Source organism: Colossoma macropomum, unplaced genomic scaffold (assembly GCF_904425465.1).
Source record: "Colossoma macropomum unplaced genomic scaffold, Colossoma_macropomum, whole genome shotgun sequence".
Taxonomy (NCBI): Eukaryota; Metazoa; Chordata; class Actinopteri; order Characiformes; family Serrasalmidae; genus Colossoma; species Colossoma macropomum.
In genome coordinates this window covers 29874987-29947075 of record NW_023494792.1, presented here as the reverse complement: position 1 = coordinate 29947075, position 72089 = coordinate 29874987, and the positions used below count along the sequence as shown (strand labels likewise).

At 39.4% G+C, this 72089-nt stretch overlaps 1 protein-coding gene across 1 annotated transcript; it reads right to left on the bottom strand.

Moving 5' to 3' along the window:
* Nucleotides 1-42923: 42923 nt before the first annotated feature.
* Nucleotides 42924-60173, bottom strand: nuak1a (NUAK family, SNF1-like kinase, 1a). The gene is made up of 7 exons (XM_036576822.1): nt 59513-60173; nt 53669-53789; nt 49864-50015; nt 48327-48392; nt 48095-48214; nt 46565-46697; nt 42924-46163 (listed from the first exon to the last, which is right to left on the bottom strand). The coding sequence occupies exons 1-7, from the start codon at nt 59738-59740 to the stop codon at nt 45133-45135; spliced, it is 1851 nt and encodes a 616-aa protein (XP_036432715.1). The 5' UTR covers nt 59741-60173; the 3' UTR covers nt 42924-45132.
* Nucleotides 60174-72089: the final 11916 nt, after the last annotated feature.

Here is a 72089-nt window from a genome sequence, read left to right as displayed (position 1 = left end):
ATCTAATAGGTGAATAATAGTGTGACCAAAATGTGTGTGTGTGTGTGTGTGTGTGTGTGCATACTCGCCTTGCTATCCTTGTAGGACAACATGACATTTTTTTCCATCACTAAGTAAGGCAATTAAATAAAACAAACATTTTGTTTTTCGTCTAAAGATGAGGTGACACTGGTCTTCAGTTATCCAACTTTAAGAAGTATGTTTCTCATTTGCTTTTGGTACCTTTGCACATTGTAATCTATTATTCTAAAAATGATGGAGAATGCAAAACTATGGAGACTATTTCTGTTAGTAGTACATACATTTAAATTTACATTCACATAATTTACTGCTGCTTTCTCTCTGTACAAACTCTTCATTACAGAACTGTTCTACTTTCTCCTACAGGAGACAAAGACTTTGCAGTATCCCTAAAAGAGAGGAGAGGACTGACAGTGATGGTGGGCAAAGCTGCAGGTACCAAGCATGACAGACAGAGACTTGAAACTCAGAAAACATGATAATGCAAAAAACACATTCAAAAATTCTCAGTAAAAGCTTTAAAAATCTCACTAAATCACCCTCTGTGCACTTCCACTCACTGGCCGTTTTTGTGAGTAGTCACAAGCCACAAGAGGACGGCTAACACAACTTCATCAACAAATGGGCTGCTGTCTCTAACGGTACACCAGCAAGATGGACTCACAAGGTAAAAGTGGCCAGTGTGCGAAAACTCGCTTCAATCCAGGGCTGGGATACCCAAGACCAAAAAACGAAGAAAACAGAGAGAAACCAAAAATGCTGGAACAAATACAGAACACTGATCACAAACTAGAAAATGAACCACAGAGACAAACAGCAACAGGGAACAGACATAGAAATCAAACAATGTAGGGAACAAAACAAAGCAATACATAAACACGGAAGACAGACAAGAAACACCTGGGAAGGATAATGGCCATGACAAACAAACACGCAAGTGACATCATTACAAGTGGGTGGAGCTAAAGTGACAAGGAGACAAGACGAGGGCGGAGCCTGACTGGGGAAACCATGAAAAGTACGTTGCGTTGCTAAAAACAGTAGTAGCAGCCATCTTAAAACCTCTCTTTTTTTTTTTTTTCCATTGTTACAGATGTAAAGGTAATCAAAACTGTTTCAGATTAGTTAACAATTCAGTGCAGTTTAAGGCAAGTGGGTGATGATTTAAGTGTGCAGTTAGCACAATATGAAGGACACAAGCTTTAATTATTTGTTAGCTACATTAGCCTCGTAGCTCTGGTGCAAAACTAACCCTTGCTGACTCCAAACATGGCTAATCAACTGCATTTGCGGTAAGAGAAAATGTAAATATTCCTTTAAAGAGTTATTTCATAGTACTCTAATCACTGGTCAGGGAAAGCTTCAGGTATTTGAATATTTGTTCCCATGATACAGATTTGGAATTGCTTGCTTAATAAGATAAAATATGTTGCATTTTTATTATTTGTCAAAAGCCTTCACTGAGGAGTCAACTAGTATGTGGAGTCAGAGCTTAATTACAAAAAGTTGCCAAAATAGGTTTTGTTGTAAATTACTTAAGTAAACTGTGTAATAAATTCCTGAACATCAGATGTATCACATGAAATGTATGTATGTGAATGCAGATGACTGGAATGAATGAGGATCAGCTCCTCCACTCTAAATTCACCCTGAGACTGCACAGCTTTCTCAGCTCCTGAACTTTCCGTTCTCTTCTGGGATTTCTTGTGTGTCTCCACCAACTGCTTCTGTAGAAACACAGTGTAATACTAAGTGTTGCTTGGAGTGTAGTTGGATTTGATATATGGTTCATATATATTTGGACAGTAAAGTATTTTTGTGATTTGGCTCAGCATGTTTGATTTAAAATTCAGCAGAGGGCATGATCATAGATTGCTGATCATATTACTATCATATTAATATCAGTTTTAGTATAAGATACATCCAGGTGGTTGAACAGTGTAGGTATTACAATTAGGGAGGCATCCATGTAGGAACTGTAGGCCAGTGCTGATATAGAAACTGGGACTACATCCCCCTGAATTACCACTGTAGAGAAACATACAGCAGCATTATAAATGCAGTAAAATGAACAAAATGCAGATATTTTAGCACAGTAGTCCAATGTCGCCTCAGCGCTCTCTTCTGGTCTTCTGGAGTGTAATATACATCAGTTTGAAATATCAGTCACATTGAAACATTTGTATGATGCCGATAATTTTTTTAAGCAAATATCTGCCAATATATTTCACTCCAAAATCATGCATCCTTAATTACAACCCTTGTAATTTCTGTATATTAAACGTAATTAGCCGTATTAACATCCTTGTATCTACACTCATTGTCCATTTTATCAGCTCCACTTACTATACAGGTGCACTTTGTAGTTTTACAAATACTTTCTCTGCATAAGTTGTTAGCCCTCTTTCACCCTGTCCAATGGTCAAGACCCCCACAGGACCACCACAGATCAGGTATTATTTGAGTGGTTGATCATTCTCAGCATTGCAATGACACTGACGTGGTGGTGAGTTATTTATATCATCATCATGACATAAAAATCAATGGGCCTCATTCACCAACCATTCTTAAGAAGAAATTTCTTCCTGAAACCCACTTTTGCAGTTTTCACGAAGATTCTGAGATTCACAGAATGTACACACACTCAAGAGCACAAAGGTGAGAACAGTTCTGTGGTTTAAGAACACGTCATGAATCTGATGTAGAACAGATTTCAGAAAAAAGAAACTGCTGAATGAAGCCCATTGTTTCATGAAGATAGCAATCAATGTGATGATGGCAAATATCTCAAAATCTAAAGAAAACATTTCATGATAATGTAAGTTTCTCAAGAGCTTTTATGCTGTGATAATGAAAACAGTGGAAAAAAACACATGAATCATGGACTTCTGTACAAATACCACATCTAAAAACTGCCACCAAAAACTCTGGATACAGTGGTTTTATTCAGATACTGTGCTGCACTAAATCTACTTAAACAGGGCCAATTATGCTCTCTTTTTGTAATGAAACATGCAGTTGCTCAGTACTGACGATATCCACCATATGCTCAGAAAAACATATTGTCTGTCACAATACAATTCATTATGATAATATAGCCCACCTCTAGTTTGACTGATTGGCTTCACTTGCGGTGATTAGCGAGAATGTGTCGGACTGCGCAGGTGCCTTAATGACACAAATACACTGTTAGAAATAAAGGTTCTGTGCAGGTACATTTTTTGTCCATCAAGGTACAAACAATGTAAATGCTCCCTCAAAGGTACAACAGTTTTTAAGGTCTAATTGTGAACTTTAAATAAGTTTTGTCAGGTAAAAATTATGTATTTATACCTTTTTATAACCTAAAGTTTTTAAACAGAACACTAAAATAAAAAGCCTGGAGACGAGACGGGGTGTGTGGAGTCAATACAATTTAGAAAATATCATTTCAGTGGATTATGATACAATTATGTTCCCTGACTAAAGGTACTGATATGTACCCTTGAGGTTACCACCCAGTGACAAGAGGGGTACTGCCCCAGTGGCAATTTCGTACCTTTATTTTTGAGAGTGTATAAAGCAAGTGGTGCAAATAACCAAACTATTTGAAGGAGAGTCACTCTACAAAACAGGTGCCATTGCCATTTTGCACTTTTTAAAATCTTCATGTAGACCTAACTTTTTTTTTAAATCCATGAAACATAGACATGAAAGATATGTTAATCCTCCAAAAAAATTTTTTTCCCCACCTCAGGCATAAAATCCTTATTAAAATTATCTTACCTTTTTGTTCTGACCTGGGAGCCATTCTTGTAACATCGAGTCACAGACAATACATAAACCATTTGAATAGTATTACATGGAATAAATTTAAAAATGTTTTCCTACTAGTAAAATGTTCTTTATGGAAAACCATCATTAGAAAGCATGTAATTTAATCCGTTTTTTCATTTTTAGATTTTTAGATTTTGAAATATGAATTTAACATGTCAGTGGCATTTCACTCCCTTTCTGAATCTTTTTAACAAAATGACCCTGTGGCAGGGTGGTTCACTGTGATGGGGCAGTACAAACAAACTGTCTCTATATGATTTGTCTATATGAACTGTCTCTACTTGATTTCATCTAGTATTAGAACCTTTTGTTAATGCTGGATATAAGTGTAGGCATGAGTTAATGATAAAAGATCCAAGCTGTGTATTGAAATTAGGCTTCATTAATACAACAGCATGCTAGAAAAACATGCAAATATATACACTTGTATTAAACTAAACAGATACTGACCATTCAAAATGTGAATAAAAACATCAGTAATTAAAATATGCGACATTGAAAATTTTGATTAAAAGAGCATTTCATTCTCATTAAGGTACTCTGAATGACCATATACTAATGAGAAATGATTAAAATAGTAATGTTACTCTTTAAGAATAACATTTTCTCATGTCAACAAGAACACTACAACAAAAGGTTTAAGCTTCGGAAACATTTTTGTTTGTTTTGGCTTTGGCACATTTTTGTGGTTATGCATCTCATCAAAAGCTGCAGACACAAATGGCAACTGTTTTGTAGAATGAACCAGGAGCTGCCCAGCACATTTTTGTGAACATGTTGAAGGGAACATAAATCATCACAACCATTCAGCCCGACAGTACGCTTTCACCACATCATAAATTTTAGTGACTACTTTCCTTCATCTTTAGTTGTTTGTGAAAAATATGTAGAATTAGAGATGAAAATAAGAGGAACAACACAATGAAAATAGCCTCTACATGTATTATAACACTGATCATTAGAAAATGAATAATAAATAAATAATGTTTATTGTAAATATTGTAAATTGTACTACTACTAATAATATAACAATTATGACTTCTATTATTATTATTAATACATTATTATTATTAATCTCAGCTTTATCACATCATTTTCTATACTATTGTTGATAAACATTTATTGTTGAAGCTATAAAGTGACGGTCAAGCCTGTGGATCAAATGACAGACAGTCCAGTCTCTCTAGAAGAGTGCAGGGCCATAAGGTGATCTGAAACGGCTCAATGTGTGCTTTATCTCTGGACTGAAAACAGCCCAAAATGAATGGAGAGTTCTCTCAAATGGTCCTCCCATGCCTAAACACTTCCGGGGACACGCATTGAAGGGCAAAGGCCAATTAAAGGCACCGAAGAGTTGGTTTACAACAGGGGTGTCCAACTCTGGTCTTAAAGATTCACCACCCTGCAGAGTTTAGTCTCAACACAACTGGCTCAAACATTCAGATGCATCTGATGGCCTCGACTAATTGGATCAGGTGTCTTAGATTAGGTTGGATCTAAACCTTGCAGGGTGGAAGGTCAGGACCAGGGCAGCCTCAGTTTACAATGTGTGGTTCATAAACGTTTGGACCATGACAGTTTTGGCTCTGTGGGTCAGGATGTTAGATCCATAATGAAACAAGCACTATAAAGAATGTATTTATGTCTATACGGGGCAAACTAGAGGTGGGCTATAAAATTATTTACATTGAGGACATCTGAAGATTTTAATGCCTCTAAAAGCTCCCTCACAAAGTTATTACATAAAATGGCATTCTCACAGAATTAGCCTATGTCCCTGTTTTGATAACTCTTGCAAGTCATGACCCCTAGGTTGAGAATGACTGGATTTAACACTGTATATTTTGGGAGAAGCTTGATCATTTATGCTGCGTGCCCCTTGTGAATTTAATAATCTGCAGTTATGTGTTTTACTTGTTTTCTTTGCAAAATAATGTATGATTAAACAATTTTTTTGAAAGTTTGAATATATTTCAATATTTGACAACCAACCAAGGGGGGGGATTTCTGATCCCTTCTGACAGCCCTGTTATGTAGTATTCTTACTGAATCATGACATGAAAGAGTCAGAGCACATCTGTAATAATTTCATATGGTAATCAGACCTAACTGTGCTTTTCAAAGATATATATATATCTGACATTAAAAAGTACATCTTTTAATACATTAACCTGCTGTAGAACTGTATCAACATGAACTCATTTGATTCACTGTGAAATACTATTCTTTGTCTTGTATTTATACCCAGATAATATTGCTGCTCTTTTCAGTCCTTCTGTAAGCAGTTAAACTGGAGATGATGCAAGTAAGAAACTAATGAGGCAAAATTTCATATTCAAATTCATAACCTTAAAAACTGATTACAGCACAGCTTTGAAATTATGCATAGTTGCATTAATTAAATTTACATATTTGCTTGTATTATTTATATTTTTGAAATCATGATGTGACTGGAGAGGACCTTGAAAATTCAAAGTAGACAAATTTTTATACAGGCATTACTGTTGTTAACCAGTGAATGAAGGAATAATTTACTGTGCTATAATTTGGTAATTATTAAAGCAAAAAGTACATAAACTATGTACGATGTATTACAATATATTCTGTTTTGAAGTATGTTAATCTGTGAATTGATTAATGTCATTAATAATTCTTGAGAACATGGAAACATTTAAGAACATAAATTCTTGAAATATGTTCATTTGATATTTCTCTATTTTATATAATGTAATATAAATCTCTTTTGTCTATATGTTTGTATATATTTTTAAATTATTTATATAATTAAATATTTTTTTTAATAATTATTGAACTTATTAGAAACATTATTGAAAATATGCTAATTTCATTTGGCATTATATTATAAAATGCTTTAAACAATTCATTTAAGTTCTGTTGTTCCTGTTGTGTCCTTACTATATTTATAAATAAATAAATAAATACATTTTTGGTTGGCTGCATGGAGCTAAAAGCAGTGTACTAATTAAGCTGAAGTGTGCGTACAAGCTGTGTTTGGCCATTTTTTAACCAACATATGCAGACATTCTTTTCCAAGACACATAATTTGTGAAGATGAATTCTTGGAAGTGACCTGCCAGGCTGAGGGTGGTCCTGTGAGATTCCTTCCTGTTGAACATTACCTGTATCACATCCTGTACCATCCATCCGGCGCAGAGGGGGGATTTGCTGATGTAATACTAGACCCCTCTGACCACTGTAACTCACCACAGTCTGACCTTGGGCATCAGTTTGCGTCATGCTCCGAGTTTGCGGTCAGACTGGAATAGTGGCCTCTTGTCCGCTCTGGCCGTGCTGTTTGACCTCTGAAAACGGGTGCACGCCCTCCCGCCTGTCTGCAGACTCTCGCACTGCAGTGAGATGTGTGCTAGCATACGAGGGGGTGCCACTGACGTAAATCTGCCCTCCTCTGCTCGGGGTTGTGGTGGGTGTGGAGGACGGGACGTTTCGCTGCAGGGTGAATCTGCTGATTTCCTGACCGCTGGCTCATGGAGGGATTTCCTTAGCACTTTAGTGAGGGATAGAGGATGTGAGAAGGAACTGACCTTTCACACTTGCGCTCATCTGAGAACAGTTTTGTAGTTTCTGTTAGGAGAATTTTATGTACTGTAGATAAAAACAGGGGAACCTACATCAGCATGAATGGGGTAGATGATGTCATAATTCAGTAACAGAGTAAGAGAGGAATATCAAACTCTACTGTGTCAATAATCAGATCCAATCAGACTCTGTCAACCACTGAGGCATAGTTTTTACCAGACACTCAGATTATGCTTACCATCCACTTACTTACAAACACCTGTCTTTTACTTCACTTAACATACAGGTGGTGCCAGTTATGGTGCAAACCACCGCGAACACAGAATCTTCATGCGGTGTCATTATTTGACCACTATTTAGAAAAAAAATAGCTAGCCAGAACCTCTATCTGTGATTCCCACATGCAGAGTTAAAGGTATATAGCTCCTCCATTGCTACTACTGTTTGTGTTTACTGTTAACACTAGATTTGTGTGAGAAATCATGTGACTACACAAGCTAAAGAGAACTCTGCCTCTATTTTCACAGTTCTATCATTAGATGAGAAACAGACACAGGTACTAGACCACGATACAGATATTTCTGTGTTTGGATTTCTTGTAAATGAAGTGAGCCACACTGCCTGCTGGAAAAACACCGTTAGTAGCCATAAGCTGTTCCGACCTTATACACTCTTAAAAAGGTGGTTCTTCAAGGGTTTTTTAGAAAAGGAAATAGTTCTATATAAGACCATGAACACTCAATGAACCCACGATTAAAGGGTTCTTTGCATCATGAAAGGGTTTTACAGATTGATGGACAATGTGCATGCATGTGCTATAGATGGTTCTATATAGAACCTTTTTGAAAAGGGTTCTACATAGTACCCAAAAGAGTTCTTCTAGCTTTTGTTGCAAGCTTGACATTGTAAAAATAGAAGAACCCTTTTTGGGGGCTATATAGAACCATTTTCAAAAAGGTTCTACATAGAACCATACTACAACACATTCTCTATCGATCTGAGGAACCCTTTCATCATGCAAAGAACCCTTTAATGTTTTTTTTGAATGTTCATGGTCCCATATCGAACCATTTTCTTTGCCAAAGAACCATTGAAGAACCATCTTTTTTAAGGTCACTATAAGGGGTTCATGGACTGTAGTCCATCTCTTATTACAAATTTTGTCCACCTCCCTCTTTCCCTTTCCTCATTGGTCAGTTTCTGTTCACTGCACCACTTATGATTATTTATGCTTATATGATTTATATAGAGCAGTGGTTCCCAGACTGGTCTTTAGGGGGACCCCTGAGAACTGGGTGGGAACCACTGGACTAAAGGATGGCTTACACAAACTGTGTGTAACAACAAATGGGCTGATTTTTTTCTGAAATCAAGGGTATTAATTGTAAATTTGTCCCTCATTGCGGCAGTAACAGCCTCTACTCTTCTGGGAAGGCTTTACACTAGATGTTGGAACATTACTGTGAGGATTTGATTGCATTCAGCCAAAAGAGCATTAGTGAGGTCAGGTACTCCTGTTGGATGACTCCACTCCGACTCATCCTAAAGATATTAAGTGGAGCTCTGTCATTCTAGAGAACACAGTTTGATGACCTAAGACTCTTGTGTGGCTGCTTCAGATCTTTCCATTCTGTTGGTCAGTACTGTTCTAAGGAGATATGTGTCTAGAAACACCTATAAAGTTAACAAAATCTGATTTAAATGGACATTTAGGCAACAAGCAAGGCTTGTGCAAAAGTTTGTTTTTTTCACAATATGTTAAACTCTGCTAATGAACAGAAATTGTGTAATATAAAAATGTATGAAAATATATTTTATTTTTTACTGCAGAGGATATGTTAACTTATTTTCACTTAGAAAATTAACAAAATGTGGGGACTGTGGGTGTTGAAACATTTTTACTTACCCTTTGTCATTGCAAAATGTGGTACAGAGAAAGAGAGGGGGGAAAATGGGTGCAGAGAATAGGCAAGGCTTATGTATAAAAGGAAGGGAGTGAGCATGTGTGGGCAAAAGACTAAGTATTAGAGAGAAAGAAAGTGAGAAGAAATTTCTATCATGCTGTCAGGCGTGCGTTCCAGCTGAGTGGTGCAGGCCTGCAGCCGGTGGGAGTCTAAAGTCCAGCAGCTCTGAGGGAGGCCTGCTGCCTGGGAGGTCCGTCTGAACCACTCATTCACTCTCACATATGCCGGACAGCACACAGCAGATCATTTACAGAGCGGAGAAAGAGAAGGATGGGGTGAAGGAGAGCTAATGGAAGGAAATAGAAGGAGCTAGAGTGAGGTGTGGGTGGTGAGAGCTGTAGATTGTGGGAAAGTAAGTCCATGAAGTGCCCTGTGCAAGAAGACTGATGTGTTTCAGTGCTCGTGCATACCTCAGTCCCCATAACTCATCAGCTGGCCCATTTACAGACATGAAGGGCGTGGGGAAGCCTGTTTATCTGCAGCTCCTTGCTTCAAGCTCACCCTCGGGGTGTGTGAACAAGCAGTGTATGATGGGCATTCAGTCAACAGACCTCCTTTTTCCCCTTATTCATCTACCCACCTCCACCAAGACCAAAACAGCCAGAGGACGCAGCCGGAAAGCTGCTGAACATCACTGTCAAGCCTATAAGTGGGTCTTCAGCAATATATTTGAGGACTTAAAGGAATATTCCAAAGCTAATGTCTATCTGCTGCATCTGTAGCATAAAGTCATTACCATGGGTAATAATTTTGACATTTTCCCTGTGCGTAGTAAAAGAACACAGAACCTGATTGCTTAAAATGCACTTATAAGAGATATCAGTTGGCAGGTACTCATGTACAGTGGTCCCAAAAGGTATTTAGAGACTTTTACCCACTTATCAGTTGGTAAACTTTAGTGAAATTCTTTATGTTAGTTCATAAAATGTTTTAAAAAATGATATTTGTTTCAGAGAAAAAACACTTTTAGCACAGCATCAGACTGATGGTACTGCAGACTGCACTAAGAGTACTGTAAAGAACAGAGGTGGGGAAAAGTCAAAGTCTTGTTCTTACACTGTGAGCTTGTATTCAAAAGCCCATGTTTATCAGGCCTCTCAGTAAGAGCACAGATCTAAGATCAGGTCTAATTTTACTCAGTGTTAGATAGAAAGCATAAGCTGATCATAGATAGGTGTTATAACTCTAAGAAGTTTGATGAATATGGGATCAGGAATAGTACAAAGGCATTTTGGCTGCAAACTGCTCAAACAAAAAGAAAATGCCAATCTTACAATGGCCTGTTTCAAAATGTCTCCTGATTTGACATTTTGTTTCCAAACACATTGAACTTAATACTTTTATCAATGTAGCTCAAATGTCCAGGCACTTTTTGAGGCCACTGTATATTTTGTACAATATGGGTGTTCCGGGTCGTTTCTAAGTTCTGGAAAATTGTTGTCTGTGGTAATCAACCATATGCTATCGATGCGGCTGACCCAGATCAGGTTGAAAAACACTGGTGTATTCCTTTAGAAAGAAGGAAGAGTGAGGAAACTCAGGTGCAAGTCCCTCTGTGGTCATGGTTCCATAGTTCTGTTTCTTCAGCTGCAGCTTACACACATAAATATTATACACTGTGTGCACAACAGTATTAGGTTTTATACTAATTTAAGCAACTCAAAGCTCACATTTAGTTTGCACCAAGCCAAACAAGTAGTGTTCTTTTGTTTCATTAAGTAGGGATGCAAGTTAACAATTACATGACTAAATGTAATGTCCAAACACCGTTGGACAGTGTAGGGGAATACCATAAATATTTAATAAATTCTGCATAATTAAGTGGTTGAGATGTAAACAATGACAGTGTTTTGGTGTAAGATGTGCCATTCTAGAGAAACTTGGCAGGATAAATGTCTTTACAGTGGTGGTGATGGGAACCAGGGGTCACAATGTCACAAATAGAGCCTTTTTTTTTACTATCCAAAACCACCAGTGAACCTATATGTGTCTTCAGAGTTTTTATATCTAATGCTGATCATGATAAAACAGTGGTAGTTCTGGAAAAAATAAGTTTTCTTTGGGAACTATTTTGCCTTACAACACCCTGCATGTACCCCTCCACCATGAATTTTAAAAATATGTTTTAGGCCAAAACCTTCTCAGAACTAGCATAAAACAATGTGTCAGGCAGTGTATTCTTAACCACTTCACATAAGAACTTTCTGTGAGGGAGCTTTTAGAGGCAGTAAACTCTTCAGACATCTGGTTCATATCAACACCACTGTGAACAATTCTGACTCAGTAAGTTTCTCTAGAACGGAGTTTCTCACATAAAACCACTCTGAATGACTGCTTACATCTAAATGATCTAGTTACGTAGAAATTTGAAACATTTGTAGAATTTCCCTTTAAACTTGTAGCTCAGTTCTAATTATAATTCAGCTCTGCTTCATCTTGAAGCTTTTATGAACACAGTATGAATGAGCAGGGAATGTGTGTGTGAGGGAGTCTGAGCAGTTGACACATATTTTTCTCAATTTCTTTAGAGATTACAACAATAACCCAAGAGACATGTTCTAAAATAGCCTGTATGTAAGAATAGATATACTTATGTAAGTTCTAATTAGCTGACAAAGAGGACTCTGATCGTTCACTCTTCTTCTATGACTCAAATTAATGGTGCTTTTATGTATGACTCCTAAGCCTAAACCTCACATTTATAACCTATTAATAAAACAGCACATTATCAACAAGCAGTGGCATGTAAATTGGTGGCTGAGTGATAGATGGTGTACTTTTCAACTGAAAGGTATTTGTGCTACCAAATATAACAGAGTTAATGAGATGAGTTAGCCAACATGAGTCACTTTTAAACAATGTGTACAAGTTGTGCCTGTGCGTAAGTCACCAAAATACACCACATGTATTTCATTTTTACGTTTACGAATGCCATGATTGCACAGACCAGCGGTCACGCTAGCTCAGATGTTCACTTCCGAGAAATGGAGCTTGTATTCATCTTGATGACTGGCAGCCTTTGGATGCAAAACATCATTTCTGGTTTAATCTTGTTCAAATATAGGCCCTTTAATGGCTCTATAGAGTTTATTCATGTGATTTCAGCCCCTCCGTGTGTGTGTGTGTGTGCAGACTCATATAGGCCTGAACTTAAGTCCTGCTCTCTCACATGCCCCACTTCCAGAGGCAAAGCAGTAAAACAAACAGATGTAAGAGAAAACGGATTACTTTAGGACCACCAAGAGAGCCTTTCTCAAGAATACGCTCTCACATTCAAAAAGATGAGAGGGCTTTCTCTTGTAAGCGCGCTTTTTCACTTGAGTTAAGTCATGCTACACCGTTTCCACGTCTTTCCCTCAGTATTCCCGGCCTGTACATATAACTTTCTACCTCTGCTTTTCCATAAGTGTGTCTCACTCTCCTGTCTAACTGCAACTACACTGAATTACACCCCCTTAACAGCTTGGTTAAGATATTATAGCACATTGTGGTGCACACTGTGTTTTGGGCTGAAGAGGAAGCTTTAGCTGTGAACTGTCTGGGATTTAGGCCACCTCGTCAAACCCACAACCCTCTGATTTACTGTGTGAGAATGAGTATGAGTTTGTGTATTTTTGATAGGTGAAGCCAGACATCGTGTTTGATCTGCTCCTACAAACCTATGATAGTTTGTCACTGATTGCAGACAGTGAACTGAGTGTTTTCAATTCAAGCATAAATTTGGTAGTACTTTATTTGGATGGTCCAAAGTAGATGTTTTTTAGATCAACTTGTCTTTATTTTGCATTTAGCTAAATATCTAATAAATTCAACTGACTTTTTCCTAAATCTAATACTTTCTCTAAGCTTAAACTCAACCCCCAAAACTCTAATCCCAAGCCTGGTCCTAATCATGACCTTTACCATGATACTTTGTTTAGAAGTGAATTTTCCATAGAATGGAAAAAAGGAGAGTTTGGTGCTTGGTACTAACATACCACGAACTTCAAAATATGTTATCCTCTACTTCAAATGAAAATTCTGCATTTGTACAAGAAGGCAGTAAAATGGGCCAATTTCAAAATCTTACACTCATTAAAGTCTTGACACATTAATATTTTACGCCCCCAGAATTTACATAGACCAGCCCACATAATGAAAAAATGCAACAGAGTAAGAGCAATCAAAATGGCAGACGATGTGCAGAAACGTCCTATTGCAGGCTGTGAACAGGATGTCGGCTCTTTTCATTTCCTTCCCAAGAAACTGAAATGTCAATAGGCATGGCTGGTGTTCATCCTAATACTGGTGTTGGTGTTCCATCTTAAATACTACAGCTTCTACAGGTTCCAGAATGTAACTATGGCACTTTTTAAGGTGGAATGGGAAAACCTCAAAGCAAGCTGGCAAATAGGAAACCAACTTTCACTCCCACATCTTTAGCAGGATTCCAGTATAGGTAATGTTAGCTACTAGCAAGCTCCAAGTAACTAGCATAGCTAACTAAATAGTATGACGACTAATCTTATTTACATTTCCTGCCTGTGTGTATTTTGACATGTTGCTTCTGTGTGAGACATCATGATGCCTCACTGTAAACCAGCAAATCAGAGCAGAGCTCATCAAATTATTCATAATATATTATATAATATTCATAATATTAATCATAATATAGCACTAATATTGCTTGTATGTGTAAAGTCGACTTCCATCGTGGAAAAAATAAACATTCCTGAAAGTGGTCTCTAATGTATAGACAGTAATTACTAAACTCTTCAATTTGATCATGTAACAGAAGTAGAGGAATGCAGTGTTAGGAGTCTTGCTAAAAGACTTGTATTGGTATAGTGTGGCTTTCTAGGCAAGGTGGGGAATTAAACCCTTGTCTGCTGAGTGAGGAGTAGTGAGGTTACCCACTATGCTATACCAATCGCTCAGGGAATAAACTACTGTCCTTCTGAGGAAAATTACATGTACAGCTATGTATCTGGGCAGTAAACACAACATTTGAATACATGCAAGTATACAATATATTGTGATATTATTTATGTGAGTGTCTGAACCTCTCTTTGAGGAATTCCAGTATTTACAGTTACCATCCAATACTTAGTTTAGCTAATCGAGCCTTTCTTAAATTAAAGCTACACTATGTAAGATTTAGGGATTTGGGGACCTCTCTGGTGGAAATATGTAATTACACGCATCATGCTTCTCAACTCTTCCCCAAGCAGGTGAATCTGATGATTGTGAGTGCACTGAAAGAGTATTCTAAGAAAACTCAGTCAGGATGTGTCTTCTGAGAATGTAAGTGAATTATCTACAATAGTCATCATATCTTCATCAGTAAAATGTTGATTTTGCATTTGAGACCTAAACATTAAGTGGGACTTTCTTTTATATTTTTGTCCTCCTGACTCAGGAATGCTACTTCTTTCAATTTTAACAAAAAACATCTTACATAGTGCGGCTTTAGGTGTGCTGCTAATGAAGTACAACTATCCATACAATGACTGGAGAGCAGCAGAACCACACCTGCAACTGTATTCTTTTAATCAACATGTTAATGTAGTGTTTTTACTGGCAAGATTCACTTTTTGCCCAGGTGAATAGAGTTTTATAGAATTTTTATGAATGCCGAAGTCTTTTGTCCAGTTCTGTATGTGCAGGATAATGTGGATTTCATGCAACACTACAGAAGCGAAAGACCTTTGGTCCAAAAAAAACAGGTCTAGCCTAAACTTGGATGCCCCTCCAGGGTTTGTGTGTGTGTGTGTGTGTGTGTGTGTGTGTGTGTGTGTGTGTATAAGCATAGACACTCAGATAAGCATCAGCTCCCTGTCTCTTACCCAGATTTACAGTCGACCTACATGGCTGCAGCACTCATCTGTGTGTCCAGACTCTGTCTGAAGGCCGACATGTCTGCCGCCTTTTAGGTGGGGCAGCAGTGATTCATCACCTTTCCCAACCTTCCTCTCATCCCTTCTCAACTGCTTCTATTTCCATCTCTCTACTCTTCCTTTTGCTCTCTCTCATTTGCTCTCCCTTTATTTAGGTTTTCTGCAGCTTGCTGTCCTCCTGCTGCATTAAAACACATTAAAAAACTTGTTTTCATCCTCTGACGTATAATCCCATGCCTGTCTGCCCTGGTTTTAACCTCGCCACCCAGGTACAGATACTGAGTAATGCTGGATATAGCACTGCTAACACACACGCACAATAAGACAGTGTGTACAGAGACCTCTGGACAAACTGACGCATCGTTCACAGACTTGATAAGCGGTCATGCATCACTATTACTCATTTTGTGTGCTTAATTCTTTACCTTTTGAGAAATACCTAGACTGTGACAAGTCAGTGTATGCGTGTCGGCATGCCATTAAATGTTCGTACTGCTTTAATCATGAGACAAATTATTTACTATTTATTAATCAAGATTACAACTGATAAATTGGCAACTGAAGAACAAATAGGAAGAGTGAAGAAGAAGAAAAAATTCTGGAACTGGAAGCACCAGGATGATGTTTTCAAAACGTTTAACTTACTCTTCATTTACAATCCATTCATTCTATTGAAACATGTTTTCTTGTTACTTGATACTTTGTAAAAAGACAAAACAGAAAACGGTCTACACAGTAAAATTCTTACTGAATTGACTTCTTCATGCTTGGCCCACAAATGTGTTTTTTTCTAGGTACTGTTGGGAGGTTGGACAAAATATGCAGAAAAAAACAGACACATTGAACATAATGAGAGTTTTTGTCAAAATACATGAATTATTTATAGTGGTGCCTGAAAGTTTGTGAACCTTTTAGAATTTTCTATATTTCTGCATAAATATGCAAAAACAGACCTAAAACACAGATTTTCACACAAGTCCCAAAAGTAGATAAAAAGAACCTGATTGAGCAAATGAGACAAAAATATTATATTTGGTCATTTAGTTATTGAGGAAAATTATCCAATATATCTGTGAGTGGCAAAGGTAGGTAAACCTCTAGGATTAACAGTTAATTTGAAGGTGAAATTAGAGTCAGCTGTTTTCAATCAATTGGAAGACAATCAGGTTTAAGTGGCTGAACTTCAGAACACATGTTTGTGGAAGTGTATCAGGGCACAAACAAATGAGGACTTCATAAAATGAGTTGTTGATACTCATCAGGCTGGAACTGGTTACAAAACCATCTCTAAAGAGTTTGGACTCTACCAATGCACAATCAGACAGATTGTATACACATTAAGGAAATTCAAGACCATTACCCTCCCCAGGAGTGGCTGACCAATAAAGATCACTCCAAGAGCAAGGCATGTAAGTCTGCGAGGTCACAAAGGAACCCAGGGTAACTTTCAAGCCACTAAAGGCCTCCTTATAGTGACTAATGTTAATGTTCATGACTCCATCATCAGGAGAACACTGAACAACAATAGTATGCATGGCAGAGTTGCAAGGAGAAAGCTACTGCTCCCCAAAAAGAACATTGCTGCCCGTCTGCAGGTGCTAAAGGTCATATGGACAAAACCAGAAGGCTATTGGAAAAATGTTTTGTGGACAGATGAGACCAAAATAGAACTTTTTGGTTTAAATGAGAAACGTTATGTCAGGAGAAAGGAGAATCTTATCGCATCTGTGAAACATGGTGGTGGTAGTATCATGGTTTGGGCCTGGTTTACTGCATCTGGGACCAGGATGGCTTACCATCATTGATGGAACAATGAATTCTGAGTTATACCAGCAAATTCTAAAGGAAAACATCAGGAAGAAAATGTGGGTCTTGCCGCAAGATAACAACTTTAAGCACACAAGTCGTTCTACCAAAGAATGGTAAAAGAATAAAGAATAAAGTTAAATGTTTTTGGAATGACCAAGTCAAAGTCCTGATGTTAATGCTAAGTGAGCAGTTCATGTGGGGAAACCCAACAACACCCCAGAGTTGAGGCTGTTCTGTACAGAGGGCAGAAATTCCTCCAAGCTGATGTGCCAGACTGTTGCTGGAAATGTCTAGTTGGAGTTACTGCTGTACAAGAGGATCACACTAGATACTGAAAGCAAAGGTTAACGTACTTTTGCCACTTACAGATATGTATAATTTTTCTCAATAAATGACCAAGTATAATGTTTTGTCTCATTTGTTTAATCTTCTCTTTATCTACTTTCAGGACTTTTGTGAAAATCTGATTATTTTATATTTATGCAGAAATATAGAAAATTCTACAGGGTTCACAAACTTTCAAGCACCCAGTATATTAGATAGTGTGTATTTAGAGATGCTACATGATATTTACATCCCATTTAAAATGTTACCCTAAAAAATGCTATGTACACAATCCAAAATCACTACCTAATACATAGATAAACAGAGATAACAAATGAACAAATTGCTGAAAATGATATAAAGTGATATGTTGTAGAAACTATTTCACTTGTTTCTAAAGCTATCGGCGAATGCTACAGCAAGAACTGAAACCAGCAAATGAACAGTCAGTACTACAGATGACCAACATCACAGTATTAAAACATCCTAATTCTAAATTCAAAATCCAAATTGAAGGCTAAAAGTAGTACTGGGCCTCTCACTACCTGGCTAAGCCAAAACATTAACCTAACAAACATAAAACGCACTGAGCACAAATGACCAAAACAGCTGCCTGTGATGTATTACTTTCATGTTTACAAACTGTGATTTTGTCAGGGAAGGTATTATTATAGCTCTAACATGAATGAATGAAGGTGCTGAAAAGGTGGTCACTCCACTCATCAAATTATAAATGTTTGACTGGCAGTTTTCATGAAAATTTAAGGTGTTCAGTAATATTCTTAAAACACTATTATCAAACTCTCAAAATCTCAGTATCTTTTTGGTTATAAAAACAAAGGCAATTGAGGTGGAGCTGAAATGTTGCTACTCGCAGGACCACTAACATGACTGGCAGGCGGGTCAACCACCAGCCTTTCTGATGGTGAAGCAAGCAAGGTAGCATGCACACTCAAAACTGGCACCAGCAGTGCCTTAAAACTACAGGGTGTGACAAATCTGTCTCACAATCTGATTTCAGCTTCTGTAACAAAGGGAGGGCAAGAAAATCTCTAAGATCAAATTCCACAATACAAACATCCAATTACTCACGTTAACACCTCCCCCACAAAAAGAAAGCAATCGTTTAAAAAAATCAGCAAAGGACAAGCCCCCAGTTCTACTTCAATCTGGTCTAGGGTCAGGCCATAGCAGAAAATGAGAGGGCTCTCTCTCCAGACCTGCTGCCGGACTGAACACCAGACACCGCTGTAACCAAGTAACCAGCACAGCTTTATTTAAGTTGTTAACTGCTGTGGGGAAATGTAGCTTCAGGGACAAGCAAATGCCACAATAACAAACAAAAACAATTCATAGTTTTAAACTAAACCTGAAAAAAAAAACAATAATGCAAAAAGTCACCTTAACTCCCCACTTTAAAAAGAGGAGAAAAGTTAACCAAAATGACCCTACTTTTGCCATATTCACAAAGTCTAATAAAGCTTTCACAAATTTACCGATGAAAGCAAAGTGAAGCGGACTGAAGTCTGAGTGAAGACTGCTGGGCTGGTCTGGACAGGTGTACTTCCAGGTCACATCAGAAGGGTAAAGAGCTCTAAACGTCTTCCAGGTTGTGCTTTTTTGCTCTCTTATAATGCAAGCACCCCAGGGGCACACCGGAGAAATATTACAACCAAAGGTCATAACAGTACACACTTCCTTTGAAATATACAACTAAGGGACCCTCCAAAACAGGCCGAAATGGCATTTTATGATTGCTGTGAAAAGCAGTTAATGTAGATATTTTGACAGAATAACTAGTAGTGCAGTAGAATATTTTTATTAGGTTCAATCAGATTTTTGCCAGTATTTTGAACTTGCTCCAAAATGATAAAAGTAGCTACAAAAGAACACATTTATGGGTGGAGTATGGATATCTGTTGAATATACTTCTAAAGTTCTAAAAATTCTAAACCTACTGGAGATTTTACATAGTACTCTTTCCTCATTAATCAGGATGCAGAATGAATGTGAATAGGAGTGAAGGATGTTCAACCAAAAGGACCCAATAGACACTTATGCCTTTTGACAAACTTATGATATGATAGCTTATGAGCTGCGATGGGCTAAGAACAATACAAGAAACAAATGTGGCATTTTGTTTTAGTAATTGTGAATGTGCTTTTGTTACTTGGCATTCACTACTTTTCTCCAGTTTTTCAAAGCCTATTTCAGGTGGAGTTCTGATCACATTATCACTTTCGACCACCTTGGCCAAAGTGGTTGAAAGTGGTAATGTGATCAGTAATGAGACTTGGGCAGGAGGTAGAAAAGCTGTGACACACTTTCCGTGTGCCTCTCTCTCTACGGTCTCAAATTCTGTTCCGGCAGAGCACTCGCACCAACCGGCTGCTCAGACAGACGTATTGTTCTTTCACATGTGATAGTGTGCTTCTACATAGCTGACACAGAGCAGAGCTATTCATTTCATCAGGAACAAATTCGAGAAGCTCCTCACAAAGCCAAAGTAAGCTTGGTCCGTCACTGATACCGAATGGCACGTTTCGAGCTCCACTGGAATCTGGGGTGGCTCCCCGGTCTGTCTTCATTCAGGGCTTGGGAATTTTTCCACTCTGGCAATGGGAGATTCCACCAGGTGGACAGGGGCGGGGAGGGGGTGAAGAGTGGAGGTCATGGCCTCTCATGCATAGAGAGATAACACCTCACCTGTTAGCCCTGGATTGTGTCCCACTCTCTCTGAGCCATGGAGACATACCGCTCATTCCACAGAGGCAGCAAACACAGTTAGAAAAGAACTAGGAAGAGACTGAGGCCCGGATGTGCTGAGTGACATTCAGGCTTTTGACACGCTATGGATTGTGAATGACAGCGTAATGATTTCAGTTGTTTACAACATTCTTCCCTGTTTTTGCACAGAGAATCTTGGGAGTCACCTAGGGATCACTAACACAGAGACGTAAACACTTTCATGCCCACACTGACAATTTTGTAGTGATTATGTGTAATCTGGGTTCCTATTTACTTCACTTAACCCTGGCTTTACATGATGAAACTTTCACCACACAACTAGTTGCAGGTTATGAGTTGCATGCAATCTAATTTCCATACTTTCAACTTGCAACATGTTTGATTTTTCACATAGTGTATCATTCTGGCTTTGTAAAATCACCCATGATGTTATTTAGCTTATATTTGTCAGTTTTAAATCAAGAGAAGTGAAAATTAAAGGGCCCATATCCTACATTTACTTGTATTTTCCCTCTGGTCTACTTCTAAGATTTGTGTGAAGCAAAAACAGCCATAGTTCATTTGACATGTCCACTTTCAAACCCCTCTCAGAATTAAACATGTTTTTGTTACTGTGCTTTTAAGAGTGATATAGATAAATGATCTCTGTTCTGATTGGCTGCCTTGTACCATGCATAATTCAAAAAGCAGTCCAGACAGAAACACTCCTTATAACTTCAGCATGAGTGGGTGGGGCTAAAGGTTTTTGAAACTTTAAGTGTTAACATACATCAGACTCTTCATATATATATATATATATACCACGCAGAGGTAAAGTGTAGTTTATGTAGTCCCCTTTTACTTCTCAGTGAAGTAAGGCAAAGACCTTCTTCACATAAAACAATTACTTAATTGTCTGCAACTGTCAGTCAGTTTGATGTTCATCAAAGTGTCTTCCTTAGTATGAAGACCACGTTTTGTCTCTTATTGGTAAGGACTTAAGGAGCTAAAGAGAAGTCCTTTCACATTCGATTAACCATCAGCATAATTACGAAATGGCAGAGGAATCATGTTTTGATTTACAATACCAACAACCAATTTCGTGAAAAAAGTCACTCTAAACCTTCTGAAATTCCGTATACATCACTGACTGTGAATACAAACAGCAGCCTAATCAGTGCCAGAAATGGATATCGATTGTGTATACGATATCAGTAATGTGCTTGATGCTTCATAAAATGTTGTCTTTGTAACAAATATATTTAGAAATATTATAATTATGAGATAATTATGGAGCTCTTTGAACTTCAATGCATTTCTTTGTCTCCTGAACAGAAACTATGGTCCTAGTATTCCCCGAACTTAAAAAAAAATCTAAAATCATCACTGACAAATACTATTACAAATTATTGACTTGTGTTTGATGAAATAATATATTAAAATACATTTTATTAACTCTTAATTTGTTACTGCAAATATGTTAATGCAAACTTACAAGGAAATCATTCTCATTTGTGTTCAGAACAATTTGAAAATTTAGGCGTCCCCAGGCTTTTGACAGGCAGTGTAAGTGCAGTTTGAAGAGGAATGTGCCTTTTTTCATTTCGCTCGTTATGCAACTTAGATGCGTTATTGAAACTTTGATGCTGAACCGGAGGCCTGTCCGAAGAAGAACAGGACGTATCAACAAATTCCATTAAGGAACCCACTTCAATCCAGCATGATTACAACTAACTCAGTCTGTCAGGCCGAAATCCTGAGCACTGTCTCATCAGCGGTCATGAAAAAATGAGACAAGTCACCTCAGGACCTTCACATCATTTTTGACGTCAGAGTCTGACTGTGAGCCGTGTGTGTGAAGGCCAGAGGGCCTCAGTTCATTAAACCCGAACACAGCCTCAGTTAAACGCAGCGACAGGCCCAGCCAGGCTCACTCTCAGCAGGGCATGGGTGCAATGAATAAAGGCCTTTCTCCGCTTCTAATGAGGAATGGACTCTTTCTCCAGCCCATCAGACACTCAGAGAACGATCCTATCAGCCCCTCACGTGAGGCCTACAGGGACAGTGACTGTCCAAAACCCAGTGAATGCTGTTTTTAATTAAAGAGACATGCCACGCAAAATCCGTGATGCGATGTGTGATTACTTCTCACTGTGAAGTAGATTTAGAGGGGAATTTAGCAGCTGGAATCGAGCCAAGCACTCTGTAGCTGGATAGAATGCCCTAGCAGTGAATTAAGAGTCACATGACTTGATGGCATGTGGATATGGAAGTGAATAGTGCCCTTATGATGAAGTAATGCATTACTTTGACAGCTGCATGTACACTTCATACTCATTCTAACTGGTGAGAATATAGTACAAGTGGTAAAACAGACTCGTATGGCTGGACTAAGATTCTGAGATTTAGATTTTGCATCTTAAAATTTAATTTTGTTGTTTGACTAAATAAATATGACATCTAATTTGTGTCTGAAATATACAATATGTTACCTCTTGTGTGGAAGGCTTCTTCAGTCAAGGTTCTTAAGTGCAGCCAGGACTAAAAAATTGAAGTTTTTTTTAAATGTTGTTTATTACATGCTCTTATAAATGCTATAAACATTTGTTTTTTTCCCTTAACCACTTACATAGGCATGGGTCTGCCAGCGATCCCAAAGTTTCATTACACACTTCTATAACCTAAGAATAGTTTAACTAGTTTGCACTGAAGGCCCTGTAGTTACTGAATAATAAGCCTTAGTATTTAATAAGCTGGAGATTTTAAGGGGTTAATGCTATAAAGATGGTTTTGGTCTGTAACTTGTTAAAACAATTTTTTTAGTTATAAACTTAAATTACCACCCACTCACCCCCATTCACTGGTTGGATTGTCTGCCACCCCCCAAAAAAACTGCCAAATTTGGTCTGGACACCACACTGTACTGTAGTTTTGAGTGTGGTGTCAATGAAAACTGTATTGAAAGAGTATATAAAAAGAACTCTCAAGTCTAAACTTGGTGAAGGACATGTCTTCTGAGGATGTAAGTGAATTATCTACTGTTGTCATCGTATCTTCAGTAAATATGTTAATTTTTGCATTTAAGATCTAAACATCGAGCCGGACCTTCTTTTTGAGCCTGTGACATTAATACATAAAGACATATGATGTGGTCCAAAAAAATCCTGCGAAATCTGACCCGACTCCTCTGAGTATTAAATTATTATTTCAGGCTTTGCAGGGTGACTAGGAGCAAACACACGCACCATGTTTTGGCATGTGTTTTTTTCTCCTGACTCAGTAATGCTACTTTGTTCAATTTGAACAAAGAATCATTACATTGTGCAGCTTTAAATTCAGTGGTAATTCCAAAGTAGCATATAAAGAAAGCATTTTTTGGCATATGTTAGCATTGCAAGATTATTGTCCCATGATAGTACTAAACAGTGCTGTACAATAATATTCTGTGTAGTAACCTGATAAAATCATATACTATTAAGGTTAGCACACAGTACATACCTTGTAATATTAAAGTTTAGTATACAACTGGGTACAGCCATAGTCTCCCTCCCCAATGTTTTCCTAGCTTGTTTTTTTCCAGCTACATGAGTGGTTTTGCCTGTTCAAAAATGTTTTTTCTTAAAGTATATAAAAATAATTTACATCCTGCCTCTTCCACATTATATTTTTATAATGCTGTCTTATAGCATGCTGTGAACTGAACTGAACTAAACTGAGGCCCTTGTATAACCCTCTGCTTTCCTCTTCTGCTTCTGTGCTCAAACATGCAGAGAACTTTCACCTGGACCTTGCCCAACCAACCCCCACCATTCCACTTTTAGATGCAGAATGAGCTTTTATTCTCCGGCCTCAGCGAGATCATGAGCAATGTGCTTGAGAGGGTGCACCCCAGGATTAATGGACCAGGTCCAAATGGACAGCTTTGGCAGAGTTGTTTGAATGTGTGTAACTGTGTCTATACAAGCTATTGGTATTCACCCACATGCCATGCAATCTTACGGCCTGTTATGTGTGAACAATTGTTTAGCATCAGCAAAAAAGGAGCTGCAAGAAAGCATATGATTGGTTAATGTATATAAAACAAGCTTGTCCTGTGCAAATTCATATTAAAAAGGGTTTCACTAACCCTATATTACATAACGTATCAATGGCGATACATTCAGAGACTTTGGCCTTGTGTCCTGTAACTCATTAAAATCTGCCCCAGAGTAGTTGGGTCACTAGAATGTCCATTTTGGCTATATTAAAATGGATCACCATATGGAACTGGAGCTTTCTGCGTGATATGTTTTCTATCACTGTATAAAAGAAGCACCTTGCTTCCTTTGTTGTTGCAACACATTTGATTTGCTGTGATAGCGGGCGTGAACAGGTATTAAGAACAGAATTCAGACCCCCAAGTACTTATGGATTTGTTTCATCAGGGTAACAATAAAAGACTGTTAAAATGTCAAGTATACTATATGGGCAAAAGTATGTGGACACCTGACCATCACACCTATGAGAACTTGTTGGACATCCAATGCCAAAATTCTGAGCATTAATATGGAGTTGCCACCTCTTTTTGACTATAACTTCTTAAAGACTATAATTATTCTTCTCAAAAGATTTATGGTTCGCTAGTGTTTACCGAAAAGGTCTGGCTCACAATTGATATTCCAATGCATCCCAAAGGTATTGAGTTGAGGTCAGGACTCTGTGCAAGCCACTGCTGTTCCTCCATACCAAACTCAACAAACCATGTCTTGGTGGAACAGCAAAGAGCCTTCGCCAAACTGTTGTTATAAAGTTGGAAGCATATCCTTCACCAAATTTTACTGTTGCACTATACCATTAGTGGATGACAGTTGAACATTGCCTATCATGAGTTTAAGCACATAGCTATGCTATCTTACCGTGCTTAAACTCATGGAAGGTAACCTTCACCTGGCATCCACCAAAACCAAATTTGTCCATCAGACTGCTAGATAGTGAAGTGTGATTTATCACTTCAGAGAACATGTTTCCACTTCTCAAGAGTCCAGTGGGGATTTGCTTTACACCACTCCAGCTGTGGCTTGCCACTACACACAGTGAACCTAGGCTAGTGTGCAGCTGATTGGCCCTGGAAACCCCTTTCATAAAGCTCCTGATACACAGTCCTGGAAGTGATATTGCTTCCAGAGGCAGTTTGGAACTCTATAGTGAGTAGGGGAAGAAGTAGGGGAAGAAGTTTTTACACACTATGCACTTCAGCACTTGCTGGCCCCACTCTGATTTTGTGCGGTCTACCATTTTGTGGATGAACTGTTGTTGCTCCTAGACACTTCCATTTCACAATAATAGCACTTGCAGCTGACTGGGGCAGATTTAGCAGGGCAGAAAATTTCACAAACTGACTTGTGGCGAGGGGGCATCCTATGGCCGTGCCATGTATAAAGTCACTGAGCTTTGCAGTACAACGCATTCTACTGCCAGTGTTTGTCTATGAAGACTGTATAGCTGTCTGCTGAAATGCAATAATTAGCAGATGTCCACATACTTTTGGCCATATAGTGTATATTCCTATTCATGTATTGACTTGCTCAAAATGGTACTTTATAACACAAACCAAAAAAGAATCTACAAACTTTCAGCACTGTAAGAGCGTGCCATTTACATATAACAAATGCAACAGCAGCACTATGAAATTGTCATTAACCCCTTAAAATCCCAGGCTTATTACATACTAAGGCTTATTATTCAGTAACTACAGGGACTTCAGTGCAAACGCTGAGCTATTCTTAGATTATAAGAGCGTGTAATAAAACTTTGGGCCCACTGGCAGGCCCTGACCATTTTGTGGGTTAAAGGTGAAGAGTAGATTAAAAGGTTAAAATAACTGCATCAGTTGGTTAAATGAGGCCTTTCACTGTACATTGGTGATCCAGAATAAACTGGAGGTAAACAAAGAAGCCAGTCTCCATTCATGCACGTGAAACCAGATGATGTGAGGGAAGAAAATGTTAGTGTTTCGCAGTCCTGATTTAGAAATAACAGGAAGACAAAAGCACCTCTGCTTGTTGTATTTGTCACTACATAGCATGTAACGTTCTCATGTTTTCCATGGTCACAGTACATAATGCAATAAGAAGAAAGCATCTTTGCTTTCTTAGTAGTGGTCTCGGGGTACATGATGAGGTTCAGTATGTACTGAAAGAATGAAGAACAATGCACCTTGGAAAGAAGCTACGTAGGTATTACACAACATCATGCATGGTGTGTGTGTGTGTGCGTGTATGTGTGTGTGTGTGTGTGTGTGTGTGCGCGCATGTGTAAGTGAATATTTCTGAGCTTATTTCACTCCTCAGGGATAGAAATAATGTTACATTTAAACATGAACAGATGTCACACGCTAGAAGTGCACTTAGATTGTGTAAACAAATCAACACACAACCAAAAGTCCAAAAGTTTCACTGTGTCGTCATGTTCTTCTGGATTACATAACTATTTACTAATTTGCTCACACCACACACACACACACACACGCACACACAAAGCCCCTCTTTTTCACATAATCCTAAATGGCAGATGCCAGTCCTCAAGGTATTCTAGGCCTCTGAAGGCATAATGATCTGTGTGAAATAAAATACACGTCTGTAATTTTTAGTTCATTTTATTTACCAATAGTTATTATACTTGTTGAATTTATACTCTATTGTAGACATTGTCTTATTTCATTGTTACGTGTTGGTTATAAAGAGGGTTAAATTCCTAACAGAAAATGATCCAATCTGTGGTATCTAGGTAGATACAGCAAAGCAAGCTCTCCCATTGGTTTGGACTTCAGGAGCTGAACCTAAGGCCTAACACATCAATGAAATCATCCAATCATTTTGATTTCCACTGGGTGGGAATAAATTTGTAAGGGAGAAAAATTGCTATGATGTCAAGCTTATAATGATAGAAGAATCTTTTTGGGTACTATAAAGAACCCTTTTCAAGAAGGTTCAGTGTGAATGAAAAGAACATTCTAGAACAGCAGGAATAGCAACTTTCTAAAGTAGTGCAAATGGAAGAGAATGATCTAGTGTCCTCTGACATCTGAAGCAGTTATGTGGATGTGTGCTCTACAACTCTGAGGATAAGCACCTTTACGTTTGATGATCAGGCTCATGGAAATGCGGTCACATGGATTCAGTTAGCAATGGTGGAGCTGAAGCTTTAAAACATTACAGGAATGAACTGCTTATCTACTTAACAAGCCATTTACACTCTGTGTGCATGCATGTCTCTCTCCCTACACTACTCATCACTCTCTAATATGAGCTCAACAGCTGACAGCAGCCTTCCTGCTGCCTGTCAATCAGAGATGGAATACCACCTTCTTATCCGAGAGATTTATTGCTTTGAGTGACAGACATGTTTTCGTAAAAACACAGGAGTGCAATGGGCTATATGAAGATTCTGCAGGTTGTCATGTTGCATGAAAATATGCCTCTAATTTCCCTCAACATCAGATTCTCAGTCATGGACAGCTATGGACCAATGACCACAAACGGTGTATGTTACTGCAGTGGACTGAGCGAAAGGCAACCCAAGCGTTCGTATGTGCAGAAAACAGCTATTTGGCTTTGTCTTTCACGGCCGGCGGGCACAAACTGAAGAAGTGTTAGTGTAGCGCTTGGGTAAAAATAGCATGTGTTGAAAAATGCGCATTCCAATGTCTTGACTTTCACCCTGTTAGCAAAGCACTAGCTATTATGTAGATACGACAGTCAAAACAATGGTAAACAGAGAAAAAAGGGAAAGTTTGACCATTGCAATGCTGAGAGCAAAGGCAGTCTTTAGAAGTTTGATAGAATCTTGAATGTAAACGCCTGCATAGATCATTAAAATAAATAGATGGCTTAATTGAAGGAGTTTCAGGGGAATATCTCGCAAATGTGTTCGATGTTGTTGTCCTCACCAGCCTGTCCAGTTTTAATAAACTACAACACAATCCAGCTCAGTAGCATAGCATTTTAAACTAGAAACACAACATTATGTAATGACTTGAAACAAATATTATAGCACTCTGATGTAAATAATTTACAACACCATTTGCAAAAAAGTTGGGATGCTGTGCGGAATGTAAATAAAAATAGAATGCGATGATATGCAAATCATGTAAACCATATTTTTAAAGCACAATACTACAAAGACGACATATCAAATGTTAAACTGAGAAATTCTATTGTATAGAATATATGCCCATTCTGAATTTGATGCCAACAACACGTTCCAAAAAAGTTGGGACGGGGGCAAGTTTACCTCTGTGTTACATCACCTCTTCTTTTAGCAACACTCTGTAAGCGTTTGGGAACTGAAGGAGACCAACTGCTGTAGTTTTGAAAGTGATATGTTTTTACATTCATGTTTGATATAGGATTTCAGCTGCTGAACAGTTCAGGGGCTCATGTGTCATATTTCTCATTTCATAATGCACCAGTTTCCAGTGGTAACAGGTCTGGACTGCAGGCAGGTCAGTTTAGCACCCAGACTGTTTTAATTTGGAGCCATGCTGTTGTAATACATGCAGAATGTGCTTTTACATTGTCTTGCTGAAATAAGCAAGGCCTTCCCTGAAAAAGGCTTTCTGGATGGCAGCATATGTTGCCAAAACATGTATATATCGTTCAGCATTAATAGTGCCTTCACAGATGTGCACATCACCTATGCCATGTGCACTAAGGCACCTCAATACCATCATGAATACTGGCTTATGAAATGTGCACTGATAAGAAGCTGAGTGGTCTTAAGCCTGGAGGACACAGTGCCCATGATTTCCAAAATGAATTTCAAATGTTGATTCATCAGACCACAGGACACTTTTCCATTTCCCCTCAGTCCATTTTAAATGAGCTTGGGCCCAGAGAAGGTGTCAGTGTTTCTGTATCCTGTTTATGTACAGTTTCCTCTTTGCATTTTAGAGTTTTAATTTGCATTTGTGGATGCAGCGATTAACTGTTTTCACAGACAGTGGTTTTCAGAAGTGTTCCTGAGCCCGTTCAGTGATTTCCACTACAGACTCATGTCTGTTTTTAATTCAGTGCTGCCTGAGGGCCCAAAGATCATAGCCAGCAAATACTGGTTTTTGGCCTTGTCTCTTACATACAGATATTTCTCCAGATTCTCTGAATCTTTTAATGTTATTATGTATCATAGATGATAAAAAGCAAAAGTTCTTTGCTATTTTGTGTTGAGAAACAATATTCTTGAATTGTTGCGCTATTTGATCGTGCAGTCTTTCACAGGGTGGTGAACTTCTGAAAGACTCAGCCTCTCTGGGATGCTTTTTTATACTCAGTCATGTTACTGACCTGTTGCCAATCAACCACCAGGTGTTTTTTTTTAGCATTACACAAATTTACCAGCTTTTTGTTGCACCTGTCCCAACTTCTTTTGAACACGTTGTTGACATCAAATTCAAAATGGGTATAAACAATGGGTATTTGTTTGCTTTATGGAACACTGGCAAATGTGATGTTCTACCCTAATGAGAAACCATAATTGTAGTTTTTGTTAACATCCCAATATTTATGGGAGTGTTATTAATTTTAAATGATATTTATGGCTAATTGTATAGACCTGTCTGAAAGTGAAGGCTGCAGATGAGCTTGGAGAGATCTTTCTAGCACTGGTATACAAAGGCGCTCGATCATGTACATTCAAGACTGCCTGAGCAGTCTGTACCGACATTTCATGGCTTACTGATATAAGCAGTGTTATGTTTAAATCTTGTGTAAAAACATTACATATAAATTAAACATTATATGCATTTATATATGTATGTATGTATGTACGTTTAACGTAAATCTTATGTTTAAAAACATAATGTAATATATAACATTTTTGCTGTGGAATTATTGAAGGATTATGGGTGTCTGAAGGTCTTGAACGAGTTGATACACTGATTTCTCACAAACCACGGACGCATTTCTCTGCCACATTCAAAGCATTCAGCCTTCAGTGATGTAATAGCTGAGAAATGCAGCCTTTCTCTCCTGCATCCTTGGCTTATGTTATTTGTCCTTTCCAATCTGCCTAGATTCAGTTAGCTACAAGCAGGGTCGGGGGCACTGCCCGGGAATGAAAAGATATCACATTGGGCCCCACCACCCCATCACCACAAGCCACGGCATGCATACAACTTTCTGCATACAATGGATTTCACAATTTGATGTAAGACTGATACCCTCTATAAGAGATGTGCTGTCTTTACAGTTTAAATGTAATTCTAAACTTAAAATTAATAACAAAAAAAGAAATTCCCACAGACCGTCAGACACAAAGTTGCTCACCAGTTGGGAGTTGGGATGGTTTAGAAGGGGTGTGGAGATCTGTTGGGCCTGGCACCAAGCAAGGGCAGGGACAAATGGTTTCTTATTGTAATATGTACAAAAAATGTTCTTCATGTTAGTTTTGGGTAAGTGTGTTTAAGCACTGATTTCTCTATATTCTATAAGGACTCTTATTGTGAAGGCAGACTAACTGCTTTGTTCTGTTCTAATGCCTGTGCAACCAGAGAGTGCAGATGTGAGCTGAGGTAGAGCTAGCCATTAGTCTAACTCATTTGTACAGTGTGGCTGTGGCCAATACAGCCTTTAATAAAGCTCACGAATTGTGCAGTAAGCTGTGTGTCTCCTTTAATAGCGTAGAACGTTACAGTATGAATAGCTGTATGCTAAAAGTTTGCCTGCATTGATTTGAAAGTCAGCTAAAAGAGGAACAAAATGTAAACACTCAGAATTTCTGTGAAGATGTTAGCGAAGTAACTAATGTTAGCGGAGCAGAAGTGGCCTATTTTACTGTGGACTAAGCTAATTTCCACCACTCATGGACTACACCCACCTTGCTTTGCGTAAAATTGGGTAAAACATTTGGGTGGTATGAGGGAGAAATCTCTTTTCTCTCTGCTGTCTTTCTTTTTTTCTCTTTCAGAAGCCAGATTTTTCTCCTCACTTGCAATAAATTGCTAGCAATTACCGTTTGCACCTGGTTTGGACAGAACCATTTTTCGTAAATAGAGGTGGGTGGGCAATACAGAGGCTCTCTGTATGTTTGCCTTTTGCCAAAAACAAGAACAGGAAAAGAAACCGTTAGTTGTATACATTGTAAACAAAATATTCTTAGGTTAATAATTTGATATTTAAAAAAAAAAGTAGCAAATGTTCTAATACATTTTTAGGGCCCTTGTCAGTCACAGGCCCTTAGAATCATCCTAACCCCTCCCCATACGGTGCCCCTGACCAGGGTCACCAGTGTTATCCGCAAAGGGCCGGCGTGGCTGTTTTTATTCCATTCCCTGCAGCATCTAGCAGGAGCACACCTGATTCTACTTGTCAACTCAGCTGGTCTCAGTCTTCTGGTTAGTTATATGAGGTGAGCTCCTGCTTTTTTTGGAATGAAAACCTGCAGCCACACTGGCCCTTTGCAGATAAGATTAGAGACCCCTGAGTTACAACATCTAACAAAATCCAACTTGTTAGCTGTGTTCTTATTTAAGCCATTTGCCTTGACAACCATAAATCCACTTTGGCCTCCAGTCCAAAGGAAGTAGAGTAGAATCAGAGATGATGGAGTCGGATAGATAAAGCTTGTTACTGAAGTGTTTACTCTGACCTCTTTATCAGTAGATTTTGATCCTCTCTCTCTCTTTAAAGGTCAGGCCATTCGAGTGACCCACACACTGGCCACAGAGGAATGTCTGGAATTTGTTTTCCCCCCTCTCTGATCGCTGCAGGGCTGCATGGATGGTTTGGGAATTTTGGGTCAACTCCCATACATCCTGTGCTATCTTTGGACGTCTTGGAAATTTGGTTTTTTCCCCGTTCAGCATGTCCTTAGACCTGCCAGGAATGCAGGAGGTTCTTTATCCTGCCTGAGCTCCAGTGCCCATATTAGGACCATAAACACTATACAACTGTTAGTGCCACTGATTTCAGAGGCCAAGAATGCTGGGCCTTTGTTATTTTTGGCCACATCTAGGTTAAAATATCAATTGGAACACATTAGCGCCACAGAGCAGAATGAGCACCTCTTAAATGTGAAGCGAAGACCGCCCAATAAAATAAAACAGAGGAAGAGGGAGGAGGGTAAAACATGCATGAAAGAGTTTGGGAGGGCTGGCAGAAAGAGGGAAGTTTTTCCTTTCTTGGGCGTTTATTTTAGCCTCTCGATTCCCTGCGGCATTGCGAGACCATGAAACACACACGCGGCTGTTAAACAGACCCGCTGTCCAACTTCTTACACCCTCCACTGAACAGCCTGTTCAACAACATGCAGCAAACCCCAGAGAGCAAAGCATTAGCTTCAGTCTGACACTAGAGGTGTCTCACTGTGTCAGCAACTGAAGCCCTCATGCTCTTTTCACTTTTCCACAGTGCAGCAGTTGAATTGTTACAGTTTACACCAATACCTTAAATGTATTTTTGCAAAGTGTTGTCACAAAACACAAAACATGCTGTCGGTCTTGTGCAAATCCTACAAGTAGGAACACCTTCTGTAAAATGCTATGCTATCACAAAGTCAAAATGGTTGCATGTTTATAGCTCTGTATGTACTCTGCTTTCTAAAGCCCCCTCTATCCATGAGGTTGTCACTGTCCATAGTTTTATCAGTGGCGGATTGTGACTCTTACAGCTAGGCCTTCAGTTTGAGCCTTCAATGTCAAAACACATTCAAAAATTGAGGAAAATCTAATAATGCACTAATGCTAATTTCTGCTATTCCCTATGGGATTTCTAATAGCGTGTTATTGCTAAGCTTTTGCTGGTGCTCATGAGGATTTTTTGGCAGTTCCAGATTACTGACATTTAAAAGGACATTGCATGTTTTATTTGAATATTGTAACACACACATTAACATATTTTACCTTGTATGTTGCAGTTTTACTGTGACTCAGTAACAGAGCTTCTGATGCTGTTTTCCATTCTAACAACTGACTAAAATCTAATTACATTTTGTATCCGTGGTCAGGATCTTATCTTTGTCATCCAGAAGACCTTGAGTGACATAATTCTCATTAAATTTGCCCCCCACTGGAAATGAAAATGCGATTGGCTGATTCCATTGTCTTTTCCAAATTGTGTTAGTAGTTGTGTTTATCAGAAGTTGGTACATACCAGATTATTTTCAATACAACTTCACTCTGTTCAGGTATTTGTTGAAACATATGCCCACCATACAGAAAGCATGGAGGTCCAGAAAATATGTGCTCTGCTACATGCTTTGCTAAATTAAACAAACATATAGATCACACAGAAGCACATCAGGTGTATTTCTTTTTCATTTTTTTACATTAACTGGCAAGTTTACTATCTTTTACTGGTGGAAAAGGTGAACAGTTGCATTACATTTGGTAAACACATGTAGAACCCTGAGTTTCCCACTTATAAATACTACTTTGTAGGTTGTTCATGTGCAGTTTACAAGCTGGAAAGTTGGCATTTCCCAGTTTCTGACACCATTTGGAGGCAGCTTTAATATAACATGTAAGATCTTCAGTTCGGCTCCGGAAGCCTAACAAATGGAAGAGTTTGCTTGGCAGTTTGTACCTAGATGCCACAGAGGGAAAAAACATCCTGATTAGATAGTTTTCCTTTTGGTGATTCAAGATTTTAACCTTTTTGTTTCCAACAAAAACTTTATTTTTTTACTATTAGTATTACCATTATTAATACTTTTATTTAATACTTTTAAGCCTAATGATTACATTAAATAAAATTTAACAAAGAAAAAGTGTATTTTCCCAGAAATAATAATATAATAATAATAATAATAATAATAATAATTATTATTATATTATTATTATTATTATTATTATTATTGGTGTTGTTGGTGTGATGTGTAAAGTGTTAACTATTTTGAATATGCATATTTGCAGTAATAATCCTTTTTTTTCTGTCTCAGAGGCCGTGCCTTTTCATCACTCTCCCTGATTAACTTAAGCTCACTGTTATTAGAGCTGAAGAGCTCATCTCTTCTTCTCTTCAAACAAACTGTTAAAGACTGAAGGGCCTGAGAGCTTGGCTCTTTTCTTCACAGGTTGTTACTGTGAATCCTGCTTTCACTGCATGCACAGTGTGTATGTGAAAGTGTGTGGACACACAGAAGGTCAACATAGCGTTTGGTCTTCACATGCAGACCACCCAGATGCTTGGGTTTTTTGCTGTGTGTGATCTTGGCTCACCTGCTGCTGTGCTGTCAGTCGTTCCACAGCACTGTGAAAATGTCCATTAAGCCACACAGGCTCAAAGCTCCTCTCTCTGACACACCCAGCCACACAGATTACACACCACCTGCTCAGACCTTCCCACACAGAGGCAGCTTTCACCCATAGCTCAAGCAGACTGGCAGAAACCTGTTGTTAAAGAACCCATATCCTGTATTTTTCTTGTATTTTATTTTTCTCCCCTGAGCTTCACTTATAATGTATCTTTGCTTTCATGTAGCAAAAATAGTCATCATTCATTTTTACAGGATGATTTTCCAACCTTTCCTTATCCCTTAGAATTAAACAGGCTGATTTTGTTACTGTTACTGTTACTTTAAGGCTGATATTGTGCTTCATTCAAGAAGCAGTTGTCGGGACCAAGAGCTATTTTCTTCCTTACCTAAAGCCCCGACATATGATGGTTTTTAAAATCTAAGCTATTCTGTGCTGTGGTTTTGTTCTAATTATTGTCTTAATCACTTACAAAAATAAACAAAAATAAAATAAAGAAAAATAAAAAGGGTATTCAACCAAAAATAAAAGAAAGTAGAATTAAAGACTTCAGAGTTCTTGTGGAAGGGAGAAAAAGGCTTCTTCTTTATTTCAGCATCAGGTGGCACAGGGTCTCGAGAGACCCAACTGCGCAAATACAGTGTTCCAAACAACAGTTGATATACCATTTATCTGGGGTAATGTGATATCCCCCTGCCTTATTTCTCAAATTTTGATATTAGCTCATTCTCTAATAGGTGCAACTCTTCATCCATCAATTTGGCCATCGCATGATGAGCTCACTCCTCAAAACTGGCTTCAACAGGTTTTTACCAGTCTGCTCTACCTTTCAAGGTCAACTTGCCCCTCTCTTCACTGGGTCAGTAGGCCTCTCTGTGAACCCAGTGGCTTTCCAGTGTCTAGAATCTCCTATGCAGACAGACTAAGGCCGACCCTCTGTGAGAGAATTAATATTCTCTGTTAGGCAATACTCCCTATTTGGTTATTGATGAAAACATCTAATCTATTTGATTACTGATTAAGGGAATATTTATTCAAAATCTCCATCACAGTCCAGGCTAAAATACTCTTTATAATTTCAACATGAATGGGTGGAGCTAAACTGCTGTCGGCTAAATAGGTGAATGCATGTGTACAGTTTTAGTTTAGTTTTCATATGGACTGTATGGACTGTTGAGTGAATGGTATGTTTTAAAACTTAAACAATGCTTACATTCTACATCAAACTCTTATTTACATGATATTTTAAGATTCCAGTAAGATAAAAAATGTCATGTGTCACTGCTGTTTTGAGAGTGGCCCACCACCCAAATTATATGTGGTCAGCAGTGGTCCTGTGGTGATCTCTTTCTACTGATGGACAGAATAGAAAGTGGATGCATAGCAACCTACAAAGTGCACCTATAGCACATGTGTCAGGCTCCAGTCATTGTGGGCCAAAATGCTGCGGACTTCAGCACACTGACTCATTAAACGCATCTGATTCAGCTCACCAGCTAATTAGTAAGCCTTCATGAACTGAATTCAGAGAGTTATATTAAAGGGTTCTTTGAATGTTCAAGGTTCTATATAGAACCATTTTCTTTACTAAAGAACCCTTGAAGAATCACCATTTTAAGTGTGTATGGTATGGCTCTTGTGTCTTAGGTTATAGATTCTTGCATTTGCTAAATGACTTTAAAAATATTAAGACCTGGGATATTTACAAGGATAGTAAAAAGAGGAAATAGACAAAATCATCATTTATAAGGTAGTTTTATTGAGAGGCGTCTGTCCCAAACCCTAACTCTAACTTTCAGCTTGTGATTTTTTTTTCAGTGTTTTTAAAGATTATTTTGATGTCTTTTAAAGTGAAGTTGGAACATGTAGATTTACCATGAGTTTAATTTTTAGCTAAAAAAAATCGTTCAAAAATGCTGTCCCTTATTTTTATGTCACTACTGAAAGAGTTTTAGTCTGTAGGCAGAGCCTTATTTTAGCCACACCCCTGCATTGTATAGCAGGAAGTGAGACTGCATCCCTGTCCCTCATGGCCACGTGGTGAGCAGTTAGACCTCATTGTTTTGAAGTAAATATGTCCCAAAATCTGAAAATCAGAGTGTAACATCAAGAATTGTCACTACCAAAACACATTTTATGCAATTTAGTAAACTTTTTTGTTTTTTATGAAACAAAACATATGATTTTATGTGTGTACAGCTGTTCAAAGCTGTGTTTGCTAGTCATGTACTGGCTACCAATTTTGTATTCTGCTCAAAATTAGCTAAAATTGTCAATACTGAAACATTTAGTTTCAGTAGTGTTATGAACATTTTATTAGAGACAAAATGGAATGTTTGATCACTTGTATAGGGTCATTCAAAGCAAAAGGATTTTAGTTTGAGTACAAGTCAGTTAAAAGTCCAAAATGTGTTTTCAGCTCTGACTTTGAACCAATTCAGTGCAACAGTCCATTCATTCAGCTCCCCTTTTAAAACTGACCATAACATCAAAGGTAAGCATAAATGTACTGTTATGTACAGTTATAAAAAGTGTGCAGTGGATATAGTACGTACTTTTACATTAGAAGTGACTGGTGATCCTTGATTGGTGGTTGGATAGAGAGCCTAAAGCTGAGAGGTACAAGAGACTTAGGACAGATATTTTGAGATATTCAGGACTGAAAGCTTAATGACTCAACCGGTATCCATCCACTGCAACACTGGCACCAAGCCACTCTAGGTCTGAGTGATTTCAGTGATTGGAATGCACTACATGCAGAGAATTTGAGCAAATTTGTCCTTTTGAAGAAAAAAGGGGTGAATGCCAACTCAGCGCTAAAAGTACTCACTAATCCTGTTCAAATACTTGAATAATCCCATGATTAATCCCATGACTAGGGATGTTCTTTTAGACTAAAGAGCGAGGACCTGAGCGTCTTGTTCTTATGAACTGTGTGTTTTACTCTATGCCAGGGGTGCCCAAATGTTTTTGTCATTCAAGAGCAATGTTTGTGGTGGGCCGAGGACCAAAACCACTAGGTTTTAAATTGAGGTTTTTAAGAAGGTTTTATAACCATACACTACATTGTGTTGCTGAAATGCATCAAAATACAATTTTAAAAGGAGAATAAGAAATGAATATATTATGTATGCAATGATATGCAAAGGTTTGGGCACCCCTTGGCCATAAAATTCCATGTTGTGTTAATTTGCTAAGTGAAAATAAGTTAACACATCCCCTTCAGAGAACACACTTCTGCACATTTGCACATTTTAATGCACAGTTTATTTGCTGAATTTAACATATTGGGGAAAAAAACATAAAATGTGCCCTGTGCAAAAGTTATGGCTCATGGCTTCTCTATCTGGCAGTCTGATGGACGAGTCTGGGTTTGGCGAATACCAGGGGAATGTTCCCTGCCTGACTGCACTGTGCCAAATGTAAAGTTTGGTGGAGGAAGGATAATGCTATGTTGTTTTTCAGGGGTTGGTCTATACCCCTTAGTTCCAGTGAAAGGAAATCTTACTGCTTCAGCATACAAAGACATTTTGGACAATTGTACGCTTCCAACTTAGTGGGAACAGTTTAGGGAAGGTCCTTTTGACTGAACACCAGTGCACAAAGCAAGGTCCATAAAGGCATGGTTGGGAGAATTTAGTGTGGAAGAACTTGACTGGCCCACACAGAGCCCTGACCTCAACTCCATCAAACACCTTTGAGATGAACTAGAACGGAGATTGCGAGCCAGACCCTCTCGTCCAAAATCAGTGTCTGACCTCACAAATGCTCTTCTGGATGAATGGACAAAAATTCCCACAGACACTGCAAAATCTTGTAGAAAGAGAAGAGTGGAAGCTGTTATAGCTGCAAAGGTGGGACCAACTCCATATTAATGCCTATGGATTTAAAATGGGATTTCATAAAAACTCCTGTGGGTGTAATGTGTAGGTGTCCCAATACTTTTGTCCATATAGACTGTAGCACTCTGTCTCTTTGGAAGCAATACATGAGTAGCTGAATAAAGCATACAATGTACTACCTGCACCTACATGAAACATTTCCAGGGGTGAAAACAATCGAAATGTTGAAATAACAGAGATACAACACCAAACTCGCACTATTCACTCAGCCCACTGATAGAACATCTTGGCACTTGGCCAACAACAACCCCTTCCACTGTCTCCTAACTCAAGATTAATGGACCTGAGATCTCTTGTCCCGAATTTTTTTTTTTTTGCATACCTTCAACCAATGAAAACATAATCGCTGGGGGAATGTTAACGATTTTCCGGAGGGAAAGACAAAGCGTTGAGAGAAGAATGAGAAGTGGAGGAGAAATATTTGGAGAGGGGGTGGTGGTGTTGGGGGAGGAGGATGGCAGCACTTACGCTGTCTCCCCATCGTCTGTCTCACCTAAGAGGAGATCGCCCTTAAGCTCATAGATAAGAGCTGGCTGACACCATGAAGCATGCAAGAGGGGGCTTAGTATGATGATCACCACTGAACTCCAGAATGTCATGCTGTCTATGATCTGTTCTGCTTCTCTTACACTGTTTAAAGTTAAGATCTGGGTGGGTGAACGTGGTCCTACACTGCCTGTCCAGAGTTTGGGGACACTTTACATTCTTTTGAAGTTTTCTGATTCTTTAGAACCGTTACATTATATGAAGGCACTTTAAACTTCAAAGTCAAAGTGTATAAGATTCTCCTTCTATACTGTGACACATTTCTGAGTGAAATGCAGTATCTGTGAGGGTTTCTGAGCTAGCTGAGTGCTGCCTCTCGATAATGGGAGGGGGAGGTGAAATTGTATTTTTGGAAAAAGGCAGAAAAACAGAATTTTGTCTTTTAAAGCCTCCATATCCTATGAGACTTTTTAAATTATGTTTGTGTGGTTTAATGTATCAAAAACAGTCATAATTCATTTTTACATGATCATTTTCCAACCTCTCTTTATCCCTTACAACCATAAACCATAAGCATGCTGTTTTTATTACTGTGCCTTTAAGACTGTATATGTAAATGACCTTTCTCTGATTGGCTGCACTTTTCTTTGCCTTATTTAAAAAAACAGCCCAGTGCTGAAACACTCCTTGTAACTTCAGTGTGAGGGTGGAGCTAAACTGCTGTAGGCTGCACAGGTGGATGTAAATGAGTTTATTCTTGTGACTTCACAGAAACAGTGAATTCAAAGGGGACTGTGCATTTGCCATATTTGTACTGAGGAGTGGATGGCATATCTGCGAAATGTTCATAATGTTTACATATCCATTTCCACATATCTTTTCCATATCAAACTCTTCTATTAAAAAAAAAAAGTGGGGGAAATTTGGCTTTCCATGAAATGGACCCTTTAAGTTATATATGAACTATGGTTAATATGATCATGCACATCAACTAACAAAGTAAAAAAGGTCCATTTTGATTGTTTGACTGTTTCATCACACTTGCACATCTTTGTGGTTCTTTAGGGAACCAGCCTCACTTCAAAGAACCTTTTTTGGCACATTTATTGTTACGATGGTAAGAATAGAGTTTATTGAGGTTATAGAGGTTATGACATGATTTGTATAACAAGGGTATAAAAGGTATGAAGTATAGCATTATTCACAAGGCAGGACTTTTGTCACACAGCTTTCTATTTAATATGGTAAAGGGAAATTCCACTAATTTTCAACATTTCTAAATAATTTGGTAGTTGAGAGGTAAACAAAGTTATTTAGAGTGGTTTTATGTGAAGTGGTCTATTATAGACAAACTTACAGACTCAGGTTTCTTTACAGTGGTGGTGATAGGAATCAGGGATCACAAAGTCTACAGCGCAAATACAACCATTTTATTTACTGTCCAAACCACCAGTGAACCCACACGTCCTCTGAGTTTTATATGTAATGTTGATGCTGGCAAAATATCACTTTCTATTTTGCCTTATAACACCCTGCATGTACCCCTGCACCATAAAATGATTAAAAAATACATTTGAATTCAAAACCTTCTCAAAACTATCATAAAACAGTGTCTCGGGCATCAAGCAGCGTATTCAGAAACATTTTGTATAATAACTCTCTGTGAGGCAGCTTTTAGAGGCATTAAACTCTCCAGACGTCTGGTTCCTATCACCACCACTGTGAACAATTCTGACTAGTAAGTTTTTCTAGAACAGAGCATTTCACATCAAACTAATCTGAATGACTTTGATTACATCTTAACCATTCACTTATGCAGAAATGTTGAAAAGTAGATAAAACTCCCCCTTAAGTTACTGAAAACTGACAAAGAAAACATTAAGATATTTTGTGAAGCTAGGTGTTGTCTAACTACTGATGGGCAGTAAATGTCAGTATTGAAGTGCAGTTTAGCTTTGTGTAGTGGGTCACTGACTCTGGGAAAGGTGGTCTTATTGAATGCAGACCAGATGGACTGAGGGTCCGTTGAAGAGTACAAGAAAGGGAACGTTTTTTTTTTTTTCCTTTTTTTTCCTTTTTTTTCCAGAGCAACTGCAGCAAGTAGAATGCTAACCTTTTTCAGCCATGAGTTGTTCTGTTTGGGTGGCTCACACACAAACCTAAACACACGCACTTTGGCACAAAAGAGAAAGGAAAACATCTTCTCCTCATCTTCTCTTCTCCATGGTCTTTCTCTTTCACGCGTCTTGCCTGTCAGAAGAGGCTGGGTGAGGTCATTGTTCTAAAAGAGGCTGTGACATCAGTGAGCTGACTGGAAGTCATGTCACCTCTTTTGTCTGGACTTTCTGTTTGTCTCTCTTTTCCCTTTCTCGTGGCTTTGTAGTGGTTGTAGTGCGGGGGCCATGCATTCCTGCAAGGCTAGTATGCCAGACTTCCAGAAAAGTTCATAACTGCAGCCAAGAATACCCTCACGATGGATGGGAGAGGTGTGTGTGCATGCGTGTTTTTGTTTTTTGTACATTTTCAAATCAAATGTTTGTATATATATATATATATATATATATATATATATATATAGGAAAACCAGACTAATCCAGCAAAATAATCCTGACTTTGTAAAGTGCTTTGTACAAAAGCTACATGTTTAGTAAAACTTTTTAAAAACTGAACAGTTAAACCATAACTTCTTGGTTACTGAGGTTAAGATAAGTTTACATTTAGGGTTAGTCTTAGAAATGTTTTATCACATAAACATACTTATTTGTATGTTTATATATATATTCTATATGGGACATATTATAGCATATATTTATGCCGCAGCCAAATGATTTTTTTATTTGTTGATTTTTTTAAGTGAAAATGAGTTAACACGTCCTCTATAGAGAACACACTTAAGTATGGAATTTTTCTGCAAATGTTAGAGCAAAATTCCAGTAACACATACTTGCTTGAACAGGCTACAGTTAGCTTTTTTCCCAATATATTAAATTCAGTTAATAAACAGTAATTGTGCATTAAAATGTGCAGAAGTGTGTTCTCTGTGGAGAATGTGTTAACTTGTTATTACATACATACATGTATGTATATACATCGCTGCTGTGGGAACAAAACCTTGTATCTCCATTTTTCTTGTTTTTCAGTTACTGATGTAAAAAATTCCTGTTGCCCTTTACAATGTTTGTGAATTTCATGATGAATGGACCAAAAGAAATGGCTCAGAATTACTTAGAAAAAAAGTCTGGTTACACTGACTTAGTGAAGTAGGTAAAGTAGATATTTTCCATCTCCTGTAAAGTTGTCATTTTGGAGATACGAGGTTAGCAACAGCAATACATTATATATATATATATATATATATATATATATATATACACATACATACATACATCATCTAAACCGCTTATCCTTCTGGGTCGCGGTGGGGTGCTGGAGCCTATCCCAGCTGTCATTGGGCGAAAGGCAGGATACACCCTGGACAGGTCGCCAGTCCATCGCAGGGCAGACAGACAGACATACACATTCACACACTCACACCTTGGGGCAATTTAGCATGTCCAATTAGCTTAACTGCATGTTTTTGGACTGTGGGAGGAAACCGGAGTACCCGGAGGAAACCCACGCAGACACGGAACATGCAAACTCCACACAGAAATGACCCTGGTCGCCCGGCCGGGAATCGAACCCAGGCCCTTCTCACCGTGCTGCTCCATATATATAGTTCCGACATTGTCTGAAAACAAGCATGTATGTGCATGTGTCTGTCTCAGAACAGCAACAGAACAGATTTTAACCCACTCTCACTCTTTCTCTCTCACAGCCCTGTATTCACTCCTGCACCCAGTCAGTGCTGTTAACTGGGAATGGGCTGCTTGCATTTCCTCTATTCAACAGCTCTTAAACATCTGCATGTTTTCAGCTCTTCTTTACTCAGCTTCCTAAAGCCACCCCTATCCCTGCAGGTGTCCCTATCCACAGATATTTTATAGCCACTGCTCAGCCTTCTCATTGTTTACGATCATATGTGGGGAAGAGTCAAGCATAGAAATACACATGTGCCAGGAGAATGTCATTGCTGGGTGACAGATCTGTTTACGTAGCATCTTGTTTCATGCAGGCTGAACTGTCACTGGAAACAAACAAGCACGTAGCCTTACACAGCACAGTCTTCAGGCACACAGTGTACAAACACATCACATTCTGCACTCAGAACATATGGCAGCGGACCGTAGACTTTTATTAGAAGCCATAGTGTCTTGGATTGAGCAGGGACATCGTAGTCCCAAATACATCATTTATTTCCATAGCGAATGACAAAGAGAAGCTGTTTGTCCAATCTAAGACATATATCTAATCATACAACTTATTAACTTATACTTATACAACTTTATAAATTCATACATGTTCAATTAATATTCAGAATGTGGACAATCTTTTGTCAAAGAAGGCACAAAACAAGACATTCATAGGCTCAAGGTTAACAACTTCTGTATGCAATAAAAACAATGGAAACAGCAATAATTGAAATGGCCATAGCAATAATGTACAGTCATATAATACAAGGAAGATTAAATAACAGTAAATTTAAATACATATAAATACATACAGAATATCCAGTTAATTACTGCAATGTGAAACTTACCCTAGGTGATAAATATGCATTAACATTTTTTTTCCAGTTCAGCAGATAGAGAAGCATGGCATTCTTTTTTTATTCGATTGCTCACTTATATTCAGTCAGGCTATTCCCTGCCATGTGCTTCTTTCTGCGGCCTGTCATCTGTAAAGCACATTTTGTCTTTGAGTGTGGCTTTGAGCTTGTTAAAGCTCCGCTACTTCTCCACTAAGCCGAAACACTCTCACCCATTTGGATATTCAAACCCAAAAGCAGAATGTATCAAAAACAACAATACTAACATAGTATAACATTTACCACTGTGGATCCAGTTAAAGATAGTATTCCATGTCTGATAAACAGAAAAAAAAAACACTGCACAAACACAATACTCAGAGCGTCTACTGTCTGTTATTTCAACTCTGGAGCTCAAGCGTTCAGACCTGAACCTGACCTTTATTGCATTCATAAAACCTTGTTTTCATGACCTGTCACCTTTAAACTGTACAAACATTTCATTGCACTGATATTCAGTAAAAATGGTTTCGCCTATTCCCCTCTTTTCAACGGCTGTGTTGTTGAAACGCAGGGTGTTCCTGCACTGGATTTTTCTCCAGGTTACACCCTGTCCACCCACCACAAACAGCACATTTAAAAGGGTCGGAGTACAAGCAGCAGTGCTTGAGCCAAGCTACAGTCCTAATCACTTGGTGACGCAACCTCTGACCCTTATATGTGCCTTCTGTTATGCAAGTAAAACCAAGCCCACAGGACGCTGACAATCTAATACTGGACAGGTTCCCAACTCCTGGAGAACCCCATGTCCTACACATTTTTGTGTTTTCCTGCGCTAACACACCCACTTCAACTGAGGAAAGGCTTGGTAATTAGCTGATAAGTTGAATCTGGGGTCTTGCGAGCAGGAAAACACTAAAAATGCAGGGCAGGGGGTACTCCAGGACCAAGGTTGGGAACCACTGGTCTACAGATTCCTCATGTAAAGTTGCAAGACTAATCTGAGTGTGCAGGGTATTTTCTGACTACGTTCTTATTTTTAACACCTTCATACTGAATGTGAACAACAAAAATCTTAGGGCAGACACAGTCTATTTATCTGCTCAATGCTTTGGGAGGCACACTTTAACATCCTTCGCCTGTGTTCAGTGAGACATCTTTTGTAACATATTCAAGTATTATTTGATTTCTGGGTTTAAAATGGGCTCTTCCAAGAAAGGATTTAATACATGTACTATTATCAAGTTCTAGATACAAGATGGTATGTCACCTTGTTTCACAACATCTTTATAATGTATATTTGCAGCACTGCATGACCTGTACAGAGCATGAGTGATGACCAAACACTGATGTTCGTGGCCATGTTGTCTATGCCCACTGAAATTAAACCTAAATAATAAACATTTAATAGTCTACCAAAATATTCTATTTTTTGTGTGCTGTATATAATGACACTCATACCCAGACGTATCACGTTGAGGAGGACACTCAGTAAGGTGCTTGCTTCATTCTTTGTGGTCACTGAGTTGAAAGTGAGAACATCATGAATATTTACTAACACAAGCTGATGTGTTTTAAATCTAAAGCTTCTGATTTCCCTTCTCTCAGTGTGTAAACATAATGTCAGTGTCAGTGATTGGATGAATGGTCCATCAATCTGTCCTGACTGTCCGTTTCCAATTGTCCTTTCACATATGTTCATGTGTGGGTCAGCAATGCTTATCGGACAGGGGAGGAGAACATGCAGCCCACACTCTCTCAAACACACTCTCTCTCACTCTGTATCTACCCTCCTCTAGCTAAGCTGGCTGCTAATGCTCAGGGCCTGCTGGTACACTTGGGTCACATCGTCCAGGTCTCCGAGCAGTGAGAAGCTTCCGTTGTCTCCAGGAGATCCTGGGGGGCTGCGGTTCACCTTTGCACCGTGGAGAGGGGTGACTGTCTGGAGGCCCCTGAAGCCGGCCATCTGCAGCAGGTCCTCGGCCGAGAGGCAGCCCCTGATGTTGGGTTTTGGGGAAGAGTGTGGCCAGTCCACTCCCATAGAGAGCCCCATCTCTTCACCCACAATGCTGGAGGGTCTGCTTTGGCTCCGAGAAAGGCCTGAGTCCGCTGTGGAACCTTCCCCATGAACACCAGCGGTTGGGAGGGCACTGTGCGCAGAGTACTTCCCATTCCTCTTGAGTATGCCCTTCCTCGCCACCCTCTTAGGCGGTGAGCCATTTGGTGGGAGCACCACGCTGCCCCCAAGCAGTTCGGAGGACTCGCTGCGCTCAGGAGATGAGTAATAGCCTGACTCACGCTGCTGGCTGTTCTTCAGAATGCCCTTCTTGGGCAAGGAGGGCATTATTTTGGCTGGTGAGCCACCCAGAGTGTCCTCCCTCTCTGGACTGGAAGTAGACTCAACGTCTTGGTAGCAGATGGAGCGGCGCAGTTCCACTTCACACAAGCTCTGCGAGCGCTGGTCTCCACTGCTGGCCCGCGTCTTTAGGATGCCTTTAGGCCTCTTCAACCCCGGCTTCTCCTCTGGAACGGACCTGGTGCCTCCATCGTTCTCCTTTGAGGATTTCCGGAGGCGCCGAGCTGGAGTGAGTCCAGTGTTGTTGGCAGCAGGATCAGCGTGAGCTGCTTTGGTGGGCTGAGTTTCGGTGCGGTTTTGCCAGTCAATAAAACGGGCCAGCATGGGCGAGCTGTTCTCTCGCTGAGTCTGGCAGTCACACACACTCGTTTTCCAGCCCCAGTTCACCCACCAGTGGTTGGCGATGTCCTCCACTGTGGCTCGACGGTCCGGGTTTACCATCAGCATCCAGCGGATCAGGCCGCGAGCGTCTGATAGACAGACAGAGTAAACAGAGCTGAGATTAACAGACGGTACTGATCAAAGACCTTTGTAAACCTGTTATCTGCATGATGTTTTTACAACAGGCATGACCTTAACCTGCTCACCTGGCAAGCAAAGAGCTTTTATAAATAAATAATACAGGAGGCACAGAGCAAAATAAAACTTCTTAATGACATATTCAAACTTTTATTTAAGGCTATTATTATAGCTAGGCTAACTTGGAGACTGTTTTCTAGCTATGCTAAAGCTTCAGCCATGAGATTATCAAGAACACTGTAAATACAGGAGCATGTTACTCTGTCATAGCAAATCCAAGTTAATTTGTTCTTATTAAAATGGTAATGGTGAATATTTTGTCTTAGTATGAGGTAGTAGCGAGCACACACACCCGATGACTGTGGTGGTTCCCTGTACTCCCCTTTGCTGATTTGCCGTATGAGCCTTTTGTGGTCTCCTCCATCAAAAGGCATTGTGCCATACACCAGAGTGTACAGCAACACTCCAAGAGCCCAGCTGTCAACCTGCCCACACAGAAGAAAACATACAAGATCAATACATCTGTATAAAGAAAAAGACTAGGGCTGTTCACATTTATGTAATCTGGTTTATAAGACTATTAAAAATAGTTTGGGTCATTTAAACCAGCTGAAAGGCTGTCAAGCTTGTTTGTTTATCCAAAGGTCACTTGTATTTGAGTAAACGTTCTGGATCACTCCTCATGCTCTAAGGCCATAAACAATAAATCTGTGATTTGCAACTTGGCTAAATTCATTAAATGCAGACTGTTATTTAGTGTCTCCTCATATTTGACATAATCAACCCCACTTATCTTTATTAACCTTAAATCAAAGAGAACAATAGTACATAAAACCATATGCACACATAAATCGTCCTCATAATGTCCAGTCTCACTGCACTATGGCTTAAGTGTTTCTGATAGGGAGCGCCGTCTTTTGCCTTGCTGGCCCTCCGCTGATTAGTCAGAGGAACAGTCCAGCAATCAGTTGGTGTTAAAGGGAACAATAGCTGATTAGAGCACAGGAAGGTCCACTCCCATGACTGCTGACCTGTCTGACCCAGAGGAGATGAGAGGACCTCTGTGATTTTTGGCCCAGATCCACTGATCCCTGAGCGGGGACGAGAGCAGGACACAGCCTTTCCCATAGACCAATGAGACTGTTATGTAAGAACCACAAATAAGCCAGAGGCATGTAATGTGTGTGAGAGAGCAGGTATTGGATTGTACGCATTTTGCAGGTCTATAGTGTGTCTGAGTGTGAACATGTGTTTATGTCTGAAATAAGATAGGAAAGGCTAAGAATTCTGATATGCGTTGGATGCATTCCTGTTCTTGGACAAGCCTTTTCTTTTTAGCTACTCGCTGATGGAACAGAGGGACTATGCTTGGGTGCTGCATTACTGCTGACATCCTGAAAATAGTTGGGCGATTAGTCCTCATTCCGGCTGGCAAAGTCTCTGATTGTCTAAAATACAGGAAACTGATGCCTGACCGGGTCCTTAGACAAACTCCTCGCCTCCCCGTTCAGGGAAAGAGAGCGAGTTTGAGTATGTACACTTCCTCTGGGACACTATCAAGGAACAAACTCATTGTTGCCTTTGCTGCTCTTTCTTTTTTGGCCCTTATCACTCATGTTAATGTACAGTACTGTACGTCTGATTGGGATTTCCCGCTCTGAGTGGAAGTGGTGGAATGTGGTTATGATGTCTTATCTCAGAGTTGTTTGTTTTGATGTTCATTTTTAGAGAAGGCCAGCTCATAGTCTGGTTTGAAAATAGCAATCTTGTGTTAATGAAAAGGTCTGTGGTGACTAGCTGAAGTATATTTTGGATGTCCTTGGCATACGGTTACATATTTAAACACACATGGGTAGAACAGTCTGGGTGGAGTTAGGCTTACCTCTGGTCCTCGGTATGGCCTCCCATTTACAATTTCAGGTGAAGCATACAGTGGGCTGCCGCAGAAGGTTTGTAGAAGCTTGTCTTTGTGGTAGAGGTTGGACAAGCCAAAGTCGGCTATCTGGAAAAGGAAAGATTCTAAATGTAAGGGAACATTCTAAAATGGGAAAAACTAAATTCTCAGATATAAATATATACTTTGAGGCATTTATGTGAAATTGTTCTGAGCTTACCTTTATATTACAGTTGTCATCCAGTAACACGTTTTCCAGTTTTAGATCCCTGTGCACCACTCCATTCTGAAAGACATCACCAGCACCATAAACTCTTGTGTTTTTCACACAATCCTGTCAAACAACTGTCCAATCATGACCCAGACCATGTCTGGATATCATCGTCATGATGGCATATTTACTTTTTCATACTGACTTTTCCAAAATGCATGTGTCCCCCATTAAGATACATCTTTTGTTATGAACAAATGTTCTGATGCCCATTTCTGAATCTGGAGTGAATCTCTGAATGCACTGTAGAGCTTTATTTCACATGTGTCCCAGCAGAAAGGTCAAGGAAAAGTAGTTGTGTTTTGTGTGGGAAAGAGCAAAGATGCTTTTTGGCTGTTTAGCGAAACACTTTGTGTGTTTCAAATCAATTCACCAGGGTGACAGCATGTGTTCATGCAAGCACAAGCACACACAGACACATACTCCCTTTCCCACACATACGCACATGCTACACCAATCTGTATCTCGCACTTTCCCCGTTCTGTATAAAAACTGCTCTGCCTCGACCTCCCATCCGTCGCCCTGGCGACCTCTCAGCCAGATCTGATGTGCTGTGGTCAGCAGGGCCATGGTTGGAATCCCCCAGCTGAGGAGCTGATGACATCATTCGCCCAGCTGCACTGACGTTAAGAGCTTCTCTGTCCAGAACCTGCTATGACCTCCGTCTAGCAGACGTGGCACTTTTTTGCTGGGGTTTGCTCTAGTCACTTCTGACAAACTCCTAGCCCAGGGGTGCAGAACACCGGCACAGTTTGGTGATTTACCTGCTCAAACACACCTGATTACATTCATATGTTAATTGCCAGATTTAGTGGGTGTATTTGAGCACACTTCCACACTGTGCTGGACACCGGCCCTCCAGCACCTGAGTTGTGCACCCCTGTCCTATTATGATTTCAGTAAAACTGGTTTCTGATCAACATCTACCCACGTGGTCACTAACGTATGAGATGAGAATAAATTGATGAGGTCCATATGCTCCAGCGCAGTGGTCACCAACCATGGTTCTGGAGATCAACCTTCCTGCAGAGTTTAGTTACAGCCACAATCTGCCAGACCTGCTCTAGCTAATTAATTATTCTCTGAGCCGAAAGGGAACAAGAGCCCCCTCTCCCTGGCTCATCCACCATTATGGAACATGGGGCAAATTTAAAGTGGCCTTGCCACAAGCCAGAGGCGGTGCCCAGGAGGCGAGGCTTGGGACTCGCACGCTGTCCCCAACTCCCTCACAAATTTCGTCTGGGCTCCCACGGCCGTCATCGGGTCCCAGAGGATGGGTGCATGCCACAGTTACTTAACTATAAATTAAATTTCTAAAAATCATTAAACAATATAAATGCAACCTAATGTTCTCAAATAACATTAACGAAGTATCATGAGGAGCCAAAATTGTTTTAGATAATTGGACACAATGAGCTTAGCTCCTGTGCCACACACAAATGTGAGGCGACAGAATGACAGTTCCAGGCGGAGTCTTGCCGCTCACCTTGTGACAGTGGTGCACCGCTGAGACGATTTGTCTGAAGAAATGTCTCGTCTCTCTCTCGCTGAGTTTCCGCCGCTCGCTGATGTAGTCGTACAGCTCTCCTTTGCTGGCATACTCCATTACAATCACAATCTTATCCTTGTTCTCGAATACTGCGTGCAGAGACAGAGAGAAAGAAAATACGCACACTGTGATTACACTGCTTACATTCTTTACGCTTGATTATCACGTTAATCCTTTTCTAGCAGTCAAGCTGGGTTGAATACCAGACATGGGGAATCAGCCTAGGCAGCTTGTTTAAATGTGCCAGCTCCAGCCTTCATTTCCATTTGTAACTGATTGTCTCTTATCCGGGCTCATTCTAATTGATTCTGTGCTAGGTTTAAAGCAGGGCATTTCTGCTTCCTGCCGTGGCTAAGGGCCATGCTGCTGATGTGCCAGTGTATGGGGTGGCAGAGCTCCAGCCTGTCTGGCTTCAGTCATGGTCACACCGATTAGGAGCTGCCGCAGGCCTCGCGAGCTGCCAGAGTTAACAGGTGCGAGGTGCAGAGTGGGTGCGTGTTTGTGTGAGAGACAGAAAGAGACTAGTGAAAGTGGCTGCAGAGTGATGAGTACTTATGTAAGGCTGTCCTGGGACAAAAGTTATTGTACAGTGTATCACTAGACCACCACATCAGTCACGTCCGCTCATGTCGCATGACACACACACAGCGTTGTCCTTTGGCTTTACACATACAATTACCTCAGTACTGATCTGATTGAAGTGAAATCAAATGAAATATAATTTGGTAGAATCAGCTGTAAACAAACCCTGTTTTCTGTCACACATTTCTCATGAATAAAGATGCTTTACAATAGGGTCAACAGTATAAACATCACATAAACAAAGACAGAACATCAGTACAGTTTGGAATCAAAATAGGAAGACAAATCAAACCATAAAAAGATGAGGGCCATTTCATCAGGAGTGAGAATAGTGAAGGCATTAGCCAAAAACAGCATTTTGAGCATGGTCTTGAAAGAATCAGCAGAAAGATTATAGATTGCTCAGTTTGCACAGTTTAGGAGACCCCAAAAGCGTCAAAGCATGGACAGTGATGTGATCATTACCAAAAGACTTGAGAACTCCACATAAGTCCTGTAGGTAAAGTAAGTTCTCCATTCAATTATTTCCCCTTGCATGGACAAAGTGAGATCATCTCCACGGTGACTCGCTTTTGTTTACTGCTCGTGGGAAGCAGGTTCCCATGGCAGTGCTTGTTGGAGCGCACAGACAACAAGGATTCCCACTGATGAGGTGGACTTAAGCCTAGCACTAGTTGTTAGTGTGCAAACAGCTGGTCAGTGAAGAATTTCACCATCACACTGCTGCCTTGCAAAAAGCATTTAGATGGTCTGAGCATTGCTGACCAGTTGACAATCACATGTTGCAGTCTGTTTTGGGTCCAGGCGTCCAAGTATAGTTGGAGTATATCTCTGCACCTACACATTCACTTCTTCAGTCAATTCAGTGGGCATCTGTAGAGGTCCTCAGATCACCATCTGTTCAGCCTTGGGTAAAAGTCTTTTATCCCCTTAAACTGAAGTCCTATTATGCACTTTATTTTAAGCAAGATGCACCACAGTACTGTGTACCGAACATTTTATTTTGGCAGAGAGTAAAATAGTGAAAATATTGTTTTTTTTGTTTTTTTTTAATTAACTAGGCCTACAAAGAAAGTATCACAAACCACACTTGGCTCCCTTGGCTCTTCTTTTCCAGTCATTACTAATGCACTGAAACAGCAAATCAAACAGCAAAAAACAGACTAGTATGGTATAAGAGGGTTGTATGTTTTATAAAAAGCCAAATAACAAATCCAGTTTTTAGTCATGGTCCAGCACTTTCATTGTGATGCATCACTAACGTTAATAATTCAGTAACTACTTTGAACTGTTTAGTAACTACTATGAAACTGACATGTAAGATATGTAGTTATATTAAAGTGAGGATTTAAACTGTGCAGTTTAAGGGATTAATAACGGCAGCGGTTCTACTCTTTGACCTGTGGTAGCTGTCCAGCCCCCTCCACTGCACTGTGATTACCTCACTCAAGCTAATCTGTTTTAGCCACGGGTGAGTGGGCGCACTCTGTTTCGGCACCATCTCCTCCAGGGTCTCAGACTGACGCCAGATCAGTATAATGGCCCCTGACTGTGGGCACGGTGGGACTCCACAGCCACTGCGTCTCCCTCTCCTTCAACAGAGAGGCAGAGGAAGCCTTCAGCTTGGCCTTGCTTGGCAGATTCTACAGCGAAGTCCACCATTCAAAAGGCAGGATCTTTAGACATTCCATTCAGCATCCATTTCAAAATGCCCTAAATTAGGTGAAGGAAATATTTGTCACGGAAGATATACTGGCCTCTTATGTTTTGAGTGGTTCGCTCTTGTGAAGGTCAAGACTGGGTCATGTTCAATGGGGGTCTGATTTATGATTCAGTATTGCGCCCTTTTAAACATGCTGACGGCTAGAGGGCCTTAATGGGCCCGTTTCTACATCTGCCGCTGTTTTCACTCCCGCAAGACGTTTACACCATCAATTTGGATGTTGGTGGGTAAAGGTCTATGCCCATGGGCTCCCAGGCCTTTCCAAGACCCAGCCAGGCCACAGTAACACAAAACATACAACATAAAGACAGACATTTTGTGAAAGTTAGAGTGTCTTGAACAGATATAGTCATTTTAGATGTGATTACTAAAGCATGCTCAATTAGCCTGCAATTAATTTCCATAGAAAATCCTTTTCAGCCTGCATTTATTCTATCTTTAGAAAACTACCCACCTTACTAACAGTTATTTGATGAAGGCAGATGCAGTATTAACACAGGAAAGTGTTAGACCTTGAAGAGAACAGACCAGTCCTTTGTTCGACCCACTGTGCAGTGTGTGATTATTGTCAAGATGGTTCACTCCATGAGTTATGAATGGTGTAGCAAAATCATTTGAGTCATACAGACATACAATGTGCTATAAACATTACTGAACATCTTGAGAACACTAAACTGGGAAAGGAATTATGATGTACAAATGGTGACAAAGTTAATACATTAATTAATTACTATATATCTTTTTTGTAGTGTTACTCTTTGCACCATCTATAGCTGCAGCCTAAAGCCCAGCTGCTTGTGCTACTGTTCCGAGACTGTAGACCTAAATGGCAAGTTCCACTGTTACGTCTCTTGATAAAACCAGCTATTGTCATAGTAAATTTGTTTATCAGTGAAGGATGTAAAGTCTTAAGCAAGCAAACACACTACAGATGTGAGTAATACCAGTAACGTTAGCACAGCCTTTTGCCAGACTACACTAGACAGACAGTGGTTGTGGAAGAACAATGGATAAATCTTCCAGCACAAAACTAACAAATGCAACAACAAAATGGGAAGCTACAGAAGGTAGCATTCATAATATAACGTAGCGGTTTGGGAGTGAGAGGGCTCCTATTGCAGAGGGAGCTAAAACATGCAGCCACTGTTGCTTGTTTTCACCCTACTGCACGTCCACTCTATGTTCACATAAGGAAAAGAACGTTACTGAATTACTGAAAGTAAGAAATACGTTCTAATAAAGCTTGTTTTGTTCACTTTGTCCACTCATACAGCTGTAACAAAGTGTACTTATTTTTATAGTAAAGAAAACTTCCTTTAATTAATCGTCATTAGCTACACAAAATGATGTGTTTAATCACGATTGATTATTCGATATGTTTGACAGCCCTTACCAGTACACACCCATACTGATACAAAAACACATTCTCATACTGACCTTCGTATATTGAGATAATGTGTGGGTGGCGTAGGGAAGACATGATCTCGATCTCTCTGCGTATGTGAACCATGTCCTGTTCATCTTTGATCTTCTCCTTACGGATAGACTTAATTGCCACCTGAAAAGCAGAAAGAGAAACGACACCTTTAGCTTTCTATGTTGCTCACCTAAATAGCAATATTACACATAGAAGTTGCTATTTTCAGGTAGCCACTTCACATGTGAGTTTACATTATGGTCAGTTAGAATAAATCCAGAGAAAATTTTCATCCCATGTGTAACGATATAGATTCCTCCCTTCTGCTGTGCCGACACTCCTGCTGCCTCTTTTTGTTGATTAGATATTGACTGGTCCTTAAAGTAGCTGACTGATTGATCATCTTGACAGATGTGAAGTATAGAGTGATATTGATTACACCATCTGAGGTTAAACATTTCTGATGAAACATGTCTGTGTTTTAGGGGCTTCCCAGCTGAGCAGCACAGGGGTCATGGATCGACAAGGAAAGCCCCGTTCTCCAATAGCTTTACAGAAGATGCAAAAAGAGTGAGGTAAGGGCTTCCTGTCTCTAAACAGCATACTGGGTGACTCGTTGGCTTTGTCTTGCTTGGAATTCACCGGTCAACACTTTGCAACAGTTCAAACCAGACAATGCTGAGACTTTGTGGTAGCCAGATCACATATCAGAGATATGGTATGTTAACATTGGCCCACATTTATCAAGCATCTCAGAATAAGAGCACTCATCTAAGCTCGGGTCTTATCAGGTCATGGAATTTTATTCAGTGTTAGATAAAAAGCATAAGCTGATCCTAGAACAGTATTATTACTCCAAGGCGTTTGATAAACGTGGGCCGTTGTTTGGCTTCAATGACTCAGAACATTTGAATATGCTCTTTGTATTCTTTTCTAAATGTAGCAACCCAGTATCTCTAAATAGGCTGCAGAGCTGAAGTTTTGAAGTTGTAGCGAGAGCGTCTAACCTTGAGTGAAAGTAGGTTCCTGAAAGGACGAGGCGTCTCAGGAGACCGTGCGCCACGGAAGTTATTATTAGCCATTCCATTTCCACACTCCCTAAACTGAGGCTAGCACAGATCCACATCCAGCTACAATTCAGTGCGTCAGCCTCAGGCTCCTGTGGCTGCTTGCATAAAACATCTTCAATATTTATCTTATATACTTAAGGGATATATTTATCTATGCTAAGAGGTGTAGTTAAGTGCACTGCAATAAACATCTTAACAGACTTTTTTGTTTGAGGTTATACTTAAGTGTTTCACAGCACTGTGTTTTTGCAATTGTCAGTTTAAGTGATGATGTAAACTTAGGGTTTAAAACTTAACTTGGCCTTAAAGGTTTTCATTTTCTACTTGCGTATTTCCCTGAAGTAACTTTACCTAGCTCTGTTAAGGTAAAGTCATGTGTATGGAAAACACTTAAAGCCAAAAATGTCTTTATCGTCAGCTTCCTGTCAAATTTGTATGGTTGGCAATACGTGCCACTGAACTCTCTTACTGAGCTATAAGGGAGTGTTTCAACTTCAAGCCAAAGTGGGAATTCGGTGAGCTGGAAGGGTGAAAACCAGGGATTATGTCTACAGGAAGTCTGCTGCATGTTCCTGCGCTGACTCACAGAGCAGGCAGAGGGAAGTGGCACTCAGAGCGCAACTTCCTCTCCAGGCAGAGTCATTCACGACACTCCACCACTCCAGCCTTTTAGGGCAAAATTAGCACAGCTGACCAATGCCCACAAAAATGTGATTCTTTGGAAAAAGAACTGTGCTTGCGGTGGTGATTATATTGGTATGTTCATAATGTTCGGCATGCCTCAGGATGTGTGTAATAAGCTAAATGATTTTATAGGCTTATCAGTAGATAATGTACTCTATCTTTATGGCACAAACGCTGAGATAAGCCCAAATGTGTTCAAATCAGCACCTCAGAGACAATAACCTTCTGCAAACCTGGATTGCTAGAGTCAGTTGCTATTTTAGGCGCTGTTTGATGGACCTAATGTATGTGCATGTGTGTAAGCACATATACTGCGATTTAAAAGTCTGAAATATTATCAACTATTTTAAATATTATAAACTACACAGCAGAAAGTAATTTCGATAACCACCTTCAACCTTTTTTTGGGGGAAAACAAGAAATTATCAAACTATACAAAACGTACTATAAATCTTTTTCTAATGTTGCCTCAAGGTCACGTTTGAAATATCAGCTATTCCGTATTAATTTTATATTAATAATCATTCTCAGTGCACAGCTTTCCCAGTTACTATGGAATTAGAATCATTTTATACATGTGTCTGCAACAGAATTTGTATATTGAAATACAGTGACACTCAACTTTTAAATGGTTCTAAAAAATACAGTATGATAGAATAGCTGTCCCTTTTAGACCTGACCCTAATTACAGTGAAAGCATAAACTCATTAAAGTCACATTGCAGCCTGCAGCCAGGCCACGCTGAGGGAAGCAGACCCAGACACGCCCGCGCAGGGCTGTTAGCCTGGGCCAGCCAGGGCTACGGATCATTAAGCAGGGCTGCGTTTGATGAATATGCCAGCTGGCTTGAGGCTTCTCCCAGTTCTAAGCTCAGTCTAAAGGAAGGTACTATCACTCTTGCACAACAGACCAGTTCATTGTTTGAGCAAGACAGACAACAGGTGTGCTGTTTTTATCTGACTGGCAGTTCAGGAGAAAGACTATACGCTGATGCAGTGGGCCATGCAGGAAGAGTGGATTAAGCTTAGGGCAACCACGTCACACGAAATTACACACAATACATCTCCAGTGTGGATGTACAGAAAAGAATGGTCTCTTTCTCTCCCTCTATTTCTCCCTCCCTCTCTCTCTAATGCATGCACATACAGGCACAGATATACTTTAGGACTCGATACCTGGGAAGAGCAGTTTACAACAGGACAATATGATACTGTTATCATGATTAAATACAGTGTCATGTATGTGACATTATGATGTCGTAATAAAAAGTGTGATAATGTGCATCATGAGGATGTGACAATGGGTATAACAGCCTATCTGGTGCTTTTTAACATGAAAACTTAAAAGAACTTGTAAGAAAACATCATTGCATTCAGTTTTTAGCATCTTTATATGTGGCACTACTGTTGCATTGTGTGTTTGCATTTATAATAATGATGTCTTTAAAATGCTGCGGTATTAGATTTTAGCCATATCCTAGTTCCTTCATGTGTCCCTCTGTTGTCAGCCTGCTCCTCTCCTTCTCCTAGGAATCTAACACATATACAGGCTGTCCATGTTAGGTAGCACATAAATAGTGTAATTACTCTAGTTAATCCATGAGTTTGAGTCAAGTGCCTGTTAGGATGATTCCGTCATTCCTTAACCACCACTTAGACTGGAAGAGCACACTATGAGTCTGAGAATGCACTGTGTCTATTACCTCAGTCAGGTGAGTTTGCTTTGTTTATGCACATGCACGCACGTGTTAGAGCGTGCATTTTTTTGTGCTGCCCCCTTCTACAAAGTCACTCTGTTCTTATTTACACCAAAGAGCCTCTGAGTGAGAGGCATTAAGACAACAGGCATTTATTGGAACGTTCAACAAAGACTTGCTGCACTCTCTCACGATTCTCCCTCACATCAGCTTCTTAGCACACAGACGCCAGACAGACAGAAGACTCTCAGAGACATAAAGTGTTTGTAATTCCCCCCAGCATTCCAAACAAGTGGAAACTTTTTTTCCACCCTCTTACCATGCCAGCCCTGGGGCTGGACTGGAATAACAACAGAAGCATGTGGGCTTGTGCCCTTCAAAAGATGTACATCAACAAACTACAGGAGTCTCTCACAGAGTGACTGGTAGAGCACTCAGACCCTTCTTTGCGTTCACAACAACACTCTGTAATATGTTTGTGTATTTCGGCATCATGAATCTGGCATCAAACACTACCATCCAAATAATCACTGGTGACCAGTAGTTTGCAGGTAATGTTGCCTTAGACTCCTTGTTTGCAGCGCTGGTTTAAAGGAACAGCCCAGACACAAGCATTTTCAAAAAGAACTGTAAAGCAATAAAACCTCACACCTCAGCGCGAGCAGGTGCTGGCATTAGAAAAGACATAAAATCACTTGCACTCAAATCGACCCAACTCCGCGCTTCCCAAGATCCAGCCCTTTTCTTAGGATTAGTGTACTGACCTACTTTCGCTAAAGCCGAAGTGGGTTATCCCAGTTTTTGACCTATCTTTGCTTATGTCATTTCACAGGAGGCTTGTGCCTGAATCCTAATTCTGCATCAAGTGAAAGCAGTAAGCCGTGAACCTTTCAGAGGGGCTCAGAACACTTAGCTACAAAACACACATGTGTAACTGGCATTAACATATTCAGCATGCTTCACATAACAACCTTTGACCTCTCCTGTAAAACACATTGGTTGCCTGACCCTGGGACGGAAGAGCTCTTGCCCCGTGTAACTGCGCGTGTAACTGTAGTCATTAAAACTGCTTCCATAACATCATCCTATGTAGATCTGGACAACCAAAAAGCTGTGTGCTGTCCCCTACACCAGTGGCCAGTGGTTCCCGACTCTAGTCCTGGAGTATCGCTGAACGTTTTGGTATTTTCCCTATTTCAATACATCTGAATCCACCTTTCAGCTAATTAACAAGCACTTCATGAGTTCACGTGTGCGTGTGTGTGTGTGTGTGTGTGTGTGTTAAGAGCAGGAAAACACTATAATGTGCAGTCCAGGGGGGATTACAGGTTCAACTCTGAAGGGAGACATTTCTGCCAGAAAGTAAACACAAAAACGTGTTCTCAAAAGTCACGTCAATACTGGTATCTACATCTGTAAGCCCAACCGTTACAACACCACTACAGCCAGTGTGAGGAGATCCAGAATCTGCTGGTAAATGTAAAATGCAAGGGGAGTTGAAGTCCAGTGTTTTACAATCCTGGGCACATATTTATTAAACATCTCTGAGTAGGAATGCAGTTCTGGTAACAGCTTATGTCTTTTACATAAGACCTGAGGAGAAATAGATGAACTGATGACAACTAAAGATCCAGTCTTAGATACTCTTACTCCAAGATGCTTGATAAATATTAGGTCCTGTGGCCACTTGCATTAAACATCTTGCATATTTATCTTAAATTGCTATAGTATGGAGCCCCCAAGGTAACGTTGATTTATTTTTTAATGAGGCATGGATACGAACTTATATACTGAGGCCACAAATAACTATATTGAGGCCTTAAGTTAAGTTTTTCATAAACCGTAGCCTCAGTATATTTGTGGCCATTGCAAATGAAGTCTTCAATATAGTCATCTGTGGTCTCAATGTATTAATTTGTGGCCATGCCTTATGAAAAATAATCACCATGTCACCTTAAGGGCTCTGTACTTAACTTAAAATAAATACTTAAGTACTTAAGGGATCAGTTTGAAGCTGTGAATTTATGTTAAAACTTTTCAACAGTCAAAAAAGTGTTAAAACATACACTTCGAATCTGAAACGCAATTTACTTGAGGCATTTTACTTGAGAACAGGACCACTGGTCCTCACACTGTACAGTTCAGTGTTCTTCGTTTTCTAACACGCCCTCTTTCTCCTCATGAAGGATGGTTCAGGTGAGAAAACCTTCTATCTCCGAAACTGCAGCTCTACAGAGTTCAAATGTCTGTTAACGTAACGTGATTTTCAAGTTCATTCGTACTGAAATACTCACACAGCGCAAACACTCGTTTTGAACTGAGGTTTAAACGGAGTTCTCGTGACAGTGATGTGCGGTGCAGGTGGGCTGTATCTGTATCAGGTCTGTGAACGCGTGTCGCTGTAACTCACTCACCACTCGGCCGGTGTGTTTCTCCACAGCTTTCTTCACTTTCCCGTACGTGCCTCTGCCCAGCGTCTCCAGCAGCTCGTAGCGGTGCTTCAGGTTGTGTTTGTGGTGGTGTTTCTTCACGCTGGAGCCTCTCCTCAGCGCGAGGGCAGGCGGGACTTCACCCGGAGGAAGGTCCACAGGCAGCGGCGTGTCTGCGGCGGCCGGCTGCTGCTCTCCACAGCCCGGCTCCATTCCTCACTCACTCTCCTCTCCTCAGAGTCTGCTCCGCACTCACCGCCGACACGCCTCGCTCATGTGTGAATACGACGGAATATTCACTCCAAAAAGCGCTGAAAATACTCACTTCAGTGTCCTGAGGCTCGTCAAGCCGTGTGGTTATCTGTTCTAACCGTCCGTGCTGGTCTAAAGAAGTCAATGTCCTGTAGCCGTTCTGGCTAAACTCGTTTCTGTCTCTTTTTAACAGCTAAGAACAGCAAACGCGCTAGTTCGCCTTCGGACTCCGTAGTTGTGAATGTATAAAGTCCTCCTTCTGGCTAAAGCGGAGTCGCGTCCGGCAGCTCGAGCGCCTCAGCTCGGTGTGAGGGGAGCGGCTGCTGCTCGCATGTGGAGGGAAACAGTGGCACGCTGAGCAGCTTAACTCCAGCGGCCCGAAGCCCCCTCCCTCCTCAACTTCACTCTCCCCTCCTCTTCTCTACTCTCCAATGTAAATGAGAGGAAAGCTGGCTGAAGGCGGGCTTTACAGGCCCCACTTACCACACTGAAGTATGTCTGTGTGTGTGCGACTAGTCTTTCTGTGCTAGTGGGGATCTGCATGACATCTGCATGAACAGATGTCCTCACTAACAAACGCGCCTTTTACTTTTAAAGGGCTCATTTCATGGAAAATGCGACTTCCTTTGCCTTTTTAAATAAAAGTGTTTAATGTAGTAAAGTTTCAAAATGTACCATTTACTCCCCTGTCCATACCGTCCAGCTGCAAAAACAGACCCTTTTGAATCCATTGTTTTGTGATGTCACAAAAACTAACTTGTTTACATATATCACCCTATTCAGTCCACAGCAGCGTAGTCCGCCCACTGACACTGAAGTTATAAGGAGTTTTGGTTTTTGAATGGTTGCTCTGTGTTGTGCCTCAATTAGAACAGTGATAATTCACATATGTCTTATATGTGTCTTAAAGGTGCAGTAACAAAAGCCACCTGGTTAATTTTTAGGGGCTGGAAAATGGTCTTGAGGAAAATTTGTGGTATGTAAACCCGCACAAATGCCATAAGTGGACCTTGGGAATAATTAACACATACAAAAAAATCTAAGATACAGGCCCTTTAAATCTCTGTTTTGTGTATGTGTGTGTGTGTGGGCTACTTGTTCTGTACACCTACAAATGCACCCTTTTAACTTGGACTTTTAAATTGAACTGTGTTGTGTGTGTAAAAGTGAGGACCATATGACTTTGTCCTCACTTTGTCTGTCAGGATCAGGACATTTTAGCTGATGATTAATTGTGATTATGTAAATAAGTGCGGTTCACTATTTTTAATTTTTTGTTCATTTATTTACATATTAAAGTACATTTATTTACATATTAAAGTACAAGCCTAAAGTGGCTATATTAAATAACCTGCTAATTTTTCCTACTAGATATTGAGAGTAGCTCCGAACTGATAACAGACACAGCTCCAGCTCATATAAACAAACATTACTCACTGCTACCCTCCACAGGTGTTATAGCACCGGGCTGAAGTCATAGCTTTTGTTGCCTTCTTAAGAGCCATCTTAAATTCTGCATTCTTTTTGTTGTGATGTAAACACAATTGTGAAAGCTAATGACTGGAAAATCATTGCGGTCAGCTTTATGATCAGGTGATTTTATAACAGTTGTGAGAGGCCTCATCTTCACTTTCAAATATGCCTTTACTTTTAAATGTGTGTGTGTGTGGACTATTTGTCTTTCTGAATCAGTGCAGACCACAAAAAAATTCCTAGAAGCGAGGACATTTTCACTGGTCTTCAGGTTCTCATTTCAAAACATGTTTTTACTTTACAAAACTAACTGTGTGGTATGTCTGTGTATGGTTGTAGTTAGGCTTTGTGTGAGTGTGTGTGTTAGTGGGTGTATGATTGTGTGTGTGTTGGCCACTCTCTGTATTAGTGAGGACCAGATGTCTTCTAAAGAAGTAAAATTCTAAGAATCAAGGATATTTTGTTTGCACTCACTTGAAAACATATACTGGATACTGGTATTGGTACAACAGGAATGCAAGGTAACACCCTCACAATTGAATTAAAAGATGGTAAACAACGTGTGTCACTGAGGTGGCATCCTGAAAGGGCACTGGCATACTTCTGTACTTTTTTCAGATATCTGTGATTTACTGAAGTATTTCCATTTTTGATATTTTTACCTTCATTCTTGTACATTTCAAAGTCAAATATCCATTATACTCCACTACTTTCTATGGCAGTGTGTTGTTACATGATACTCTGAAGTGGGAGAAGACTTGATTTTTAAATCTCACAACCTCTCTGAAGAATTTGAAAGGAGGACCTTTTAACCCCATTTACTAAACCAAAAACAAATCTGGATTAAACAGTGTAGAAGACCACATTACCAATTAAACCTGTCAAAATCACCCAGAACACATGCTTCTGCAGAAAGATGATAAAATATTAAAATTCCAGATGCATATAATCAGACATTTACCCTCCCTGTGGTTCCATGTCCTTGATGGATTTTGATAAAGCTTTTCTGCAGGCTTTACCCTTTATCTTTGTCCTTTTAGTGCTTTTAGGCCGCTGTATGTAGCCTTCAAATGCATACATGAGACACTGAAAATTACTTTTCATCTATGCCTTTCTGAAATTTTACATATATTGACATAAAGTGCTGCCCTGTGATGGACTGGCGACCTGTCCAGGTTGTTTCTTGCCTTCCTCCCATTGAGCACTGGGATAGGCTCCAGCAGCCCCCGTGACTCAGGAGGATAAGCAGTTCAGATGATGAATGAATGTATGAATGATACATGTGTATATACATATGTGTGTGTGTGTGTGTGTGTGTGTGTGTGTGTGTGCGTGTGTACATATAATGTGTGTCTGTGCATATACACATACAGTACTTAACAGACTAAATTGGCTACCTTTGTCAATGTAAACTTAATCAACTCGAGTTCAGACATAGCAACAGTAACCAAGGCAGCTGGCTGCACACCGACAGTTTTTTGTTTGGAAAATATCAGATAGGTGTAATGCTGTTGCCGTGTGGACTGTTTACCAGTGTTGTGTGTATTTGCTCTTTTTCCATTTTATTGGACCTTAGTGGTGTTGCTGGTAAAGACGTGTAACTGGACATTTAGTCTTTACCAGTATTCAAGAGTAGCAGAAGCAGTATGCAGTATGAAATGTTTTACAATGTAAACTGTTTCTGGTTAACACCATTTCAATAAGAATGAAAGTTTGCTTATTTTTTAAACTCTCTGTATTGTGCCTCAAAGGTTAATAGAGATTGTCTTAAAAGAAATTGTCATCAAAATAATACTCCAGTTGTTCTATAAGAATAACTCACTTTTACTTTTATACTTGGGTATGTTTAAAAGCAAGTACTTGCTTTTTTGCAACTGAACTCAAGTAGACAGATACAGTGCCCTCCACAAATATTGGCACCCCTGGTGATCATGAGTAAAATGAGCTGTAAAAACATTCTTAATTGCTTATGCTTTTTTTTATCTTTCATTCAAAATATTAGCAAAATCTAACCTTTATTTAAGATATAATGATTGAAAAAACAAAATCTTGTAGTGATAAAAAATTCTTAAATCTATGTGTGCGATAGTCATTGGCACCCCTAGAAATTCTTAGGAGTGAAATGTAACTGAAGCAAATTCCCATTCATATTTTATGTTTTTAAGTTCGCCTGAGTGATAAGGAACACTTAAGTCCCTCAGTCATCCATCACTATGAGAAAGATGTGCGACAAAAAGTTGCTGAGATGCACAAATCAGGAAGTGACTAAAAGAATGCCCATTTCCACTATCAGGTCAATAATTAAGAAGTTTAAAACAACTGGAGATGTGAGGAATCTGCCGGGAAGAGCATGCATGTCTATATTGACCCCATGCACAGTGAGGAAGATGGTTTGTGTGGACAAGGAATCTCAGATGGGGAATGCAGACATTATTTAGGTCCAGGGGTCAGTATGGCTCCCAAATCACAATCAGACACAACCTATATAACCCCAAGTTGTTTGAGGTGGTTGCCAGAAGGAGGCCTCTGCTATCAAGGACCAACAAACTCAAGTTCCTACAGTTTGCCACAATGTTACTGGGACTTTCAGTGGGACAAATACAAATATCTACTTTTCCCTCGAATCTAGAATTTTGCGTAATTATCAGACTCATGTGAGGTACACAATTGGATTTTTAAAGGGACATTTACATTGTTTCTATCTTTGGGGACAAAAATATAAAAGTACAGTACTTTTTATGACAGTGTACTATTAAAATACATAACTAGTGCTTACTTGTCTTACTGTTGTAGTTAGTTTCAAGCTTAAGATGAAATTAAGTGCACAAACATTTAAACACTTGGTCCTCATAAATTTAATAATGTGTGGGTGTGCTAGAAGAATCATGAATTTCTGAAGAACTGTGGAATGGTATTTTGACAGGAAAGGCCTGCGCTTTTCTCTTGGGATATCGGTGTGTGTGTGTGTGTGTGTGTATTTATGGTCTGTTACAGAAACATTTGCTTTAGTTCAACAGCAGGTCCATTAGTTCCAGCATTCCCAGAGAGGAGACATAGATGTTTTTCTGATCTGTGTTCTGCAGCCTAAGTGCATCATGTCATATGTAGCCTGTGATTCACCTACACTCTGCTGCAAGTTCATGTAGATGCTTAGAGCAAAGTTACATTGAGCTTGCTCTTATATTCTCAAATGGTTAGGTTATTTACAAAGATGCAGTGTAGGGTCCATCAGGGTAAAGTTGAGCTGCACACAAGGACTGGCTTCAAGTGGTTTCATGCATTGTCTTTCTGGCCTCACTAGGTGGTGAATCAGCTGATTATTTATGTAGAAAAGTTGGGTGGCAGTGTATTTTGTAGTGAAGTGGTCCACACAATATTTAAGATCTACCCACTGATTTCCAATGATGTTTAATTCAGGGGACTGTGAGAGCCATTCCCAAAGCTTTAGACTGTCTTTCTTAAAGTAATTTATTGTGAATTTTGAGGCATGTTTTGGATCATCATCCTGTTGTAGAAGACAGCCTCTTTTCGGCTTCACATTCTTGACTCACTTTGTCATATTTGCTTCCAGAATTTGCTGATATTTAGTGGAATTAATTTTTCCATCTACTTATGCAATGTTTCTGGTGCCACAGGCTGCCACACAACTCCACAGCATAATACATTTAACTGCATGCTTAATATTTGGCAAGGTGTTCTTTTCATCAAATGCTGTTTTTTTTTCTCCAAACATTCCTTTGGTGATTGTGAGTTTGATTTTTTGCTTCATTAGTCCACAGGATTTGTTTCCAAAATGTCTCTGGCATATCTAGATGTTGTTGGCTTTTGTGATGAGGTACATTTTTTTCTGAAGCCACCTTTAAGCAGATCATGTTTGTGTAAGCTACAATGCACAGTTGAACACTGCACTACTGTTATGTTTTATCTGTCAGATATACCCTACTGCAGGTCCTTTGCTGTCATATGGGGGTTTTGCTTTGCCTTTCTGGCCAGCATATGAGCAGTTCTACTTGAGAGTTTTCTTTGTCCTCAAGATCTTGCCTTGACTTCCACAGTTCGGACATATCGGACATTGGAAACTGTGAGCTGGAAGCACCTTGCTTTCTTTTATAGCCTTCCCCTGTTTTGTAGACATCAGTTAGCTTCATTTTCAGATTCTCAGCCAGATGCCTAAAGGAGCCCATGGTTGTTGAGTGTTAGCACAAATTTGAAGAGTCAGAGAATTTATTATGCTCTGTAATAGTCATCAGCTAATAGCCTAATAGCAATTCTTGACTTGCCAGACCAGTCCTACAAAGTTGCACAAACTTTTGCATACAATTGAATGGCAACTCTTCTGAGTTTGTAAGTGAATTATGTGCTGTTGTCATCATATCTTCATTAGTATAATGTTAATTTTGCATTTGAGACCTAAACATCGAGCTGGACCTTCTTTTGGAGTCTGTGTGTGTGATGGTAATGCATAAAGATTTATGATCTGGTCCGAAAAACTGCCACCAAATCCGACATGACATCTATGACTTACAAATTATTATTTCAGGCTTTACAGGGTGACTCACAGCCATGCACACACACACTATATTTTAGAGTAATGTTTTTCCTCTGGTAATGATACCTCTTTCGATTTCTTTCAATTTTACCAAAAATATTGTACATAGTGTAACTTTAATAATGTGGATACAACAAATACTTGTTGGTCTAGTTGGTTCTTGGGCCTGTAGTGGTTTGATGCAGTGGTATGATGCATGCAAAAGTAGCCTGCGCCCTCTGAGAATGGTGATATAGTCACATTAGTGGAGTGGCCTACTTAGGAACTGGGAGTCAGTTACTACTAAATTTGGCAGAAATTAAAAATGCATTAATTTTGGTCCACATAGTTACTAATACAGATTTCTAACCTTACTTAGATCACAGACCCAACTCAAAAATAACTGCTTATCCTCCTCTTTCTGTTCCATGACTACTTGACATCCAGCCACCTTCACATGAACTTTTATGTCCTTTATTGTATACAGTTGAACTTATAAATGGAGCAGCTCTTTATGGAGCAGTGCCCTCAAGTTGCTCACCTGTTTTATGTTACCTCAAAACTGTGTCCAGGACCACAGGAACTGACCTCACATCCTCATGTTTTTCCTTCATTGCCTGTTGCCATGGTAAGACCATGTCTGGTTCCAGTTCTATGCTTACTTTTGTGTTTTGATGGTTAAGCATGTTTATGGGCATGGTGAAGTAAACGTTCTATGGTCATGCTGTTAATGAAAGCAGACTTCTCACATATTTCTGTCCAACAGTGTCCTCTAGTGAGTTAAGAAAGGTTTGCATAGTCTCACCTCCTTGACATCCACAAGCATTCTGTACTGCAATGGAGAATTGTTCGGGATTTGCTGCCATCCTTTGAGGAACCAACAGCAACACAAGAGTAGATCATATTTAGGGATATTTTTCCACCACTAGAGGCTGATGAAGGTGAGATGTAAGCCTCACACATTAAATAGATTGCTGGAATGAATAATATTCTGCTTATAATCATAATGTCTTGCACCTTTCTTCTTTTTTTCTTAATACGCACTTCCAGAGGCAGTTCTCATCAGATCTCTACCCTCCCTTTACCAAGGAGTCCAGTGTTTTGGTACTGGTCAGTGTGTGATGACACACTGGCCAAAGAGCTGCATGCATTCTTTATTGTTTATTTATTCACCAGAGACAATGCACATTAAAGTACATAAAGGAAATGTGCTAGAAATGTGTTGTCTGAACTGTTGTCCCTGAAACTTGATGCTATTAGCATAGAAACAATGAGCAACGTACAAAGATAGCACTAAAATCAATCAAATGCTAACAAAAAACACAATTAATCAATCAATCAATAGTTAAATAAAAATGCAGGCAAGAATATACCGATTAAGCCTTGGTAGGAAAAATAAACCTGAACTGTCGTGAATATATTGTAAACTGACAGAGATTAGAATCAAAAGTAATGTCTAAATATTTAATGTCAAACCCCACCTGATGCCTCCAGAGATGTGGCACCATCTTTGTTAAAAAAAGAAAGAAAGAAAGAAAGAAATAAAGATAAGCCCTCATGCAGGTGCAAACATGAATCTCCTGTCCATCTTGATACATTGGTAAATATGTTTAAGTGCAGCCTGTTCTTTGTTTTTGACATGTACACGCATTACTGCATTCTCAGTATATGTTTAAACTCAATCAATCAGCAGATAATTAATGTATAAACTAAACAGACAGAGGTCCTAGGATAGAGCCCTGAGGTACCCCAGGTACTGGATCTTTAAGGTATGATTTCATTCAACTTAAGGACTCTGGAGAAAAGTTCAATTTAGTTCACTTTTTGATCAAAACTTTATTAACAGAATCAAATAGCTTTCCTAAAGTCAGGAACGCAGCTCCTACACCTGCTTATCCATTTTACTTCTGACATTCTTGATAAAAAAAAGCTGTATCAGTAGAATGATTGGTGCCAAAACCAAAATGCATAGGATACAACCAATATGAAGAGTTACTGAGATGTGATGAATTGTTGTGCAACACTTTTGTCAGCAATTTTAAAACATGTAGGAAAATGCTGATGGGTTTATAGTTGGTTATATCAGTTGGACTCCTAGACTCCAGATTTCAGATAAATAAACGTTACTATAGCTGATTCCATCCCTTTGGAAAGACACCTGCCTAAGTGATTGATTTATAATGCTTGTAATGGGGCAGATCAATAATCAACAAATAATTCTTTGTGATAATTATGAAACACAGTGTCTATTCCAACTATGTCTTCAGATTTAGAGAACCTTAGAGTTCTTAAGTGATTTTACTTGCTTTGTAGCTGTAGAATCTAAAGAGCTAGTTCTAAGATATTATGATACAACTTTAACAGAATTTTAAAAATACTCATGGAAAGCTATTGAGTTTATTAAAGCATTGATTTTAACTGCATTTTTTTCATTACACAGATGATTACACTGTTTTTGCTTCCCTAAATTTTTGTTGTATTTACCCTTCAACTTCCCAAATTAATTTAAAATTACCATGTGCTTTGCCAATATTATTAATTAAAAAATAAATAAATTATCCAATTCCTCAACATTGTGAACCTCTTTGTCATTTTATAGTTTTGACTTGAGTGCTGTTTTTAGCACATGATCTTACTCTTTCAGTAGCCTCTAGATGTCTCCATTTAGTTAGGAAAGTGTTTTGTTTTGACCCTGTTTTATTCTTATTTTCTTGAGAAAGACATTTTTGTAGTTTGTATTTTGGATAAAATTGCGGCTTTCACCTTTCACTAATCACTAATCAGAGATTCCAGTCACCATATTGCAAAATCTAATAATTTGTTCTCTTCTACTGCTGAAACCCAAATCATTCTGTGACTCCCTGGGATGAATCGCTTATCCTCATAGGTCCTTTCACAAGCTGAGTTAGGCCAAATCTCCTAATTATTAGTGGTAACAGCCTTTTCCTTATCTTATCCTCCCAATTACCATCAAAGTATCCCGTTAAAATAACTTCTTTATCAAAGTCATTTTCTTTTGCTAGTCAAATACATCAAATACAGTGGAATGCTAGGCAAATACATCAAACCCCCGTGCAGGTAACAATGCTAATTAGGTGGGTAGTGTTGGTTCACAGAAAAACTCATGGGAGCTCATTACAAGGAAAAACTGAACAGCAAAGAGACTCAACTTTTCTTGCAGCAGCAAATCAGTATGAACTGGATGCCAGTTGTTTATAGGCTTGGAACTTTGGAAACCTGGAAATGAAGCAGTTGAATTGCCTGTTATGGTCTGTTACAGAAGTTGAATTTTGGCTTTGAAGAGAACCACACTAAGTGTGCTCTATTGAGACAGAGGCTGTATCTAAGTATCTAATAAACGCCATGTATTCTACATGCTGTGTGTTGATGGGCATGAATGGGAGACAGATCTAAAGAGTAAAAAAATGAAAATGAACACTGAATCAGATTAATACCTGTTTATATAGTTTTGATATTTTTGGGTCGATACTGTGACATAGGGGAAAAGGCTAAAAAATACAAATTATGTTAAATAAGGAATACAAATTGCTCAGCTTTGTCTTTATGAAAGCTTTATTCTCCTGTTAATATGCCTGCACAGTCCTGAACAAAACCCTGATGGCTGTGGTTTGGAGAATGATGTCATCCTCTGTAGTCTCTATTGTTCAAGGCCAAAATGAAAGTGCGCAAGTCAGACTGAGAGCAGACAGATCACTGAAATGTCATGACTGGTCATGATCTGTAGATCCTGTGAATGTTCAAGTGTGTTTGTTTGACTCTGTCATCATGTCTCCTGTTTATTCCTCATTTGTGATTGTCTTTAAATGTTTTTTAAAAACGCTGTGTCATGCTGACCAAATTACTATCCGTTTGCTTGAAATTCAAGACAGAAAGTACAGATTTTGTTGCTTTTGACTGCTGAAGGCACTTTTGCCTGACCAGTTGCATCATCTCCAGCAATAAAATCATGCTTTCTCAGTTGACATGCACAGTTCCCCTCACAGTTTGACACCAAATGCCCAAAGCATCTAACTTAGCTTTGATAGCTTAGCAGAGACTGACTAGTATTAATAGTTTTCACTGTTTGTAGTACAGTCTCAACTTGCATTTGTGGACACAGCCAGTGTACAAAATACCCCCTCATATTTGGGGGCTCCCATGTTGGCTGACTACTCCAGCGTTGGCTGGCTGCTACCTCGCTTGCCATAGTGGTGCTAATGCTAGCCTCAATGGCAGCAAAAAGTTTTGGTTTAACAGTTCTTTTTCTGAAAATGTTCTGGTCTAGTTCTGCAATGCAGTCTTCCACATATTAATTAAGATCTCACACGTCTCCTCTTTTGTCTTTTGTCTGAAAAATGATTAACAATTCACTCTTTCCACCAAAAGGAATTGAGCAAGTTTTCAGATTTACTAATATGCTGCTGCATAACGTAAAGTTTTTTAGAGGTATCCTGGGTATAGTTACAATTCTTATGTTAAGAAGGACCAACTGGGTGAACCAGTTTGCTACAGTGCCACCTTGAGACAGACCAGTACTGCATTCGTAGTTAGTTAAGAATACCAAAGACAGAAGCTCACTGATTGTGGGTGAAGCAGCTAAACAGCAGGCTACAGTTATGAGATGTAGAGAGAAGAGATAGATAGGTTGCTTGATGTCATGTCAATGGTTTATTTTATATCCAGATATAAATATATCCCTGCATGTTCACACAACTATGAATTACACTCCTTTTTAAAAAGGAAATAACTCTGCCTTCACAATAGCAAGAGGTGTGTTAGTGTGTGTTGTGCTGGTACAAGTGGATCAGACACAGCAGTGCTGCTGGAGTTTTTAAACACCTCAGTATCACTGCTGGACTGAGAATAGTCCACCAACCAAAACTATCCAGCTAACAGCATCCTGTGACCACTGATGATGGACTAGAGGATGACTAACACAAACACAGACAGCGAGTGGACACAGTGTTTAAAACTCCAGCATCATGGCTGTGTCTGATCCACTTGTACCGGTGCAACACATACTCTAACACACCAACACTACGTCAGTGTCACGACAGTACTGAGAATGATCCACCACCCAAATATTACCTGCTCTGTGGTGGTCCTTCTGGGGGTCCTGACCACTGAAGGCCTACTTTGGAGTCAGCATATGTCTGTTCTTTTCTCAGCATGGAAACGTGTTGAAATCATTGCCTGTGGTAACTGACTGTACGCTACTGATGCAGCAGATTGAGATTAGGTTGAAAAATGCTGGAATATTCCTTCAAGCCGTTAATGTTCTGAATGAACAGGCAGAACACGTCCATTGTGCCTCAGTCTGAAAGACTCTGAAAGATAGTACACCATGCACACCACGTACCACTGAATCGAAGCGACAGGCAATGACTGGGGCCGTCCGTCTAGGAGCAGAAGTGCGCAATTCATACGCATTTCTGTACCTCAGCACTCCACACGTGCCAAACACACATGTGCCACACTCATGCGCACACACAGAAACCCTCAAGCAGTCTGAAGCTGCACTGAGTGCGTATTTTTTAAATAAACCAAGAAGAAAGTAGATGAATAAAATTATTGATATATATAAAATGCCATTTTTAAATGCCAATGACTGAGGTTTTACTAGAATCTTGATGACATTATTGCCTGTGTGCAATTATGTCCACTAATGATGCACCAAAACGACAATTCCTTATCAAAACTGAAATTAACGACACACCTGGCCAAAAAGTGGAAGACTTTTTGAAAATTTAAATTTGCAGTTTTATTTATGCTTTTGATTAAACATACCAAACATAAAAGCTACAAGGTAATAAAGGAAATACATTTTTATTTTTGCTAAAAATCAGTCCTTAATAGGGCAAACTTTATCTGACAACAAATAAAAAAGTTTACATGAAATAAACTTTCTAAAATTATTACAGTATGTAGGCTACGTTGTGTCCTGATAACATCCAATGTCCTTGACAATAGTGCAAAATGTACACAAACTGTAAAGAGCAGCTGTTCAAATTTAAAAATCTTGCAGCACAGAGATACTCCAGGACCGGTATTCAGAACCATTGATTTGATTAGTCAAAATGGCCCTTATATTCAATGTGGAGACTTTAAGCCTGTACAGTGATGGTAAACATATTCAGACACTTTTGTTTCTGTTTGTTTACTTAATATATATCCACTTCAAATAAGTTGAAGATATCAATGCTGTCAAAAAATTATAGATTTTATATATATATTGGTACAATTGGTTCGATAACATGCAAGTGCCAAAGTTCACGGAACCACAACTCATCATCTTTGGACAGGTGCACC

Bases quoted from the DNA above. Each gene is read 5' to 3' on its own strand.
- nuak1a (XM_036576822.1), bottom strand. From the start codon at position 59,740: ATGGAGCCGGGCTGTGGAGAGCAGCAGCCGGCCGCCGCAGACACGCCG. The intron at 53,790-59,512 runs GTGAGTGAGTTA...TCTGCTTTTCAG, and splicing joins AGAAACACACCGGCCGAGTG to GTGGCAATTAAGTCTATCCG. The intron at 46,698-48,094 runs GTAAGCCTAACT...CTGTGTGGGCAG, and splicing joins GGCCATACCGAGGACCAGAG to GTTGACAGCTGGGCTCTTGG.